This window comes from Coturnix japonica, chromosome 4, assembly GCF_001577835.2.
Source record: "Coturnix japonica isolate 7356 chromosome 4, Coturnix japonica 2.1, whole genome shotgun sequence".
Taxonomy (NCBI): domain Eukaryota; kingdom Metazoa; phylum Chordata; class Aves; order Galliformes; family Phasianidae; genus Coturnix; species Coturnix japonica.
In genome coordinates this window covers 16,300,655-16,367,994 of record NC_029519.1, presented here as the reverse complement: position 1 = coordinate 16,367,994, position 67,340 = coordinate 16,300,655, and the positions used below count along the sequence as shown (strand labels likewise).

The window sequence follows — 67,340 nt, the reverse complement described above, 5'->3', positions numbered from 1 at the left end:
AAGCTTGGTGAGATGTGGAACAACCTCAGCGATGGTGAAAAGCAGCCTTATAACAATAAGGCTGCTAAGCTGAAGGAGAAGTACGAGAAGGTAAGGCCGTTGGAACGCGTCTCTCCTTACGGGCTCCTTTGCTGGTGCCTCTGTGTGACAGACAGAGCTGAACAGTGGGGCTGTGCTGCCCACAGCTGTTGGCAGTTAGGCGTTCTCGTCGTGCTGCGGGGCCCAGCTCTCACTTTGGATGTAGCTCGGGTTCCAGTCGGGTAAAGGCAGGCAGGGATGAACGTCCCCAGGCAAAGCACACCTGTAGCTGCAGCGGAGAGTTTGCTGTGCTGTTAGGGGAGCTATGTCATGCTAGCAGGGAAGTGACAAGAGATTGGCTTCCCTCACCCTCAGATAATTAAGGATGAGCGTGGGGCTCAGGGTTGCCTGCCCACTGGGGCTGTGGCTGCAGGAAGACAGTCCCGTCCTCTAACCCGCACCGCTGTGTAAACGTTGGGTGTTTGGCACTTAGAGCAAATTAAGACGTCCCCTTGACTTTGCAGGATGTTGCAGACTACAAGTCTAAAGGAAAGTTTGATGGCGCAAAGGGAGCGGCAACCAAAGCTGCTCGGAAAAAGGTAGAGGAAGAAGACGAAGAGGAGGAGGAGGATGAAGAAGAGGAGGATGAAGATGATGATGACGAATAAAACTGTACTATACTTGTCTCCATGTGAATACCATAGAGTAGGGGAAACACCGTAAACGCGGCACCTCTCATTTGAGATGGCGCCTCTTGCCCTTATTAGGCTTAATTAAAAGAAAAAAAGAAATAATTTGGATTCCGATCGCGTTGTAGTTTCTAAAAGTGCTCTAGAAATTGTAACTGGTTTACATGAAGTGGCCATGGGTGTAATTAACACCCTGAAACTGTATCAAAGTTGTACATATTTCCAAACATTTTTAAAATGAAAAGGCCCTCTAGTGTTCTCCTAACTCTGTGCACTTTGCTGTTGGTGTAACAAAGCATTTAAAAATGTTTCAAGCATTTTTTTAATTTGTAAGGTGGTGTTACTATATGGTTATTGGCTAGAAAATCCTGGGTTATAAACTGTACATATCTATAGTTTGTAAAAACTAGACAGATTCTTGTGGTACATGCTTAGAGTTATGATGCCTTAGAGGAGCAGTGATTACTGGAGAGGCCGTACGTTCCCCGGGGTGCCATGGCCCGAAGCATGCACTGTGAGGGTAGATCTATTTACACTACAGTGGGCGTCCATTTAGCTTCAAGTTGTCTTTCTGTATATAGTGAAATAGCATTCTGCTGCCATTCTTAGTTGTGGAAGGGGGTTCAGCTGGCATGAGAAGTGTACGGATTTTTTTAGTTAAGTGCGGTAGTTTTTAAACTGAAACTGTAGACATCTCTTCATCGTCAAACTCAGTGAAGAGCCAGTGCAGCAAACTCAAGTTCAAAAACACTCTGTACTTAAAAATGAATTTGCAACGTTCTGGGTTTTTTTTTGTTTTTTTGGTTTTGTTTTTTTGGTTTTTTTTTTTTTTTTTGTATGTTTAGAATGCTGAAATGTTTTTGAAGCAAAATAAACAGTATTACATTTTTAAAACTGTTCTTGACGACACTCGGAATTTCTGGTTTTTAAAAAGGATCTTGAGAGGTTCATTTCGAAGTCTGTGGCATCCCTCAGGGCTGGTGACTTAGGAAACATTCTGACTCAAGGATTAACCATAAAAAGATAAATGGTGGCCAGCCAAAACTGGCTGAATTGAAAGAGAAAAGGCTGCTCCAGCTAATATGCAATGCTAACTGTTTATGGCTGAGTGGCATAAGATGCTATGCAAGTTTGAACTTTATTACTTGAACTTGGGAGCCTAAATGAACATTCATGACGTAATTGTTTGTTTGTGTGTGTATATAGCAGCATTCAAGAGATGCAGAGAAAGGTAGGTGGCTAGGAATGAGGCTGATACTATGGAATAAGTATAAAAGCATAGATTGGATTTTTTTTTTTTAATTATTTTTAATTTTTTTTTCCAGTTGTGTTGGGTAAATTTATAGCCCGAATGCATTGCTGTACATATTAAAATGTGCCTTTTTTGTCCTGTGTTAAACTGTTTCAGACTTGTGGTTTTTTCTAGCATCTTAACCCTCGGCAGGAGCGAGGCGCCTGGGCTGGCTGCTGCACTAGGAGTGTGCTGCAGGTGCTCCGCTCTGTGTCCTTCCCATTGACACCAGGTGACCGGGTGCTGCAGGGCAGGGGCATGGCACACCTCTTTCCCTCCGCATGCACTGACCGCAGCACAGTGCAGACCTGATCTTCCCAATTCCAGCGGGCTGTCCCCCTGCCTGGGATCGAGCTGCCGTGTGCTCAGTCCAGGTCTGGTGGCTCTGACCCTCTCCCTCATGTCCTGGCTGTGGCTTGCAGCCCGTCTGCTTGGCCAGGAGGAGGTGGGCATTCAGATGTGCTCACGGTGACACCGTCAGATGCGCGCTGCCGCATGCTGCCCGCTTGGCAGGAGAGGATAAGTGCTCTGTGGGTATATGGGTGCTGCCAGCTCTGAGCCCAACTGCAGATGCACAAGGGCCGGGCTTGCAGGCAGGAGGAGCAATGATGGTGAGGAGAAGCAGCTTCATCGCCTGACTGGGCGTGTGTCTGGCTTTCTGTGACCTCTCGATAACTGCGGTATTGTGGCAAAACACTGATCTAATGTTGAGATAGAGTAGGACCTGAGAGCAGAAACAAGTTAGAAACTTTTATGGAGTATAACCGCACGTGGTGATTTTATTTTTTTTTTTTCTCCTTTTTTATGGTTTAGTGTTGGTTGGATCTTGGAAATATTTCTGTAATTGCTTAATGATGGCAATTCTTAAATGTCTTTAATGAACTACAACAAAAGAAGTGTGAAATTGGCTCCCATTTTATGGGAAGTTGTGTTTTAAAAAGGCTGAATAAAACCGTGCCTGGAAAAGAAACAGGTACCCTTGTATCGCCTGCCTTTCCTGTGCCTCTTGTGTCACGAGGGAGAAGACGAGATGCCAGCACGTGGAAATGTGATGGGAAGTGGTGGAGCAGAAGAGAAAAGCGATGGCATCGTTTCAGGAGCTCTAATGCTGGTTCCTATTGTCTAGTTGGCAAAATCTCCCTTTAGCCACATATGGGAATTAGTGTAGATCGCTGCTGTGCAAATCGAGCTTGGCTTTGAATTAACTGCTAGTGAGCTGAGTCCCTATTGATAGTATTAGCAAATAAGAGCTGGAGCTGACACCTCTTTGTCTTTGTTATATTGGAAATCTATCAAGTTGCAGGGCTCGATGAAGGTCTTGTACTGTAGGCACTACCTGTTCCTGCCTGGCAAGTTCCTGAAATACGGCATGCCTGGGGGATGCTGGTCAATACAGTGCTAGCACAGGACCCTGAGGACTTGAATTTGGGTATTGCAGATGCAGTGCTGGTGCTTCTATCCTCTTGGTGCTCTGCCATTGATAAATACCACAGTGTGAATGTATATAAATAGTGTAGGGTTTTTTTCTCCCGCTCCACCATCGCTGATTTGTGTTCAGAGATGTTGTCATCTGAAGTATTGGGAACTGCTTAATTTCACACGGCTCGGTTTATTTGATAGAATGCTCTGACATGTTTGTGGTGTTCCAAACAGACGGTTCTGCTTTGGGCTGCTGTGCAGCTGAAACTCCTTGCTCAACTTTACGCCAAAGCTGTGCAGAGTAAATGCGTCTCTTATTAGCTTCACTCTGCGTAGAGAAGGATAACGATGAAATAGATCAAACCAATCTGGCTGGGGAAGGTGTAGCACGGACTGGGCTGTGCTGATGCAGGGTAGAGCCTGCCCCTTCCCTTGCTCAGCCCCACAGTGTGGCAGGGAGAGCTGGGGCTGTGAGGCGGTGCTCTCCTGCTGCTCTGTAGCCCATACAATTGTAAATCCGGTTGAAGTCTGGTAAATGTTTTGTGTGAACTGAATGCACACCCTGGGACTTGGGCGGGCTCTGAGGTGGAACTGCTTCAGCGCAGCCCCAACACAGGGGTTGGCCCCAGTTCTATGGGATTGCTTCCTGTTGCTTGTGTCGGTGCCCTAATGCATGTGTTTTGAAGCAGCCTGTTAGTTTTAGTTGTGGGCTCCCTGGTACAAAAAAAGACCGGGATCTCCTGTAAAGAGACCAGCAGAGGGCCACAAAGATGACACAGGGCCTGGAGCATCTCTCTCATGGGGGAAGGCTGAGTGACCTGGGTCTGTTCAGCCTTGAGAGAAAAGGACTCAGAGAGGGTCTGATCAGTGTCTATAAAAATCTAAGAGCGGGTGGCAAAGGGATGAGACCAGTCTTTTCTGAGTGGTGTGTGGTGACAGGACAAGTGGAAATGGCCACAAACTGAAGTATACAAAGTTCTGCATAAGAACTTCATGGTGAAGGTGATGGAGCACTGGAACAAGTTGCCCAGGGAGGCTGTGGAGTCTCCTTTGGAGATGTTCAAGACCGGCTTGGATGTCTCACTGAGGATCTGAGGCTCACGCTGCTCGTTGGCTGGGGGGTGGCGGTGGCACTTGTGCCACCAGTAGGATGTTGGTGGTGGGAGATGCAAGCAAGGAGTGGCCAAAGCACATTTGTCACCTTGCTTTTGAATGCATTCGGCAGGAGTCATCTCCCAAATAAGGACAAGAAGTTTCTGCTTATTTATTTACTTGCTCTGCAGTCTTTGCATTTTTCCCTTGTTCCTCGAGGAACATAAGCAGTGTTCTGTGTACATGTGGCATAGCAGCCCACAAACTCCCTTTGTGACTTCTTTCTTTCATGGAGGAGAAATGCATTCAGGAAAAGCAAGGCCATGACAATGAGAATCAAGCGTTTCTAAATATGGACATCCCTTTTTTGGACTTAAAAAGTCTTTTTTGTACCATGCATATTTCCCCTGTTAATCATTTCCTTTTGTTCCTCACAAACTTTGGTCCTCTGATGTTATGGAAGGAATTACAGCTGCTGTGTTTGTAAACTTTCCTTTACGTTGTTTTAGCTGCTTTGTATCTTCATGGATCTGCTGAGCTGTTTCTTTTGCTTTGTGAGCAGGAAGGCCGGCGCTCCGGTTACTCACCCTTTTTCTTTTTCCAGCAGTCATATTTGGCCTCAGCCCGTCTTGAAATATTGGGGATTTTACAGGCCAGTGATCTTCTCTTGGTCCCATTCACCGCTTTTGTGTTGGACTAATTGCCTTGATAAAGGCAGAGCTGAGGATGGTGAAGCGCTTCTCCTCCAAGGTGAAATGTGAGAGGGAAGGGGGAAATATTCAGATGTTCGTTAGCAGCTGGGTAAGCTGAATGCATCAGAAATCAGCCAGAGCTCAGACAAAGTAGGGGATTAGGAGTCTGGGGCGGGAGGGAGGCTGGACATCTGGAAGCCTGCTGTGCTGGGGGCGGCTCGGCTGGCCACTGGGCACAGCCATTGTCAGGGGCTGCTCCGAAACCAGTTACTTGTGCTATATGTAGAGCAACCCCTCCCTATCAGAGTCCCCTGCCTTTAATGAAAAAGCCATGACCACCTTCAAGCCATGAGCACCTTCAAGCCCAACTTCTGGTTCTGCCCAGGCCAGGGGAGTGGGGCATGTTGGAGGTTGTCTTTCTTTTATTTGGTGATGAAATGGGAATGAAAGGAAAAACGTTTTGAAAGCAAAATATTGGAAAAGGAATTAATGTGTTGTGAGCAGAAATAGCCAAAGAGTGGCTTGACTATTCTGTTTTTGTTTCGCTTGTTTGTTTACTTCTTTTTGTTGTTGTTTTTTCTTCCAAAAGCCATCTCTGTTCTTGCATCTCAGCGTGTGCTGCTTCTCTGTTCTTCTCCTTCACCTCCAGCACTTTGCTTTGCCCCTGCTTTCATCCTGCCTGCACTCTGTAGTGAGCCATGGTGCGTGCAGGTGTGAGAACGCAGCACCTTCACTTGGTACCTCGTTCTGCACTAGCTGCAGGGCACGGTGAAACACTGGGGCCACACAAAGAGCTGTGCTGGGGATGCTCTCGTGGCTGGGATGCTGCCTTCCCCTCGTCCCAGCCCTGAGGAGAGCCTAAAGCCTCCGTCAATAATAAGCTTATAAGGTAGTAAATCTCAGTAATGAGAAAAACAGAAGACGGCATCTGCTTAATATGACGGTGCTGTGTATGATCTGGTGAGCAGCCGCCGGAATCAGCCACCCCTCATTACAGGGGCTACAGCTGAAATGCTGCATTTCCTGGCAGGAGTGGCAGCTTTCACAGGGTGCTCCGTAGCAAATGGAGAAGATGGGGAAACGTGTTCTTCTCCATTGTATCTTCAGAGATGTTGGAATGAGACACTGGGGACAGCAGGCGTATGGGGAGGAGCGAGTCGCATGGGGCGGCATTCCTGTCCCACATCTGCTCTGCGGGGTCCCCCTGTGCCCAGGGCTGCTGGCAGCCCTTGGTTAAGTCAGGTCTGTGAAATGGAGAGAGGAGAGAAGAGTTGAGGGAAGGGATCTGCATGTAGTGTGTAATGCTTTTATGAATTGGGTCTTTAATAATTTACACTGCCAGTTTAATACTTTGAATACAAATTATCTCACCCATATGCTGTGCTGACAAACATAAAAATGGAGTAATCAAAGCTGTAATAGCACTACAGCAAAAAGACATAAAATGCCACTAGAAGGCTTAGGATAAATTATTGCATGCACACGCTGGCTCTATGGCTCCCTGGTGCCAATGGATGCGTTGCAATTTTTTCCTCAGACTTTGCATTCAGGCTGGAGGAGTGGTGCAGTACCAGGTGTGCCACGTGCAGTTCTGCGAGCTGGGCAGTGCTGAACAAAGAGGAGGAGAGGGAAAGGCTCAGAGCAATTTAAATTCTGCTCTGGCGTTCTATGGGCTGAGAATATAGTCCTGATATTTGTAAGGAGCCCCTTCCTCCTCCAGCAGGGTTATTTGCATGTATGATAAGCAGCAGTGTTGGCTTGCCATCTTCAGGCGACTGTCTTGAATTGCGCAGCATCCCGAGCAGCCCTGCACATCCTGGGCAGCCCAGGACCCGCTGCACCCGTGCCAGGTGCCTGGCCATGGCTCCTGGCTGCCTCCCATCTGGGGATGGGCTGTGTGTGCTGTGTCCCACTGGGTGCCCAGAGGGCTGGCTGCAGCCTGGCACCATGAGAGCTCGGGCAGTGGGCAGCATTGCGCTGGGGGAGCTGTGAGTTTTGTACTGTTTCACTCCTATCTTCACTCATGCCTCTAATGCTGAGCTCTGTGGGGCTGGAGGAGGGGAAAGAGGCCAGGCTGCCCCTGGGCTGAGGTTAGTGCTGACAGAGGGGCTCCTGGGTGCTACCAGCAGCTCCACACTATGGTTTCAACTGTGTAGCATCATTTTAGTGAGCATCTGCTGGCATGAGGACACAGATGTGTAGCAGGGTGAGCAGGAGTGCAGAGCATTGTGCTTATGGGGATGAGCTGTGTTTGTGGATGTCAGTAGATTGCGTGCTGTGGCTTGTGACAAAGGCTCTGCTCTTACATACCGGTCTGTTTCCTGGTGCCACATCACAGAGATGTCAATGTGCTGGCTAATCTTTTGTAGAAAGAGCCATTTAAGTCTTATATTTGCATACGCTGGATTTCTCAGCTATCAAGGTTACTCCATGCAGTAATCCATCCTGCGCTTCTAATGCGATCAGTGAGAAATGAAGCTTCTTCCCAAAGAAATCACCAGCGGCTGTGCTCTGGCAGTGCCACGGCCTTTCCTGCAGGCAGAAGAGCTGGATGGCTCATCCAGTACAGCCACAGGGCTGGGTTCCAGCCCCACATAGTGAGGGCTCATGAATGGGTGTATATTCACATCCCTAACATGGGTGCTGGCATGAGATGTGTAGGCCAGCTGTGCTGGCAGTGGGATGCAGGGCTGGGGGTACCCAGCTCTTCCCCTGGGGCTGTGTGGGCAGTGGGAGGTGCAGGTGTCATCCAGCTTCCTGGAAGAGCTCATCCCATCAACAGATCGTCTGGAGAACGTGGCCCTACCTGATCCTTCAGCTCTGCAAATAGAGCGGCTGGATCAGGACTGTGATGAGAAATATCACTATTCTCATCCACAGAGGAGTTTTCAGCATAAAAGCTTTGATATGACTCATAGAGCATAACATCTATTTCTGCACGCAAGGTAAATATTTCCCCCTCTGAATGTCAAAGCAGTGTAGTTTCATGTGACACCCTCCATTTGTTTAAGTCTGGGGATGACAGTAATGCATCTGTGTTCCCTAACTCTTACCCCCACTGCCACAAGGCTGGCCTCCCTCCCAGCGCTGACCTTCCACTGTCAGTGACTGCCCCATGTTTTCCTTTGCAGAGGAAGAAACACAAGGCACCTTGATGCAGCCCTGCTGGGGAAGGCAGGGAGGAGACGCATCATGTTTAACCCTGATAGATGATGATTTCACGCTGATCTGCTTGCTATGGCTGCAGGACCTGTTGCTGTGCCCTACACTGACTGCTGGTGGCCAGAGGTCCCCAGCAAGGAGCCCTGGAGCTTTGCTTTTTTACAGCTTAACAGAGTCCTGTCCACTTTTGCTATTCTGGAGGGGTGAGGAGGTTTGCTCTCTTAGGGGAGGCAGAACTAAGCACAGCCTAGTGATGCCCACAGTGTTGCCAGGGCTGCCAGCCAAGTCTCCCACCATAGCATGGGCTGAGCTCATAGTGCTGCAGCCTGGCTTGGCTGTACGTGTCGTCTCTTTTGCTGTCTGCATCATTTTCTTTTTTTTTTTTTTTGCTTCCCTTCTTTAAAGGACTCTGCATCTGAGGCTGCTGCACAGTGATGGCAGCGTTATTGTTTGCAGTGATTTCTATTTCCATAGCTCCAGAAGAGACCGGAGCCCTGCTGGGCTGAGTGCTGCACGCACCATGACAAAGAGACAGTCCCGATGCCAAACAACTTGCAGTATTCTCCTTAATGTAAGGAATGTGAAATTAAGATCGCTATAGCAACACCCTGCTCACACTGCATATATAGAAACGCCTTGTCAGTCTTTACATATATATATATATATATATATATATATATATATATATATATATATATACATATACACACACACAAATGTAAGACACATACAAACTCTAAATATCCCTGGCAATTTTCTCCTGCAGTGGAGGTGATGTCTGGGTTGCAGCCCTCTGCCCTGCTCCCTGTGAGCTGTGCCCTCACATGGGATCTGTATCCAGCCCAGGTGCCAGGCGCTGCCCCTCCATGCAGCGTGACATGGGGCAGTGCTGCACACCAGTTTTCTTTTGGCGTGCCAAACCTGTAAGGCTTTACAGACAGATTTGAAACTCCAAATTTGCTTCTTCCAGGCAGAGTTTCAGGGGTGTGGAGTGAACCTGAGACATGTAAGTTCCTCTCTTTTCTCCTCTTCCCCCTTTTTTCCCTTTTCTAAAGATGTGTTAAATGAAATTTCACACCTGTTATATGAAGCCTGGCTTGGGCTTCTGTGTGGCTGCATAAAGCTGGGGCTGGAGTGCCTGTGGCAGAGCAGAGCGACAGGAGGCAGACACTGGCAGCTCGGTCCCTGTAAAGCCACAGGAATTCAAGTATGACTTTCATCTTGCCATAAAGGTAAGTGCAGCTACTGATCAAGGTGAGCTTTTCCACCAAAGGAATCCCAAAGCAGGCAGCTGTCCCACGTGGGAGATGTGTGGGGTGCCCAGAAGGAGCAGGAGATGAGTCCCCAACAGAGTTGGGGCTGGGGGCTCCTCTGGATAAGGACTGGCTGTGGTGGGCAGGAGCACTGCTGGTGGGATTAATACTGACCTGCGGAGCCTGTGGAAATGCTGCTGGGCTCAGCGCAGAGCTGGTGTTGTGTGGGAGGTTTCCTAATGGAGCTTCCATGGGGAGGGCACTGGGAGCACAGGGGTCCAGGAGGTTACTGACCAAAACGTGGCCAGTGGAGAAATGGAAAAGGCGGTCGGCCATCTCTGTCTGTGCCAGCAGTCCCACAGGGCTCTGATAACGCACTCTTTTTCTCCTGACCTCTGCATTTCTATCAGCTGTTTTAGCAAGTCTGACACCAGGAATGCAATCAGGGCTCTGCACTCCTATTTATGCTTTCACCCAGCAATTTGCAGTGGGCTGTCGAGCACTCTGCTCGTAATTGACAGCAGAAAGCAATACACTTCATAAGAGGAAGTGTCTCCGTCAGTGGCTGGATCCGTGCAGGCTATTTCCCATAATGAGGATGAAGAAAAGAGGCCTTTGCAAGCAGCTGCAGGTAGCAGAGCCCCTTGCTGTGGGTGCAGTGGTGCCGCTTAGTGTGCAATTAAGAACCATGACAGCTTTGTACCAATGGAAGAGGAGGGAGGATGTTGACAGGAGTGATGGTACACCAGGCTGGGTAAGCAAGCACAGGTAGCTGGGCTGGCTCTGCTGTGTGGAGCTGGGGAGGGTGCTGGGGCTGCAAAAGAAATGCCTGCAGGTGAGGGGTACCCGGGATTTCCATGTCCTGTCTCCTTGTGGGCTGGTAACTGTCTCTTTTATTGGGGCTGAAGCACAACCAGGGTACAAGCTTAAGTCCCTGTTCTGAACACAGCTGGAGGAAAACCAGGTGAGACCTTGGTGTGTCCAACCTCCAGCTCCCTCTGAACAGGACAGGATACTGGGCTTAGGGCTAGAAGGAAGAACTGGCAGAACCAGGAGGGAGGAGGGGGGCTAATAGTCATGGGACAAGCAGGAGCCACCCCGCAGCATCCCTGTGGGCACCAGTGCTGGCACTGTGCAAGCAGTAGCATCCCTGCTTTCAAAAGGGACAGCAATGTGAGCGGTGGAAGGGAGCTGCCAGAAATCTCAATGGGAACAATATTGAGTGCTCTCTCTATTAAATTCTTTATTTTTAATATTTTCCTCTTTTTGCTCTGGAAGTCTCAGTTCCATGAGCAAGCCCTGTCTGCAGTCAGCCCCATGCAGCCACTAGACCAGGCACTACATTTGGGCTCACATGTGAGGAGGATGTTATCTTTGTGTATTTGACAAAAGTCAATGGTCTCTTTTACGCTGACAGAAATCAGTGTAGCAGTCAGCCCATCCCTGTACAGGGGAAAGAATCCTTCATTTATAAGCGATTCATTAAGTAGCATTAGAGCTGTCTCTGAAGACAAAATAATCTTTTTAAAGAGGACTCAAGGTACCGAGGAGGAAGATTAATGCCTCAGCTATCTTTCAATTATGCAAGCTTTCATTTGTTGCCATACACCTGGTTAACTCTTTCCGATCTGAACACAGTGGAGAAGGTAGGAGGGGAAGGCAGCGCTCCAGCCCTGTGTGCACCAGGTGTGTTCTGCTCCATCTTCCTCTGTGTATGTGTGTGTGTGCCATGTGTGCTTTGGGAATCACGGAGCTCTGGTTGCTGACCCTCATTTGGTCACCTTCTCCTGTGATCACACTTGCAGTTCTTGCACAATCAAACGAGCCTAACACTCTGAATATTTTTATTTCAGCATGATTTACATCAGAGGTTCTGACAAAGCATAATTAGGAAGGTCTTATTGATCCATCCACCTTCCTTTCTTTCCTTGCCACTGGTTCCTGGCACACCAGCTTTATCTTAATTGAAACTGTGAAGAGTCCATTTAGCAGGAAGGTGGGAGGAAACGGCCCGAGAGCGATCCATCTCAATTGCTCCGCCGATGAAAACAGTTGCTCACTCCATCTATCATAATTTCTTCTGAGTGTCATAGGGAGATGGGCTGTTCTAACTGTGCAGATGCGCCCAGCAGAGCTGCTCACCAGGGCTCTGTGCTGGAGAAATGACTGCTTGGTGAAGCCCTCAGTTTTGCACCGAAGAAAGTTACCAGGTAAAAAACATTTCTTACTTCATCATACTACTAAATATGTATGTATGTCCATATGTATTTATATATAACATAAGTGAGGCCAAAGACTTTGGGCATCTTCGATGCTTCCATGGTTGCTCTTGCCCAGGACATTGCCCAACAAGCAGCCCTGCTCTGCAGCTGTGGGGAGCAGTGGGTTTATGACACCCTGCATCAGGTCATTCAGCAACTGTGCTCATTGGCACCATAGGGCTGGACCCCATGGGGCACCCAGCTCTGCAGCCGCCTCGATGGGGGGCTGAAGCAGCATGAGCAGGTTTGATGCTGGCAGGAGATGGTCAGTCTGGTGTGGGTTTGCTGGGACTCTTGAAAGCCTCCCAGCTGGCAGAGAGGAGATGGCATCACACACATCTGCTGAAAGTGCAGCTTTGCCTTTGATTTCAGCCAGAATTCCTTAGGTTCAGCAGCCAGCAAACCTGAGCCACCTGCATTTCAGCCAAGGTCCTTGGAAATCACAGCCCACATCTGAAAACGTCTTAAAGTGGTGAAAACAGCACAGACCAGACCACTTGGAAGTCAAGAGCTGCTGAAAGGACGTGTGTGTGGGAGCTACGCCGAACTGCAGGTGAGTCCTGGGCATGGACGCAAAAGGCTGTGCAGAAAGAAAGATGTTCAGTATAGACTGAAAATATTTGCAAAATTGTGTGGCATTCTGCAAGTCCATGCAAGGGATGGGACAGGACGGGACAGGACAGGACAGGACAGGATAGGATAGGACAGGATAGGATAGGACAGGACAGGACAGGATAGGACAGGACAGGATAGGATAGGATAGGATAGGATAGGATAGGATAGGATAGGATAGGATAGGATAGGATAGGATAGGATAGGATAGGATAGGATNAGGATAGGATAGGATAGGATAGGATAGGATAGGATAGGATAGGATAGGATAGGATAGGATAGGATAGGATAGGATAGGATAGGATAGGATAGGACGGGCTAGAGAAGAATAGAATAGTTCGGGAAGAAGGAGCCTTTCATGTGTCCAATTGTCTTTCATTTGCTGCCACACACGTAGGTTAAGTCTTTCCGAGCTCACAAAGTCTCAGCACATCACTGAAGGTTTTATCCAAACGCCTCCTGCACACTGCCCCGTTCGGGCCAGCAGCCCCCTCCTTTGCAAGCCCGTCCGACGGCGCGGGGCAGCCGCGGCTCACCGCATCCCCACTAAAACCCGCCTTCTGGCTTTGCTTTCTAAACCGAGCGGAGAATGGATGCGGCCGTGGGACGCACACGTTCGCAGAGCGAACCCGACGGCGGAGCCTCGCTCTCCCATTCACGGCGGGACGGAGCGAAACCGAGTTTCCAACGCAGAGGGTGCGGGGGCCGCCCCGCAGGACACAGACCGCGGCCGGCGGAGCATCGAGCGGCGGTGCACGGTGCACCCCTCCGCTCCGGACCTCCGGGCGCATCCCACCGCCGCCGCGCGGTGTCGCCGTCGGACAGCGCTGCCGCCTGCCCCGGCCCCGCTCCGGCCCCCCCGCCCCGCCCCGGGCCGGGCAGCGGCACCGCCCGGGGGAGGGGGCGGCGGGAGCCCCCCGAGCCGCGGCGGGGAGGAGCGGGCGGCGGCGGCCGGGGCGGCCCCGGTAGGGCCGGGCGGAGCGCGCATGGAGCGGCCGGGGAGCAACGGGAGCTGCTCGGGATGCCGGCTGGAGGGGGGTCCGGCGGGGCGGGCGGCCAGCGGCTTGGCGGCGGTGCTGATCGTCACCATCGTAGTGGACGTGCTGGGCAACGCGCTGGTCATCATCTCGGTGCTGAGGAACAAGAAGCTCCGCAACGCCGGTGAGCGCGGGCGGGCGGGGGGCGGCGGGCGGAGCGGCACCGTGCCCGGGGCTCCGCCGCCCGGCAGGACGGGGTCCGGCCCCGCACGGCGGCGCTGCCCCTCTGGGCTCGGGGCGGTGCGGGACGGGCGCTGGGCAGTGGGGCTCCCGCCGCTCCCCGCCGGCCCCGAAGTGCCCCGGGCTGCTCGGACTCACTGTCTTTTTTTTGTGTTTTTTTTTCTTTTTTTGTCTTTTCTCCCCCTCCCAACGTCGCTTTTTTTTTTTTTTTTTTTCTTTTTTTCTTTTCCTTTTTGTTCTCCAACTTCTTCGAAGTTTTGTCTCCCAGAGACAGCCGCAAATAAAGGAGCCCGTCCTCCGGTCGCGATCCAGGTAAAGCCCTCATCGGTTTCAAGAAGAGAGCCGGGTAGGAGCAGGGGAAGCAGGCGGAGGTAGCGGGACCTCTCAGGTCCAAGTGGCAGCAGAGAAGAGCAGAGCTGCTTCTTCACGGTGCTCTGAGAGTCTGCTTTGAGGCTTTGTGCGTTGGTTCGTGTAATGAGTTAATCTAGGAAAGTGATAGCGGTGGTGATGGGTTTTGAGGGTGTCCTCCTTTTTGCCTTCGAAGTTGTGTTGTGTGAGGATATCAGTACATAAATGGCTCCGAGGGGAGCCGCACACAGGCTGCACGGTGCTGCTGACCGGGTACTGCGGCATGCCTTGTGCTGAGGGTACACTGACTGCTTTTACAGCCAGAGGACATCGAGTGACCTTTACTTTTATGGCTTGTTAAATGGTTTGGATGAAACGTCTCCAGTATTTATAACAAGAGAAAGTTAAAAGCATTCTGGAGATGCTGATCTCTCTATCTTCTGTAGATGTGGAGTTACTCAATAGAGTTCTGTACAAGTAGGGGCTGTACCAGTAGCGGATGGGACAACAGCTGATGATTCCTGGTAGCACAGTGTGGCTGCTGGTTGGGGCAGGGTAAGGGGCAGGAGCTCTGCTGCTGAGTCTCTGTGTTTTCACAGGCATAAGGAAAGTGCCCCATGGTATCCACGGTACCTAAACACACATTACGTTTTCCATTGTCTTCAGCTTTGTTTCAAAACATGAGCAGTGTGAGCTTGTGGGAGGTGGGAAGGACAAACAGCCTCCAGACTGACGGTGGTTTGTTGTCAGCTTGAGAAGCGAGTGGATTGAGAGCTATTAGATGCTTTCATTGCCTTTCACTCTCTTCACCCCTTGAACTTCTGGCATCTCATTTCCCTGGAGTAACACCCAGACACTCATGTGTATGGAGCTGCTCATGTAGCCAGGGAGCTTCAAACAGGCTTTGGTGTGTGTTTAATGTGCAGGACACTGAGAAGGCTGAGGCGAAGGTTGTGCATGAGGCAGAGCTCTGCTCCGCTGGTGGGAGAGGTGTCCATGTGCCTTTATGGAGGCAAATGAGGAGGAGTGAACTTTTCTGGCAGCTGGAAGCCCTCACAGTCTGACCTCTAAAACTGGCCAGGAGAAACCTCTGTGCTCTGCTTTCCCTGTGGGAAGGAGGACGTGTCAGACGGGTGGTGATACTCCCTGTGTTGTTGCTAGATGGAGCTGAGCGTAACTTCAGACCCATGTGGGAAATAGCAAGTGCATTACATGGCGTGTGCAGATGCGCAGCCAACAGGGAGCTCCTGCATATCTGAGCGTGCAGGTTGTCATTTGTGAATCCTTCTAGCTTTACAAATGTGAAAACTGCACTAAGAAACAGTCAACGTTTTAAAAGGATGAGCCTGTTCTTTGGGCAGAGGCTGTGGATGTGCACTTCCGTAGCTCTTCTGAACTTTGTGCAAACAGAGGCACGCAGCCAAAGTGTGCATTCTTTGAAAGCCCAGTGCAGCCTGGAGCTTCCCTGCAGAAAGCTGCTCTGCTGCCTTGCGGCTCCTGTTCCTTGGTAGAGATGTCGTCTGTTCAGGGAGCTGAGTGTGGGTGTAACTCCCTCAAGCCCCCTGGGCTCTGACAGTGTTCCATCCCCTTACAATGCACACACCCAGCGCTTGTGTTGTGCTGGGGGTTTAGTGGGATGCTGTCATACCAGCCCAAGTCAAGTGCCACGCACAAGTCTGCACGCGTTATGTCAGCACAGTTACTTTTGTCAGCCAAATGTATGCTCTCAGAGAAGCCCTCAGATGGGTCTGACAGGCCCTCCTCCCTCAGAGCTGTGCTGACCAGCACTAATTGCGTTTCCATCTCCTGTGCTGCTTGCTCTGCCCTTTGCCTGACTCTGCGGGCCGCAGCCAGGGTTATCAGCCCGCGCTTCCTGGGTCAACCCTTTGCCGCCTGAGAATGTTGGCACGGCGCGAGCGTTTGTGTTTGAGTGGGCTTTTATTTATTGTTCCAGGACCTCCGGAACTTCTGCACTGCCCTGTGACGTGTTGCTCTGCTTTCTTTTACAAAGGTCCTTGTTAGCGATGTGGGGAGCTTCCGTGCACGGCCTCGCTCCTAGTTTTGCAGACCTGAAAGGTGTGCGGCAGGGTTGAATGTGGCGTTGCTCCTTTTGGATGGAGAAGGGCGGTGCTGAAATCTCTTTAAACATCTCCCAATGAATGCTGCCACATTTGGTTTTATTTAGGTGTATTTGTTCAGTTATTTTGGTGCCTGGTTGGTTGTGGTTTGGGGAAGTCGACCTTTTTGAGGCATCATGTTGGACCACGTTCTGTTTTCACATCTCATGCATATGGGAGCTGTGACTGGTTTCCTCCCAGCTCCTGCAGGATTTCCTTGTCCTAGAAAGCTGCTGACTCCATGTAGGTGGTTTGAGAGTACTTCTTTCTTTTTTTTTTTAGCACCACAAACCTTCCAGCATCTGCTGACATCATTTCTCTCTGTACATTGTGGATATCTACTTTAAGGAGCTGCTCATCTGTTCTGCCAGCTTGTGGTGCAGAATCCCACCGTGCGCGCTGATCTCTCCTGGCCCCTTTGGATGTGGGGCTCTGTCAGGGAGGTGATTGCAGCTCCCTGTTGGGCTCAGCCTGGGAGAGATGCTGCTGGTCAGCCCTTTTTCTTGCTTCAGTGTGGCTGTAGCAAACAGCAGGCTGTGGGGCAGTACAGTGTTCCCCAATTTGCTCCGTGGGCTCTGGGAGCTGGGGGTGTTGGCCAACAGCAAGGGGAACATGAGGAGGATGGGGAGAGGCCTCATGGCGACCCAGCTCCTCAAAGAGAGGCTCCAGGAGAGCCCTGCTGTGGCTCTCAGGACAGGCTCTGTTTGGAGCAGGACGTGCCCGCAGCACAGCATGCATGCCCCAGACAAGCTGTGCTACTTGGTGCTGCAGGTCTTCACACACTACGCTCGGATTAGTTAAAGTGAAGTTCCTCTCATTAGGAAATCTGCATTAGACTCATCTGCAACCCCTGGGGTCTCTGCTCACTGAGCTTTGCCTTCTAGGCTGGGATGCCATGAAGAAAGCTCATTTCCGTGTGGTGTCAGGAAGAGAGAAGGTGGGCACACACGCTCTGTTTACTCTTCTTTTTTTCTTTTTTTTTTTTCTTTTTTTTCATTTCCTTTCCATTTTGTTTGCTTTTCTTTCTCCTCTCCGGATGGGTAATGTTTAATCCCATCTATAGGCCATGGCAGAGCACAGCAGGAGGATGGGGCCATGCCCTGGGCAGGGGGTGAGGAGGGGAATGCTGTGCAGGGTCCTGCACGGTCCCACAATGGTGGCACTGCTTTGTACTTTCTGATGTTCAGCCGTCCTTGTTCCTGAACATTGGAAGTTTGGGTTTAACCAGCACATCGGTGTCTTCTGAGACCGTTCACTCAGTGTCTTCTGCAGAGGCCTCAGGTCTGGGTGTGTTAAATGACCTTAGCACTGTGTTTGGGCTCAGTTCCCTAGTTGCTCCTGCTTGAGGGTGACCGGACACCCTGGAGCTCACTGATGGGTGCTGGGCAGCCAGCCCTAATCACCCATGGCTCAGCAGAGCTGTCAGCATGCTGTGCTTACAAGTCTGGGTGAGCACCAAAAGGCCAAGCAATGCTATCTGCTGCAGCCTGCCCGGTCCTCCTGCAGGACGATCAGATGGGAGCCGGGCACCAGCCTGCATGAGTGTCAGGTGAGTGGTTTCTGTGCAAGGAAACCAGGGAGTCAAACTGTCTTGCCCTGCCTAATTGGGACAATTAGCTAAATAGATAATGAGAGGAGCTTTCCTGGTGTGGCTTTACTCTTGGAAACTGTTAATTAAAATCTTAGTAAATCCCAGCCTAGACAAAGCCTCTGTGATTAGTGTGGGAGCAAGAAGTAACTGGTGGGTGAACACCAGCATTGTGTCCTTCAGCACAGGCACTGCCTTCTCCGCCTTCTCTGTGGAGTCTTTAAAATAATAGATTTGCTTTGGAATAAATTATACAGAAATGGAAGTGGAGCAGCGGGCAAGCAACAAGTAGGTCTTACAAGGAGCGAGACTATTTCTGCCTTCTCACGGTGGCATCTGTCCTTCCTTATTTACATTTGGACTGCAGTTCTCTCCTATCCGCTTCCTTTTTTGAGACATTTCTTTTCCCCGGAGCAGGCTGCAGATCTTCTGGTGGATTGTTAACCTTACAAAGCAGTTGGCAGCTGCTGGGGTGCTCACTTTGCATTGATGGGCCAGTCCATTTTCTTACCTTCTGAAGAGATGCTGGTGTCCATTTGCTCTGAGTGTTGAAAGGTGCCCACTTTTCCTTGCACATGGGCTGAAATCAAACAAGCAGGCTCTGACACTTCTTTTAGGTTAAATATGTGTCATTTCTTGTCAGCAGTGTATCTGGGAAACTTATAAAGTCTTTTTCTCTTCATCCGTGGTTAATTTTGCTTAGGACCTGCTTTGATATGAAGTCAGTGGAGCCAGGCTTTTTTTACTTTAGAAAGTGGAGGAAATACTGCAGATTAATAGGAGATGTTTTATTAACGTCACCATGGGGGAAGCCTGATTCAAGATTTTATCAGTAGAAATTTCAGGCTGCCTGGCAGACTTCCTCCATATGTGAGTGAGTCTGAGTGGAAAGCTTTGCTTGAATACGGCCTTGAACTTGAGATTGCCTGTAAGCTTTATTGAGATATGAGTGTGCGCATATAGATGCTTAGAGTTTAGAAGGAACCACTAGTAAGATATCACCATAGTTGGTGTTTCAATCTGTATATCTGTTCTGAATAACTTTGCTTCAAAAGCTTCTCTTTACGTTTCAACTGCTTGTTTATGGCAACCAGCCTGTAAGGCAAAGCACTGAGCAAAAAGTGCCGAGGGTACCAAACACATGGGATTATTGAGACATGGGTAAATCAGTGCTTCACATCAGCTTGTGCTAACGATTGTGCCCATTTAAAGAAAATGGACCTTGTAATTCAAAGTGTTTCAGAACTAATAGTAATAATTACATTCTTAATCACCAGGAGGCAATGTTTTGTTCCCTTGATGCTGAGGGAACCTTAGTGATGCAGGTTTTACACTTCCCTAAGGTGTAAGCCTCTCATTTCTCCAAAGCAATCATGTTGGATATGTGCTGTTGTGTGGGATTATTCCCCTCTACTGAATGGGGAAAATAAAAGGTCGCAAATTTGGCCCTGTGAGTTGTTTTGGGAAGAGTGTGGTTTGACTTCTTTCTGCAGCAGGGTTTTCTGTGCTTCCTGTAGAGCTCTTTGGCAGCAAGCATGGAGCTGATGCTTGCTCTCCCGTCTTGTATAATGGATGCACTTGGGCCGTTCTGTATACGATGGGGGCTTTACTGTAGGCAAGACATGCACCTGACCTGGTTAACCAGGGCATCTGCATGGACCGCCAGGCTTCTCCCACTGGTTTGTCTCTGGTGGAGCCTCAAGCTTCAGTCAGCTGTTACCCAGGCAGCGTGGCTATGGCTTTGTTGGAGATCCCTGGACTAACAGCAAGTTAGGCTTATGTGATGCAGGCTTCTCTTGGAAGAGACTCAAGATTAGTCTGTTTTGTAAGGGTGTGCTTTTGTTGAATCAGTTGGGTTTTCTGGCCACTGTTTGTGCCTGTGCTCTGGCAGCATCGTCTCATGTAGGTGCAGTACCTTCCCTCCCTTCCCAGCCTCAGCTACTGCTTCCTCGCCTTATCTCTTCCTCCAGTTACCTTCATTAACTTGTTAAATGAAAGCTTTATGCGTCAACCACTCTGTAAAATTTTCTTGCGTATTTATCTTTTAAAAATGAGTGCTCTCGTTAGAAAAGCGAGCGCGTTGTATTAATATTACATGTGAGTGTGGAGTGCTTGGCTGCATGTCAGGAGGAGCGCTCCCCAGGGCACGCTGGCTCATCGCAGCCCAGTGTGTGTTCTGTGGGAGGCAGCTGCTGCTGCTGGCAGTGGGACAGGGGATGGATGACCCCCTAGCTCTGCTCCTGCTCTTCTGAGGGTGCACGTGAGCCCTATCGTCTCCACAGAGTAATCCAACATGGTAAGTGGCTTTCTGAACACTTCTCCATTCTGGTGGTACTCATTGTCCAAGGCACAGTTTATATACAGAGGTGAAACTGCAGGATGCTTAAGCAAAAGGAGAACAATGACAATACAGAAGATTTCTACAGCTTATCCAAGACGCCGTGTATTGCAGCCCTTTGCCTCGGGGCTCTGTGTCATTTCTGGGACGGGCCGTGATTTATTCCTTTCAGAATACTGTGCATATTCATCCCAAATTAGAGAGCAAATTTAAAATGGAGGAGAATGTCATGCTACCTTATGATCAAGCATTTTATGGAGTTGTGATTTTGTGTGGTGCTTCATGCTCTTTCTCCTCCTAAAACCTGAAAATTGGATGGTTCATGCGCTGGATGTGATGAGGGGTTGGAAGAACAGAAAAGGCCCAGAAAAAAGAGCTTAACTTGTGATGCTGCCTGCACACTGTTGTTAAATAGCCGTCTTTTAAGGCTGTGCTCCTGATGTTGCTGCTGCAGAAGCAGTGAGATTGGCTGTGCTCCCTCTGGGAATTGCCCGGCTGGGAAAGTCCCTGTGAGAGGGGGGAATTGCCTGGGGACCTCCTGTGCTGAGGGGGGAAGCAATGCAATTGGCATAGCTGCAGCGGTGTCTGGCTGTTCCCTGTCCTTTGGAATATAGAAGGGTCGAGGAAGAAATGAGAGGAGAGGAACAGTAAGAACTGCGGGATGTGGATTTATGACTCTCATAATAGGACTTGTGTTTGCAAATGTTTTTCTGCTTTTCCCAGTAAGGTGCAGCAGCCCAGTTCTATTCTCCCTGAGAGCAAGATCATTTATGCTCTCAGCATGGATGTTATTTCCAATTTTCCACATCCTTTCAGTGTCTTAACAGTCTCTTGTGAGGATAAAGTGTGTTTGTTTTGTTTTCCTGATGAAGTTGTGTGGTGTCCTCCCATTAAGGCCTCTGTGATCATGTATCTCTGGGAAATGAGTGCAGATAGGTCATCATTTGTGTGGTATCGTGTGCCTGAGTCTGAGCCTGTGCAATTACCTAAAGATTGAATACCCCGTGAGCTATAGAACCGCAAAAGTTTGTGACTTCTCATCTGGCCTTTATCCAATATCTAGTTTTGTCTTGGATGTGATGTGGGTAATGAAATATATTTTGCATTATGTCATTCTAGTTTCCAAAATATATCTCCGGAGCATTGGTAAACTCTGAATTCTGTTATCCTGGATAGAAAGATTTCTTGGATGCTTCCATAATGACTATTAATGATAATTATAAGCATATCATTCTTAGGCTCTTGAATTTGTATCTGCTGGATGTTTATGTGACTGTTGCAATAGCCACAAGTGTTGATGTAAACAAAAGACCACATCCATGGAAAACAATCTGTGAATAGGCAGGAGACAGCTGTGCTCTCTGGAGCAGGGCTTTGCTCCCCTGCTTTTACATAGTATCACCAGAGCTGTTAGCTTCCCAACACATTCTCGCTTTCACAACATGGGCAGAGTATGCTTTGCCTTCCTTCACAACAGAACCCCCAGTGTGGATAGCAATCCCAATATCACTTCTTTATTCATCATGCACTTTTGCTGGAGGTCATGCCAAGGAGGAGGTAATGGCAGGAGGTGGAGGCATGTCTGCGATGTGGGAGGGTCCCACCGCCCTTGGGAAAGTTATGGGGTGGAGCAAAGGCCCTGTGAATGCTGGCTGCAGTGGTTCATGTGAAATGCTTCCTGCCCTTCGCAGTGTCCCCAGAGCCAGGGCTGAGCCCTCTGCTATTGAGGAGATGGGTGTTGCCTTGCACCTGGAAGGTGACAAAGGAGGGTATGATGACCTGCAGAGACCTCCTGCACAGCCTCAGCTACCTTCAGCTTCACCAAGGAATGAAAATGGTTTGGCATTGCAGCAGAATACTTTGCCCTGCAGTGCTCACTCAGAAGCAGCTGGCTGGTCGATGTGCTGGCACTGATGTTCCCTGCAGCTCCAATGTCCATACAGTGCTTCCAGAATGCAGGACAGGGTGTGCAGGCTTCACACTGGGGTGGCAGGCAGACAGAGCCTGCGTGGACTCTGCCAGCCCTCCCATTTTCATGTTTCTGAATTGTCAAGTTTCTCTTTTGTCTTGGGTGGAACAACACAGACCCAGCTCCAACAAGCAGTCCACCTTCAATGGCCTGATAAATTGTCCTTAATTTTTTGGAATAGGTTAATTTCATTTAGGTAAGGGGAGGCTAAAAGAACAGGCTTCTCAGGGCACTGCCAAATCAGAAGATTAAGTCAGCATCAGATCCATTAGCAAACCAATTTGTCTGTGCTGGCTAGCACTATTTCAGCCTCCTTGTCTTGCTTTTTCTTTCTCGAGTGGCAATTTAGGTAACCCTCAACCTTTCTGCTGTACTGTGGCATTACGCAGTGGTTGTTCCACTTAAATCTGGGTTTGCTGCCCTCCTAACATATGTATTTTTTACAGGTTTAGCTTATTTCTTTATACTATGGAAACCATTTCTTCTGCAAAGGGAGTTTTTCTCCAAGAACTCATGGGACTGAATTCCCACGCAGTTTTCTTCCTTTAGGCTGAAGGATTAAAGATGGGTCAGTTCAACCTGAAACTGGAAGCGATTTCTCACCAGCATTGTTATTACCTCTGATTTTTTCTGGTTTTGAGCATCATTCATACTATAGTTGAGCTAATCCCCGGGCTCCAAAATGAAGCCAGTTTTCCCACAGGCCAGTTCTACATTGTGTATGTATGAATTTGTTCCATGGTCCATAGCTTTGTGAAAGCTGAATGCCCTGCTTTCCTGGAAAACTTAGGTCACCCTATACCTTTTAGATGAGTGTGATCACAAACAATATCCCCGCTCTGCTGGAAACCATTGTTTCCATTGTGTGGAAGCCTGGGTTTTTGTTGGTTTTTTGTTTTAAATGAGTCATCCACCCTGCTATAAAATGGGAATGAAGCTGGCCTTCAGAAACAAAAATGACTGGGTAAAGTGGCTGTATTCAGTACATCCAGCTTAGAGCATGAATGGTTCCCAAGTGGGAGCAGCAGGTCAGCTCTGGGTACAGCAATCCAAGTTGGAGTTCATTAGGAGCTCCTCTGGTCTGCACGACTGCCATCATCATCCTCTGGTGCTGGCAGAGCAGAGAGCTGAAATGCCAAGCAGTGGTTTGCTCAAGACTGCGTGAAGAAGATTGATGCTCCAGACCCATCAGCATCCCTTTCTCCCAGTTGAATGCTCCCAGGTTTTTAAGTGATATTATAACACCAAGTGAATAATGGTGAAATTCATTCTGGCAAGATTTATGACTTTAATATTGGAGGGTTTCAGTTTAGTACCAGATGAATGTATTCCTAGGGTTTTAGCCACCGCCTGGGAGTTAACAGTTATCTTTCAATCTGAAATCTTTGCCAGGGTCTTGTGTCACATCTGCACTAATGACGCGTTTCTTTATAAAAGGTTGGATTTCTTCATGTGGTGTTTTGAAACTAAATATGAAAGGGGGAAGGTGGCCCTTAATTTTAATAAGTCCTCATTAGGTTTAGCAGCTGCTGTGAGCTCTGTCTCCCCTTTTCAGCTGCATTTGCCACTTTGACAGTGTGTTTCAGGCTGTCAGGGTCTTAAAGGGTTCTAATAAAGTGCGACACTTTTTTTTTCTGTTCCCCACAGCTGTTATTTGTCATTTGATATAAATCTGCCTTGTTACAGTTTCATTCCCGAACAAATGATAAAAGGACAGTATCAGAAGGCAGCGCTGGCATGAGAGCTCGCACTTTGTTCCTAAGGCAGAGGAAGCCATAGTTCTCCTTTTAAAGGCTTTGTTATGTAGCTGAATCTGGGAAAGACTCTGAACTGCTGGGGGAGACCAAAGAAGACTTCTTGCCCTGTTCTGCCCTTTGCTCCTGCCTCATCCCAATTAGCGACAGCGCTCCATGCCCTGCACTCTTGATGCTGAGACACTGGCTTCTGGTGCAGACTGTGTGTTTCGTGGTGTGCAGCTGATGTTCTCCCTGTGCTTATCTGCCTGGGCAGTGGCCGTGGTGGCCGGGGCATCCTGCCCTGTGCCTGGCTGCAACCTGCTGCCTGTGCTGAGGCTCTGTCCTTCTGTTACTGATGCTGCACACCCTGATACCTTTGAGCTCTGATGTTGTGCATCATCCTTGCATTCCTTAAAATGCACGCAGATGTTTGACTGAGCTATTTCAGGCTGTTGAGAGCTTCACATGGAGCGCAAGGACAGCCCTGCAGGACTGAAGATGACCTCCTGGCTCTCAGGTGTCAGTTGAGCTGCAGAGGTAAGGGCACAGCCGCTGTGGGTGCGTTCACATCCCCGCCAGGAACATGCACTCACATCAGCCATGCTGCCAGCTCTGCTCACAAAGCGCAGGGTGTTTGCTGGACTCTGCTCATTTTCTCATTAATGTGCAAAGCTCTCACACGTTTCCGGCAATGTGCCAAGCAAATTTTCTGGCAGAATTTCTGCAAAGCTCTCTGCAGCACGCGCTAAACTCGTCTTAGATCTGCCCGTACTGTCTGTGTTCCTAACAGCTTGATATGGGGGCTCCCTTTGGATAAGGAGGTGGACAACATGCTGTGAGTTTTTGTTCCCTGCCTTGGGGTTGTGTGTTACACTCCTGCTGGGGACTAGAAATTCCCAACCTTTCTAACCCTGTCCAAACAGCCCCCTCTCAGCAAGGTATTTTTAGTGATATGTGGTACTGCAAAAGCCCTCAACACTTCAAAATGAATGTATGAAACCTGTGTTTGTATTTGGGTACAAAGATCTCTCGTAGATACCTCTGTATTAAGTCCAGCTTTTGTTTCATACTGATGTAGTTCCTTAGATACTTCATCACATTGGAGCTTGTTGATAAAGATGCCTCACCGGGGACAGCTAACAACGTGGGATTTCAGCAATGAAAGGCAAAAATATCAGTGAATGCTGCTAAGCGGAGGAAATGGAGGGTTACAAATGATTCTGAAGAGACAGGGAGACAGGAATTTGTATTTTATGCTTGACAAATGACAGCACTTTAAAAATGCTGTTTTTAGACAAGGAAAGCTTAGCAGTAAGGAAGAGGGCTTTTCAGAGGTGGCTGAGTGAGTTTTTTCTTTCAAAAAAATGGGAATCTTGACCATTTTTGTTGCCCTTGGAGAGAATGGCAGATGAAAGAGTGTCCTCTAAAGCTGACAGGAGTTGCGGACTTAGATGGCAGAAGACAGTGTGAAATGCCAGTGCTCTTCTCTGCTTTATCCTGCCTGGGGGAATTGGCACACTGGCTAGCAGTGCTGCTGCATTCTTCCCTTGTTTCTAGGCTTGCTCAACTAGCTCACAATTAAAACCTCTATTTGCAGCATGTGGGATAGGAGGCTGCCTGGATTTGAGTGAGGGCAACGGCCTTCATCTTCAGTACTCCATCTTGTGGATAATCTTTAGGATGAGAAGCTGTGCCTGCAGGGATGATCAACTGACCTCTGGGGTGGCTTTCAGCTGTATTTCAGGTGGGTTTCTTGACCATACCCCAGCCCTGTGGGCACTGGAGGGGGAGGCAGTCTCCCCAGCATTCAGTGACTGGCTTAAATGTGGGGCAGGCATTTGAAGGGCTGCACATAGTCCTGTCTCTAAGCTTGTGATGGGAGTCATAAGGCGAAAGTTTCAGGGTACCACTTTGAAGTCTTCTGGTTGGGATGTTAAATAGTTTCAGAGAGAAGAAATCCCTGTGATTTATTTCTTGCTGAGAAAACTTCAATAGAGATAAAAAGAGAGAGGGCAGGAGAGTTTAAGGAGGCACTTAAAAGCCCCATGGCTTGATGGTGATTATGCAACTCTAAAGTAGGTCTGCCCCCATCATTACAGACAGGAAAGTAGGACTCAGGGTATTTCTTCATTAGGCAAACTCAGAGTTTCTCTAGTTCATACAAATGGCATTTTTTCCCCCCAGAATCTATTATTCTTTCTAGTGTTTGTTGGTTGGTTTTTGCCGAGGTCAAGATGTTGCTTGTGAAAGAGCAGAATCCAGCAGTGCTCTTGTGCTGGAAGCTGTTGGTAGCAGAGGTGTCTGCTCAGCTCCATTGGCTGTGCTCCATGAGTGCAAGATCTTCCATTTACCATGTGTATTTCTGCTGGCACATGTGCCTACTCATTGAAAGACGTTGTTCCAGTAATTTAAGTGTCATAGTCCCATAAAATCTTATCCTTATTTATCAAATTGAATATTAGCCACTGTTAGTCTTTCTATTGTGGTGGGTGTTGGAGCACATCCATTTAAGCCATGTCCACGTGTGCTTATGTTAGAACAGGTTTAGTGTGGACTGCCTTTCTCTTTTAGTAACTGAACGCACTGCACCTCAGAGATGACTAAATGTCATAAGGCATTGGGGAAAAAAAAAATAGAAGATGTCCTCTTGTAATTCACTGGGGACTCCCCATTCCCAGGAGTTTCTCACATCATCAGTAGCTCTTTGTTGCCCATCCTGGACCCAGACTCAACTCCAGACATAGTCCTGTAAGCCCTGTGGAATATCTAAAGCAAAGAATGCTGATGATCTGGGAAACATTGTTTTTGGACTTGTTTCTGGGAAAAGTAAAAAGGTTCTCTAGGGCTTGCTTTGGTTTTGTTGTTGTTTTTTTTAATTATTATTATTATTATTAATTTGATGTAATTTTTTCCAGTATCCTTATTATTATTAAATCATCTTGAATTGTTTGCAGTGGATTTTGGCCAGTGCAATTGTATCAGAGTCCCTAAAGTGTTCCCAGGTGGAAATAACTCTATTTGCAATGGGATTAGTAGCTAGTTGTGAATGAACAGAAGGTCTAGGAAAGATTTTCTTTCACTTCCTGGTCTCCTCCTTATGTGCACTGCTTCTCTAACAGTTCTCTAGCCGTGGCCAGGTCAGCAAATGATGGGTTTGTCTTTCTCCATCTGTGATGCAGGCAGTGTTACTCCTCTCAGCAGACTGTGAAGGATGGTTGAACAGTAATTGAGGTAGCACAGACTTTTTCTGTGCTGGGAAAGGGAACAGTTTTCTTTAGAATGACTGAGAATGAGATACGCACACAAGCTTTCTTCGGGCATTTAAGCCCATTTTGGCATCTCTGAGCTGAGGATGCTCAGAGCACAGATGCTCTGTTTTATCATATGTACACAGTGTAACTCTGTTCTGTTATCTCGAGGTTTTCATTATAATTCCTCTAATTATTGATCTAGACTTAGTCTTTTTATAAATTAATTTCCTTTTCTCTAGAAATGGCCTTGTTTTTTGTATGACCACTGACTTATTGTCAAGTCAGAGTCTCTGAAACAGTATTTGGGTGTATCTTGGAAAGGTCATCTGGATTTAGTACTACAGCATCTCCTGAAGGCTGAAAGTAACTGGCACCAGAGAGCTGACCCCTTTTTAAAATTCTAGAAGAGGAGGGAATTCAACTCATTTTATTCAGCTGAGACTCATCGTCTGCCTTTCATCTGCAACATACCAAGGGCAAATGCGCTGGTGTTTGCACCGCTTCCAGTGTAATGGTAAGCAGTGTAGGGAAAGATAGGAAATCCTGCAAGCAGGGCTGGTCTTCCATTTCCAGCCCATTTCCACAGACTAATGAGCTCAGATCTTGCTTTGAAGCTGTCTGGCCTTAGCCAAATGAAAGTTGTGAGTCTCTGGAGTGTAAACATTGCAAATGATTGCCCTTCACTGCACTCAATTAGAGCAGCTGAAGGCATGGCTCAGATATGTTTTTGACAGCAATACAGTTAAAGATCATGACCTAAAAGTGTCTAAAATCCAGTCCTCCGCCTAGCAGTGTAAGCAGTTCCTTTCTCTAGCTAGCAGACAAAATAATACATGGAGCAGAAAAAAATGAATGTGATGGAAGTGTGTGGGAGCTGGTCCTTTTTAGTTCTGTGATTACAGCGGAGTTTTCCCATCCTCCAGGAGCAAAGCTTCTGACCAAGCCCCGGGGCAAGGAGCTTCCTTGCATCCATAGCCATGTGCTGGCAAGGTGGGCTCTGAGGCTTCCAGTCATGGTGCTGAAGGGATGCTGGGCTGCCGTACCCTCTCTCCTCCAAGATATGGTCATGCTGCGAGACATGGCAACACTGAGTGCTCAAACCTTTCCTTCTGGGCATGGTAACAGCAAAACACGCGATGGTGAATGCAGAGCTCACTGCTGCTCTCTGATGTCAAAGTTGTGTGGAGAGAGCTCAAAGAACTTTTGCCAGGAAAAAGTTAAATTATCCTGCAGTGTTTTACCTTTGTCTAAGACCTTCACTGTGTCCTTACATAGGATATTTCCACAGTCTCTAACCTTACATCACAAGCATGCTGCATGCCCCTGGCTGTTCATTACCCTCAGTATCGCTTTATGCAGCACAGTCAGAATTTGAGAGTGGCTGGCAGCCCCACCGCCTTGTCTGCCTGGCTGCAGGAGACCAGGCTTTGTGCCCTCTTCTGGATCCCAGGGGAGCAGTGATGTGGGTAATTGATTAGATGCTTTTTTTTTTCTTTCACTTGTTTATTCTTGTCTTGGAACAGGCTTCCTAAGTACCCAAATGAAATTCTCAATTAGAATGTATGGATTAATGAATTAAGCAGCAAGGTTTTTTTCCTGTTGCCTGGACCTCAGGGAGGGTTTCTCAGATTTTCGCTTGGGCTCCCCTGTCAAATACTTTCCATGTCAAAATGTCAGTCTGGACTTTATTTGCCATTTTGTTGCTGTGTGTGTGATGCTCTCAGGGCAAGTTCCCCAAGCAGCCCAGAGCTTGTGTGGAGCAGCAGCACTGAGCACAGGCCCCGCAGGAAGCTGAGCTGATGCTCTCTGAGAGGGCACTCCGTGCCCTGCAGTCATCCTTCACAGCTCCTGATGCTGGAGATGCTCATCAGTGAGGGCTGAAGGTCCAGAAGCCACAATCATCACAGTATTATGATCAGAACGAAATCCAAAACAGTGATATGTGACATGACTGAGAACACTCGCTTCCATCTTCATGTTGCAGAAATAACCAAGTTGTTCTGGAAGGGGTTTCTGTGAACCGCTGCTTTGTGCAGAATCCAACCCCACTCCGTGTCTTCAGAGTGGAGGTCTGTGTAGTGCAAGCAAATGCACGGCAAGTGGCAGGTGAAAACAAACACAGAAAGGAGGCTGTCACAGCTAATAGTCTTATTGTGTGCTGAATAAAGCTTTTAAGACTTTATCTGTCTTGCTTGGGGCAAATGGTGCATTTTGCTTCTGTTTAGCAGTGAGGGTAAGCTTTCAAAGGTTAAATAGAGTAAGTGGTCATCAGAGGCTTGCTTTACAGTTCTAGCCCGCTAAAGTGTTTATGGAACCCTATTATATGTGTATATATATACCTCTGAAGATGATGTGAGTCTCAGTTCCACTTTATTTCCTTCTGGACATGAGTCATAGAATCCATTCACATTGGAAAAGCCCACTAAGATCAACCAGTCCAACCCCACCATGCACACTACCCGTGACCCTCAGTGCATGATTCATGAACCCCTCTGGTGCCTGTGTCTCCCTCACTTCCCTGGGTAGCCTGCTTGCTGTAAAAGCTGGGAAGAGAAGTATAAAGGTTTAGATGCTTCTTATTGCAAGCTGCAAATAGAGAAGTGTCGCCACAAACACACACACTGCTCGCCCTAGCAAACTTCTAACATTTTGTGTACCTTAGCACAGTTTCTCAACATATGCTCTTGCACCTGCTGCTCTCCTGCTGTCAGTCACTGCCTACAGCTGGGCAGAAGCATGGCACCTGCTCTGCCTGCTGGGCAGAGCCCTATGGCACCTGCGTGTGGCCTGCTCCTGGGTCATCTCCTCCCTACAGGGCTGTGACCCCTCTGTTTGCACAGCGATGCTCAGTTAATCTCTGTAGAAGAGTGATGTGTGTTTGTCTGGCAGTCAGGTGGTGGTTGGGCAGCCTGCCATAGGAAACCTTTCTTTGTGCTTGATTGGTCTGCACAACTTGTTGCAGGACTTCCGCGTGTATGAAAGCTAGTGCCAGGCCCTGACAGTAAGTCCTCAGATAACCCGCGTGGTCAGATAGCGTCCATAACAGCTGCACATTAGATGGCTTTGCATTCAGTGCTGAAGTTCACAATGTTTTTAAATAATGAGCAGCTAATTTCCACACGTTGAAGGGGGCCTGTTCTGCTTGGAGGCATGCAGTGTGCCCCCTCATTGGAGTACTCAGTCATTAACAATATATACTGGTTGCCAGGATTGGGAAAAATTTCCTGAGGGGAGGTTCTGGTGCTGAGGACACCCTTTGCCTTTTGCTGAGGAGATGTTAGTGACTGCAGGAATGTGAATTTTGCTGCAGAGTAGTGCTCCTTCTCTGGGTGCCTACGTGAGCTCTAAGCCCAATTACAAGCAGTTCTGAACTTGACATAAGCAGAACTAATTATGTGGGGATCAGGTTCAGTGATTGCATTTTAAAAAGCTCTAAGCGAGGCATGAAATCAGCAAAAAGCACAGTGCTCAGGCAGGGCAGCCCCACAAGTGGTGTGCTGTGTTAGGGCTGTGCATGTGAAATCTGTCCTGCTGAGATTTCAGCCTTTCACCTGACCTGTGCTAATATTTGCTTTAATGTGATGCTTCATGTCAGCTGCCTCAGCTCTGTGCCACTGTTGGGCTGTTCTCAAGTCTGGACTGTTTTCCAGCCGGTGTGAAGTGTGCTCTGCAGCCTGATGGGAGCTGTTGACTGGCACTGATGGTTTTTGTTTGGAACAAACATAGCAATGAGCCAACTGCATTGACAACGTGGCTGTGATTTCCAACAGCCCTTGGGTATGGTTTCCAAATACCAAAACCAGTGACCTAGCTGAACTGAGCTCTCAGAGAGTCTCTTCACATATACTATATGAAAAACAAAAAAACACTTTTTTTTTTATTCTTATATTTATTGGTTGAGATAATCTGGTAGAGAGCAGGCTATGAGGGTTTGAAGAGAGGGTGCTGGCATGATTGGTGGGCTGGGGTGTTGCTAGCAATATGTAGAGGCATAGGTGTTAGCACCTTATATGCGTTAAACGTACTCTCTACCCACACTCTAGTAATGTTTTTCTTCCTGCCACTGCAGACATACCCTGCAGGTAATGATGTTTGGAAAATGGCTTTCCCTAGTGTGCTGTCCTCTCAGCATCGTTGAGTTCCTCTGGAAATGGTGATTTGTCTAGTCATCAGAAAGCTGCACTTTGGCAGATAATCCCTTCCAGCATTACGGCTACTCCTGTCATTCTGCCAGTTCTCTAAAGACCTCACACTTCCTTTCTTAATGTGCTCCTCTGGTCTGACTGGCAAAATCAACAGAAAAGCTTTTTCCCTCCTAAAAATACACCAGATTCAGAAAACAAGCTGTACCTCTGCAGCCATGGGGCAAAACAGCTCTTGGCCGCTTCTGCATCTCCTTGGCTTCCTCATGCTGGCTTCTGCTCAGCAGTGCCTGGGCTTGGCAAGCTGCAGGGCCCTGTTGCAGAGGTGATGGTGTGACTTGCACAAGTGCCTTGGCATGGTCTCTGCTCTTGTTTGCATCTGCTCAGCATGGATCCACGGGAGCCTGGCTTCTGGTCCCTTCGGAAGGATTATTTAATTTAGTTTCAGGAACAGTTTCCAAAAGCAGAAGAGTGAATTCCAAACCTCTTGGTGGTGTTAAGGTGTACCTTACTTCTGCAGCCCTTCCCAGCCTTTGGAAGCCACTATGGGAAGTCACGTGTTGCACAGGCCGTTGGCTCTCCATGCAGTGCTGTTGGCAGATGTCTTCCTATGTGGCGTGTTAGTTTCAGTCCAGCAAGGGTTAAATTACTTAATGTCTGCACAGATTCTCTACTCTCCTGGTTTTAAAAGCCTAAGTGGGCAACCTGCAGCACATACACTGCAGAGGTAGCTGACAGCAGCTTATTAATCATATTCCCTGCATAGGCCCAGACTGTGCAGGAGTGATTGACCTTTCCTATTGCTCTGAACAACTTTAAATATTAAAGGAACGGGCAGAAGAACGAGATAAGATAGACACATAAAAGCCGACTGCACTGTCTCCTGGAACACATGCTTCTTAGTATGAGCACTGCGAAGTTGTGTTGAAAACTTAGCTTTTCATTTGCAAATGACCAGAAAAAAACTTTCCCGTGCTACTGCTGTCAGTATAATGAACAAACTGCTGAAAAGTTAACCTGCCTGCCCCAGTTCTTTAGCCCGTAATGAGCAGAGCTTCTGTGGATTTGGGGTTGGACCAGACGGTCTCTAGAGGTCCCTTCCAACCTAATTCATTCTGTGATTCTGTGAAGTGTCACTGTGTGATAATACATGAAGTGTCGCGTTCAATGTAGTATTTAAAGTAATGAAGCTCTCTGCAGGACAGTGCTTGTGTAGCTGTCTGGTGGCTGCTGCCGTGCTGGCCTATTAACAAGGAGAGCAAAGTCTTACGAAACTTAGAGGAACTTTTATATGGTTTCAGACTCCAAACGGTAGGTGGAGTGAAGGCTGCGAGCAGTGAGGCTGAAGAGGAGCTCTGAGCTGGAAGCTGACTGTCAGATCTGTGCTAACTTCTCATGGTCTCTTCTCCTTTTTCGTAGGCAACATCTTTGTCGTCAGCTTGTCTGTCGCAGACTTGGTAGTCGCGGTGTATCCGTATCCTCTAATCTTGAGTGCCATTTTCCATAATGGATGGACTATGGGAAACGTTCACTGCCAGATAAGTGGGTTCCTGATGGGATTAAGCGTCATTGGGTCGATTTTCAACATCACTGCAATTGCAATCAACCGCTACTGTTACATCTGCCACAGCCTTCGGTATGATAAGCTATTCAACCTGAAGAACACCTGCTGCTATATCTGTCTGACCTGGACGCTCACGGTGGTGGCCATTGTGCCAAACTTCTTTGTTGGCTCCTTGCAGTATGACCCCCGGATTTACTCTTGCACCTTTGCCCAGACGGTGAGTACATCGTACACTATCACAGTGGTGGTCGTCCACTTCATTGTCCCACTGTCCATCGTGACTTTTTGCTACCTTCGGATCTGGATTTTGGTGATTCAAGTCAAACACCGGGTGAGACAAGACTGCAAGCAGAAGATCAGAGCTGCTGACATCAGGAATTTCTTGACTATGTTCGTGGTTTTTGTCCTTTTTGCTGTGTGCTGGGGACCATTAAACTTTATCGGCCTTGCTGTTTCAATTAATCCTTCCAAAGTGCAGCCACACATTCCAGAGTGGCTTTTTGTCCTAAGCTATTTTATGGCCTATTTTAACAGCTGCCTCAATGCTGTGATCTATGGGCTGCTTAACCAGAATTTCCGAAAGGAGTACAAAAGGATATTGCTGATGCTTCGGACTCCCAGGCTGCTCTTCGTCGATGTGTCCAAGGGTGGGACAGAAGGGCTGAAAAGCAAGCCATCCCCAGCCGTAACAAACAACAACCAAGCTGAAATACACCTATGAGTCAGAAAAGCACTATTTATTCTGGGTTACACTTGTATATATAATATATAAGAGCCTTTCTGCCTGTGTATTTCACAGCTGATGTTGCTGGATCCCAAACAGCTACCCCTTCTCATGCAAGGAAGGAGCCTGCAACCTTTTGTGCCCAACTTATCACCGTGACAGCACGACTTTGAGTAACAGTTTCCAGAAGAGTAACAACTGACCTTTACCTTTTATTTTCCTATACCATCTTTCACTGTGTGCCTAATTAATTGCTTTGGTTGCTTTTGTCACAAGCATGCCAATACCCTTGAAAAGGGAAGCACTCAGAGAGCATGGAAAAATGCATTTGTATTTGAAATGCAACTTGCAAAATTGCCATATATTTTGAACCAGCATTTCCTTCCTCCCTCTGAATTCTGTTCTGTAGCTTAACATAACCCAGGCTACAGCAATCAAAGTGTAAACTGCATGACCTTCTCAGTTAGGTTAGTAACAGTATTCACCAGCCGGCAGACTTAGGAACACATTGACTTCCACTGTGTGTGCTCATTTTCCTTCTTCTTTTGTTTTACAATGTAGTAACTAGGCTGGGCTAGAGATGAGGCAAGCAGAAGCCAGACCTCCTGAGTGTCAGATGTGCTCATTTTAATTGAATCTCTGCAGATATTAAGTACCCTTGTACTCTCCTTCCAGGCCATGAATAAGAGTACAGCACATGACATAATCTAATTGCAGGAAGATACTTGGAGCTTGCTTCTAATTTGGGCAGTATCCTGTCATGGCCAGCATCCATTCCAAGTATCTCTCAGAAGTCCCTTCTGCATTAACATCATACAAATGATAAACACAGCAGAGTCCTATCCATTCAATGCACGTGCAGGCTTTTAATAGAAGAAGAAAATGAGGTTCCAGTAATATTTACACTTGCAGATAAAAGCAAGAGGGTAAGAAAGTGTTGGTTTCAGACTCTCCTTTTGCCCACCATATGGCATGAACTTGATGGGGAAAAAAGTGGGGTATTTTCTTCCATTTTATTCATGTACAAAGTAGTGATTAATACACAGGAGTTCAGAGGGGAAAACTTGTTAAGCGTGTTCATGCATCTGTTTTCAGTTAAAGCCTGAACTCTGTTGTCTTTGTTGCTTTAACGATGTTCTGAGTGCTAAGGCCAGCATCACATTAGCAAGAAGCACAGGGGCAGAGATAAGGCTGTTCCTTTAATGGAGTGTGTGTAGGGAGGCTGGTTGCTGTCTTTAAATACGACTTTGTTTTTCCTTAGCCTTACTGCATATTCATCTCCCTGTGGTTTTAAATGAGGGAATCCTGCTTTGAGACATTAAATCAATATAGAACTGCCCTGATGCAACTGTGTCCTCAGGATGGCAGACCTGTCCTGGTGCTGGTCTACTGTGGCACAGCAGGAGCTGTGCAGTGGGTCGGAGCAGGTCTGAACCCCATGTGTGCAGCAAGGAGAGGGAGAATCCCTGCTCTTCACCAAGGAGAGTCTTGTTAAGGCACTGACCGTAGACCAAAGCGGGACTGGTTCCCGGGGCTGAGCCTTGAAACACTGAAAGCCAGACTCTGTAGCAGCAGGCTGGTGCCTAGAAATGGAGGTAGGTAGGATTTACAGAAGACCCTGGGCAAACCAAGTGCCTAATCCTTATCAAAGTTAAGCCATTTGTGCATCACTTGCTGAAAGCGTCTTGTTGCTTGAACATCCCTACTGCTGAATTCTTTGAGGGAAGAAGAGTTTTAAGAAACTAAGCCTCTTTGTAGATCAGGCCAAGAAACACTGTAGAGTGCATTGCTTCAGTGAGGTCTGCTGCAGTGTGAGTGGGTGTCCACGATTTCATGGTGCCTTGGCACTTTGTGACATTTTCAGACTTGAACATCTTCACAGCTTCAGATAATTATTGTTTTAAAATGCACTGCAGCCAGCATCCCATAATAGGAATCAAGCTGAGTTCTGTTTTGGCCTCTTAATCTGCCTGTGCATGGCCAAATAAAGGTATATTGACCCTCAGAAATAATGCGGTCTGGTTGCTTTACAGCAAAGCCAGTCTGGATGAATTCACACCATTCTGTGCAAACAAAGTCGTTTCAAGTCAAACTTGGATAGGAAAAGCACCAAGGCGCCTGGAGCTGCAGGGAGTTTCTCCTGGCGCCCAGGGAGATGTTCGTGTGCCGTGACCAGTCCTCAGCCCAGCGTGCAATTGGCCAGCAGTGTTAGTCAGAATCACGTTATCAAGTTATCTAACCACTCAGTACCGACCCAAACCTAAGGCACTCCTTTAAGGCAGTCATTTGCTTTTACTTTACAGGTTTGCCAAATGTCTCATAGTCCCCCACAACTGGGGCTTCATATTGTGGTTCGTTGTCTTTGCAGCTGAATGTTCAATGCAGGCCACGTGATGTTTTTTCTTTAAGCTTGGATTTGCACTATTTCTTATTCAGGCTCCAAGGTAACAGCCAGCGAGCACTGAACCAAATAGAGTAAGCCAAAGAGCTCTCAGCAGGCAGGTGATGGATCCTCTGCTGGCTCCTCGTAGGATGAGGAGCACCATGGGCATCTTCTGGGGACTCACAGGGTCACTGCTGAAGTGAACTATGCAAAGCGATGGGGCCTCAGCTTCTCTCCTGCCGTAGGTCTGAGCCCTGTGCAGGGCTTGCAGGGACGGGCTGAGTGAGGTGGGTCCCTGCTGCCCCCAGCATGGGGATGGGTGCTGCAATGGGCTCCAGAGCTTTGACAGCACCAGGAGCTCACCCCAGCACAACCCAGTCAGGACACCAGGCTGTCCCAGCAGGAGGGTTCCACTGCCACAGATGGGTTCCTGAGCAAAGTCCTGCCAGAGGTGGTGGTCCTCACTGCCCAGCGGATAAAGCAGGGATTGTGGCTTCAAACAGAAAACACTGTGCCAGTTGCTAGCACTTTGATACAGAGACAGTACTTAGGATAGGATAGAGTAGATTTTTATACTGAGTTATTTTAAGACTGCCCAAGCAGCTCCTTATTTTCATGCTATAAAATGGTTAACAGGGTAGAGAGAGTTTATTTTGTTAACGTTTGTTTACAGAAAAACTGAAGTGTTTCTTATACTGGGAAGGAATCCTGAGCAGAGTCTGTTTCCTTCTAAGAATCTAGCTTGAATCCAATTTGAGCGTTCAAGGAGATCCCACATCTTAACCTGTGCTCTGCCAGTGTCACCTGTCGTATACCTGACCTTGAGTTTCAGAAATAAGGCTGACCTCTCCTAGGAAAAGGATTTACACCACTTGCTCTGGATCTGGCGTGGTGGTGTTGAGTAGAGCCTGGCCCCAGGTCCTGAAATTGTCACAGTGGGCATGAACTGCTGGAGAGACAGTATTGTTGTGAAGGAAGACGAATCTCCTGCTACAAAGAAATACTTCGGCATGTTGGTAACAGATGTTGTTTAATCTATTTAAGAGGAATATAACTGGTATATTTATATATGAATATATATTGCATATGCTGTTTCCACTTTATCATTTGATTAAGAAATTTTCAGTATACTTCCTACTGCAATTATTTGTTCATAAAGTAGATTTGTTCCCTTTACCTGTTAAAGCTGTAATAAATTTCCCACTGGACTGTTGTTTTTTTTTCCCCTTGGCAGTTATTTTTTAATAAATAATTGAAACAACACTTTGGGTTTTGTTGACTACCAGAAAGCAGATTGAGTTGACAAATATAATTGGTTCAAGTAGAGATTGAGTTCAGCCATATGTCATATCCAAGGGTTTTCTTCCACCCACCTCGAGCAGGCAACTCAGTGCACTGCGGTTGTCCTCATCAGAAGGAAACTCTTTGAATTTGTCCTTTAAGGCAAGGATTGGATTGGACTTACTGAAAAGGCTTACAGGTTAGTTCCTGGTGAAAGGAAGCATGTTTTGGCTGTGGGTTTTGCTGTACTCATACAGTTCTCCAGCTGCTACATCCCATCCACAGGTTGCAGCAGTGATATTTCCATTCTGTCTTGGCTGGAGGTGTTTTGTCAGAGGTCTCAGTGCCTCCCATAACAGGGGTGATGGGAATACAGTCACAGCTGCAGTTGGAGGTCTCTGATTTATTACACAGACAGTGCCTTGCTGCCGTTTCCTGACCAAACACTGTGTGTAATCACCCAGTGGATACTTATGGACAGTATTTACTTAGCTCCAAATGTCAGTGTGACCCCATGGGTATCAGTTACCACTGTTCAAATAGATACATAGGTGTATTTTTTACTTAATCTCCAAGTTTACATATTCAATGTGACTATGAGTGTATTTCAAAGCAGGCCAAACTTCTGATGAAAATAGGTTAGAGAGTTTAAATTCTGCTAATCCATATACTTGTACAGCTCCACTGAGAAGCAAATTTGATCGTGAAATGAGTCTACTGAGCTCCACGGAATAGCACTAAGGCTCTTCTCTGAAGTAAAACCATCTGCAGTTACATGGAGACTGAAGCTGGTGCTGTAGCTGCGATTTATGGGGCAATTGCCTGAACTGCCCACAAGCCACGGCGAAACAAGATCAGGTGCAGCTGCAGTGCAGGGGTAGGAAGGGCTGAGATTTTCCATTAAAACAAACCTGCTGAGCAACCATGAAACAGACTTGTTGAAAGAAGAAGTGCTGCTTGTTCCAAGACATCCCAGGGCAGTACTGCTGCTTCTTTCGCTGATCTTTTCCAAGAGACATGGCAGTTCATCTACTGCTTCCCCAGTAAAGCTTGCAACGCTTGGTGCAGCATGCTGGAAGCATTCTATATAAATTGCAGAACCCAAAATGTTTGTCCATGTAGTTACCCTAGAGCATCCTTGTACTGACTCCTGAACCTGCTGTTTCCACCATGAATGAATTAAACTGTCAGAAGTGAGGTGGTGTTATTCGTTTATGTACTTGCCACAAAGTATTAGTAGCTAGGAGATAAGATGCAGCTATAAAAGACAAGAGGTGCCATAACTCAACACCAGGATAAGATCTCATTCATGGTGACTGTTTAGAAGTCAATATTTGTCCTCATATATTTACTCCCAAGCTTATAATTTATAACATGAAGCCAGGCAATAAAGAGCTGCTGCATATGTATTTAGACTTTTATCAGCAAAATGCAAATTACTGGGCCTAATGCAATATTTCCTACCATAAAAGCCCTGAGATAAGAAAAGCAGAATGGGTTCTTGTAAGAACTGTGTGATGAGGTATGCAAATATTTTCCTTGGTGGTAAGAGCAATAAAATGTGTACCTCTCAAGAACTAAGTTTGTGAATGGAAGCTCTGCAATATTGTTAATGGAATTTTCATTTTGTGATGCTTGTTTATGATATCCATTATTCATAGGCTGTAAGTAATGCAGTGCACAGCAGAGATAGAATTTACAGTATGGGGTCAGGTTCCAAAGCAAAAAGGGTTGGTTTGAGTCATTAATTGAAGTATGTTTCTATGTGGTCTCCCAAGCACAGTCTCTAGATAAGGTTTTTAACTCACATAATAACTTCTAGGAAGCCAGGGAAACGTTAATGTCTTTGAAATTACAGGTAATGGATGCACAGCCACCGCTTTCTTAGACTGCCTCTTAAATAGACTGAGCCTTCAAACCGTATTATAAGTCTTTCCAGTTGAAACATCATTCATTCTGTATAGATAATATTTTATAGGCAACACATTTAATAAATTGTGGTTTATTGCAGTTGTAAATTTATTTATGACTTGTAATCGTACGATCTGTTGTAATTGTAAATATTGCCTGCATTGTGCTCTTCTGCTGTGAACAAAACTTCAACATTTCTCTAGAAGTAGGCTGCAAAATTGATCATTTCAACTGTAAGCAGATTCCTTTGCCTTGAGGTTGGGTTTCCACTGTTTTTAGCAAGTGTGCAGGATGGAGGTATTAACCTGGCATTAAAATACGACCGCCTCTTGGGTGAAAAGTGGCAGCTCTTTTCCTATTAATTAAAAAAACAAGCAAGCAAGCAACAAACAAACAAACAGACAAAAACCAGAGCAGTTTGCAGGAAAGAAAAGTGGTATCTCTGGTTGGAATGAGAGAGAAATGTGTGTGTGAAGGGACTATGCTTGCTCAGCCTGGGACCTGATCAAGATGGGGAAGCTAATGAGGATGCTAGAAGAAGAAATGATCCTGGGATTAACATGGCGTGGGGGCATGTAGCTGTCCTGGAGCCCACTTGGAGCATACCTGGCAGCAGGCTCCACTGCTCAGGAGGGCCCCGACAGCCATGGCTGGTTCGCCAGGGAGGCCTTGCCCAGGTTTGTCTTTATGAGGATGACTGTGGGCTGTGTCTGGCACTCTGCTTCTACTTCTCCACCTTCCAAGCAATGGCAAGGGCTCATCTGCAGGAGCCCTGGTCAGTGGGCCCCCACCAGCAAGCCAGTCCTGAAGCCCGTGGCATCCAGAAGAGAATCTACTTCTCATTGCATGGAAACATATATAGAGATATACACACCCCTTACATTTTCCAAAAGGAATCAATTTTAATCATAAGTTAGAAAGCATTGATTCTGATTTTTCTTTAGAGCAAATGGAAAATGCAACAGAGGCTGACAATGCTTTTCTGCCCTTGGGGAAACACATCACAGTCACTTGTGTATCTCATTTACTTTGACATTCTACTGTTTTAAAATGCTCTGACATAAAAGCACGTGCAGAGTGGTCAGAGGTGAGGTCTTACAGATTCCCTCATACTCCAACAACAGAAAAATCAGTGAGCTGTAAGTAACAGAAAAGTTCTTTTTGTGCATGGGGAGGAGAGTTGGCATTTTTATTTTTACTGATGAAACATTGGGTAGTGACACTGGGGAAAGCAGGGCTTTGCACTTCGTGTGATGGTGACTGGGGTACATAGAATGAACTTTCCTTAGCTGCAACACGGTTGTTATTCCTTTACTTATTTTATCATAGAATCATTAAGGTTGAAAGAGATGTCCAAGATCAACTAGTCCAACCACCCCACCCTCCCCTGGCCATATCCTCTGTTCATATCTCTCCCTCAGTGCCACATCTCCGTGTTTCTGGAGCACCTCCAGGTGACTCCATTGCCACCCTGCCAGCTTGTGCCAGTGTCTGACCGCTCTCTGAGAAGAAATTTTTCCTGATTGTTTGAAGAATTAGTTATGTGCTGGTGGCCTCTTTAAAGAGGCACTGAGCTGGGCTGGAATGACACAGCCAGTGGTATCAGCTGGGATGGTAATTGTATGATCTCTTTATCTTCACATCTCATAGGGTATGGTAATAGGCCTTTCAGTAAGGAATGAATGATACCTCTCTGAAACCCTGCTATAATCTGGGTCAGCAGCATACATTGCTGCAGCAGAAATGCTAAGTCATGGCTTAAACCAGTGATTGAGCACCTGGTGGGAAGGCAGGTCCAGCCCAGGGGAGCTCAGGTGCATGCAATGGAGCTGAGTGACCAGAAGGGGTGGATTCTGGGTCCACCCCTTCCCAGACATCATTTAAGGGTTTGCAGTAGAGCTTGAAAGTATTTTGCTGAGGTTCCTTGTATAGTTGAGGCCTTCTGAAGGTAAGCAGCTTATTTCCTTTATTTCTGTGTCCACAGCTCTTACATTTGAGTAAACTATCACTTGCTGTAGCTGAAGACCTTGCTGCTCTGCTGTTGTTGTGCTTTCTGTCGTGTTAAGTGGTCTAAAGCAGGCTGAGATGGATGACATGACCACCTTGTAACAATTTCTGTAGGTCACTCCAGCCTGAATGTGATTTGGTCATACTTCAGCTTCCTTATTACACAGCTGTATTGGAAATTCTGTTTGGTTTGAGTCTTTCCATTGAAATGAATACTACGCATAGAATCCTGAGTTCAGAGCTTTCATCTGGAAGAGATTTATTTCTGAGTTAAACAGAAATTAATATTAGCTGTTAAACATTTTGGCTGCTAATTAAATAGACTATTTGTTATACATAAATCATTCATGTTTTCACTTTGCAATCAGATGAAATTTCATTAGGACATTTAAGCAACAGTGAAGGGATAGCAGCAGCTAGTATTTTGGGGTATTTACGGGTTTGTGTATTGTGTTATATTATGTTGCTATCTTGTTCTGATTGCTAAATAGTTTAATGATGTGTCTGGTAGAATTTACTTTTGTTTTGGCAGGGACATTAGAATGATAAATAGCCCAGTGAAGAAAAGTAAATTACAGCTGAGCTCAGAGATGGGGTTTGGATATTTGAGCACATAGCTGCTGTAGTCATTACAGGGATATGTAGAAGAAACTAGGTAACCTTATATGCAAGTCCATTTGTCAAACTTATTGCATACCAAGCACACAGATATAAGTTGTGGTTCACTTATATGATCAGTGCTGCAAACCTCCCTTTTCCTGGCCTTTTTTCTTATCATTTTTTACTGGTGAGCGATGATGTCTTGTGTGTTTTTTTTTGTTGTTGTTGTTTGTTGGTTTTCTGTGTTTTGTATAAACTTGAAGAGAGGATGCTGCCTAGTAGGTGGGGCAGAGAGGGCACTTTGCTGCTTTCACATCTGTTTTGTGACCTTGAAATGAAGTGTGCAGTAGTTTTTTCCCTTTGGTACAGAGGTACAATTAATTACACTGCGAAGGACCAAGGATGAGACAACTAATGTTTCTCTGAGGGAATTGCATGTTGATTAAGCCTTCATTTGCTATATGATTTCTTTCTTTCTCATTAGCCCTGCTGAAGCAGGAACTTTGAAATGAAAATCAAATGTGAGCATCATTCCTGGAAACGCAGAGGGCTGAGTAAATCAGTTGAGACAAGGCTCTGCAGACACTGTCTATTAGTGGCATTGCCAAACCATAGGAGTAGGCATACAGCTTGCTGCACTGCCTGCTCCCCTGGCTTTTCTGCTGATATGCTTTGGGAAGGCGAGGTGCAGTGAAATAATGGGCTCAAAAAAAGAAATCTCATATAGACCACAAATAAACCCTAAATGCCATGCAGCAGAAAACACTGACATGAAATAAAGCCTGATAAAGTTTTGAGATCTAATCTGTCAGCTCATGATTTTCCCCTGAACGTGGCATATGGAAAGTGGAGGTATGTGTACTTGACTACTCTTTGCTACTGATGTTTTATGTTTAACTTGGTTGAAGGTTTGATGGAGAGGATAGTTTGTCAACAGCAGCTGTGATGATGAGGAAGTTAACCTAGCAGGATGCTTGGCTGGGGGTCAGCAGCCAGAAACATCCACGAGTACCCAGATGAGGTCTGTGATCTGCTTTGCCTTGAGAAGAGCAGGTTCCTTTCATTTCTGGCACTGCAAGGGCTGAGATCAACCAAAAGTGTGGGAAAGACAGACCAATCTGCATACTGTGCTTAATTTGATTAAATGTTAATTGTTGGTAATGCGTTTGATTTCAGCCAAGCCAATTTATGATTTTCCTTATGTTTTGTTGAGTTATTTTAATGCAGCCAGGACTAGATTTTATTCTGGTTTAAGTTGCATTCATACTAATATATACTGTTTACTTCTGGAAATGAGAAATGATTTAATGATGCCAGTAAGACTAGTTAAAAACAACTGATCTGAGATTGTTACAGGAATTGATTTGCAGGTAATATGAATAATAGCTATAATGTTTCCTGGGGAAAATGAGTTCAGCTGTCATGGGGCTGGAGCTGGCATTCATGAGCAGCAGCCCTTTTAAAGAAGCAATGCTGAGATGCAGTCTCAGACTCTGGAGGTTAGTCTGACAGTACCAATTCTTTCTGGTATTAAAAATTCATTTCTGTGCTTTACAACACTACATCATGTTTGAATTGGGTATCCTGAGATCTAATAGGTGATGCATTGTACCTGATGTTTGTGAGCAAACAGCTTGAGCAGCAGCTTCCCTTGCTCTTTGCTGTGTGTGTCTCTCTCCATTACCCTGTCACTGGGACACAGATTTGTACTCAGGTGTGGTCCTAGAACACTATTATCCTGAGAAATGTGAGCCTGAGCTGGGAAATGTCTCACCTCAGCACTGTGCTGATTATGGGAATCTTTGTTAGTGCTGATATGACCAACACTGGGCTACCTTTGGCTCTAGATGAGGTACTGCAATGTTACTGCTATGCAGGCAAAGAATAACGTGAAAATACTTATTTCTTTTAACAGTAAGTGTAATAATTTCTTCATTTAACTTATTTCTAATAATCAGCTGATTAATCTAGCTATTAAGCCAGGGGAAATAAAGGTGTTCTGTTTTACACTCTCTATTCTGTTAACCATGGAGGATATAAATTAAAAGGGAGAAGTTGCACCAACAAGTCTGTAAAGCTGCAGGTGAGCAGTGAGGTGTCTCTGGTCATGGGATCCCTGTGCTTGGTCAGTTTAGAGTTCTGCAGTCACTTGTGCCCACAGCACCATTGGGACTGATGGTCTGCTCTGTGAGGTGCACTTCTGCCACAAAGTCCTGTGCGGTTCGGAGCACTGCTTGGGAAAGTCTGCAGAAGATGCTGGTAGCCAGCCAAACCCAGGGCAGTGCTCATCTGATGTTTATTTTTAGGAGCAAAATATGCTTGAGAGCTGAGCCTAGTGATAGGAAATAGGGACTGAGGAGTCTGAAGGCAGGAATGAAGTGTGCTGGGATTCCTGTCCCAGTCTTCTCTTGTTTCCCCTTTTGCCTTGTTGACTGTATCTGGCCAGTTCTGGATTGAGAGGGCGTCTAGAGCCCCAGTGACTCAGTAGATTACTATTGTGGGAGCAGCGCTAAACAATGAGAAGTCCAGTTTCCACATGAAGATTTATTCACCCTAAAATGTAAAGGACAGCCAAAAAAACTCTTTTTATTACAACATTAAGACTTAGCGTGGGCAAACTGCCATAACAGCAATTACTGTACTTAAGGCTCTCTATTAGTGTCCTTAAGGCTCTCTGTTAGACAGAACAAAGGGGTAAAGCCATTTGTTATTTCCTCTACTATCCAAATAATATTGAATGTTACAGGACTTATAAATGGTAAGTCTAGATTCTTCAAAGAGATCAGAAAATCTCAATTATTCATGCTCTCTATTAACATTAATATCTCATGGTGAAAAAGAAACTTTTGTGAGCCTGAGATTTTTCTAAGCCTCCTTCATTTTGTCTCAGTGTAGGGAGAGGAGTTAACTCTGGAAACAGGTGTGTAGACTGATAGAGTGGACTTGCTTTATGTGAAGTTGTTCTGCACAGTTAGAGCTTTGAAAGAGATGATGGGGTGCCATAAACAAATGTAGATAAAGGGGAAAGTCTTTTCACTGAAGGCAGGATGAAATGTGTTAACTTCTACAGTGCAAGTCCATGTGGGTAGGCAAGAAGCTTTCACTGAAGGGATCATGTTCTTCTTGCCCCACAGTGTCACTGAGTATGGCCCTAACTGGGGTTTTGAACAGAGGGCTGGTGGGAAGAGAAACGTGCACCAAAACTCTGCCATCCACTGAAACACTGCAGCCTTGCTATAAGCTGAATACTTCTGTTTGTTAACTTCCTTGTTTGTGCTCTTCTCCATCTTGTAGTAAAGAGAAAAAAGAGATAGATACATTTTTGCTAATCCGATTCTAGTCAGGTCTTCAAAAACTGAAGCAAAAAAAAGTACCATTGATCCCCTGTCAGAAATTTCCCCCCTCATGCTCTGGTTCAACTTAGATTTTGATGAGTTATTAGAGCTGCAGTGCTCACTCTGCTGTAATCAAAGGCCAATTGCTACTTCCATTACAAACCTCAGTTCCTAAGAGTCTTTTAACTTGCTTGTAAAAACAAGTAGATAATTGTTGTCACACTGAACTGAGCAATGCATTAAAGAGAATTAGAACTTCTCAGTCTTTCTCTCTCTGCCTTCCCCTTACCCCAAGGTGGGGGAAGAAAGCACTCCAAAAACTGATGATATTTTGAGCAAGGAAGCTGCCGATGCTAGCAGGAAGAACATGTAAGGGACCACTCTGCTTGTGGAGAATCTTTGTTGTGTGTCTCCCGTAACTGCAGTCACTGAGGTCATGTGCTCTATCATGAGCAGAACAAACTGCATCTTAAAACAGACATGGTGGTGTTTCTTTTCCTACTCCTAGATGATTTTTAATGTCTTCGCTGGTTTCCAATCAAAATGGAAAGCTGCCTGTGTATGACGATATCTTTTATTGCAGTGTTAATCTTAAATAGCTTTTCCCTCTTTCCAATGTGTTTTTCCCACCATTTCAGTACAGCTGCTAAGAACTGAGGTTCTTTTCCAAGGGTTGGAGACATCGTGTGGAAAAACCTCAGTGTTTTATACGGTGACACTTTGAAATGTTGCTTCTCGGTGCTAGAGAAGACACTAAACAAATTAGTGTTTGCATGTAGGCTGCTGCACACTGTCTGATAGTCTATGTTAAACAGGTTAAATGAACTGATGTCAGTTTGCTTCAGCCAATTGAACTATCTAATATGTCTATAATTCTTTAAAAAGATGCTTGTATTTCCATTGATGTCCCTGGAGGTTTACCTGTTTGTAATACTGATTGACTGCAGCAGGAGATATAAACCAAATTTGCTCCAGAGAGTCTGTACTTGTGTTGGTTTTCCATTCATTATCTGCAGATGATAATGCTTCCTTTGCATTTTTATTTTGAGTTGCTACATTTCTTCTATTTGCAAGAGCACAGCAAGAATCAATCCTTCTTGCAAATACATTTAGTATTATTAGTCTTGAATTTAGCTGCAGGTCTTGGGCTCTCTTCCATTGCTAGTACTAATTGATGTCACTTTTCATTTATGAATCCCTTACAGTTTGGATGTGTTTGTATATATCCACTTGTACATAACGCCTGTCTAAAACATCATGTCACTGGTATCTGTGGGAAGCACTGTGATCTCCTGTGAAGCATCTTAATTAGTTTTGCCTTTCATGTTGACATCTTCAATTCTAGGCATGAGTTATTTACTAGACTTGCCTCCTTGTTTGTCAAAACAGAGCAGTTTCTTCAGAGCAGAACATAATGCAATTGCTAATTAAAGCTGACAAGTCAAATTGACACCCATTTCAATTACAGGAGAAAAAAAAAAAAATACTAAGAAGTCCATTTTCCTCTTACTGAAATTGACTGAAATTTGGTTATGGGAATCTGAGGAGGCAGACAGAAGACCCTGTTTTGCTATTTCCAGAGGCATGTTTCCATGGGGCAAGGGCAGCAATCTCGCTACCACAGCCTGACTTCAAAGCTGCTGTGATGCACCTGGCAAGAGATGCCTTGGAGGTGGTGCTGGCTTGGCTGGATGGAATCCCATGAACTGACCTGTCCAGATGTTGGGCAAGTGTTGAGAATGGTAATCATCAGTGCTCACTCCAAAGTGCTCTGTAGGAGCTCCTTGGTTTAAGCCATGTAGTTCTTAATCTGCATGAGCCTTGCCCATGCTGATACAGGCAGGCTGGTAATGCAGCCTCTTTCACTGCCTGTTTAGCAGGGGAATAAAACAGGCACTGCCCACAGAATACTGGCTGCTGTCATAGCTGACAGGAGTGTGGGAGCCCTCTTTGTGTAGCAAGGAGTTTGGCTGGTTGATAATTACTACCTTCCCTCCCTTTCTGAGAGGCAGGAGGTGGTGCAGGCACCTAATTATCATATAAACTTAAGGATTTTTACAGTTTTCATCAAGGCTCTGCATCCTTTGCAGTTCATTCTGGTGTTGTGCTGATGGTGTTAATAGGTCAGTAAATACTTAGCATATATTTGGTGGGGTGTATGTGGGTCTGTTGAACTGGGCATATTTATTTGGTGGTAAGACATGTAGATCTTAAAACGTGATGTGGATTGACATCTTATGTTGTGTAATTCTAATGTGTCTGCCCTTATAAATATGAGGCTATGTTAGACTTTAATCATGTCTTAAAAAAAAAGGATTTGTGTCTGGTTATTAGTATCCTGCAACCTTTTTCAGTCTGTATCCACTACTGATGATAGCTTTTAATCTATTTTTTATCATTTCTTGGGAAGACTCCCGCTTCCCTTCAAAAGCCCGGTTCTTTCTCATGGCCCATCACTCTTTAAGCCACCTCTGGGACCCATTGCTGTGTCAGCTTCAGTGCCAGCGAGATGCTGGGTGCCAGGGCAGTTCCCTAGTGAACACTCTTCTTGCTCTCCTTCCCATCCTTTTTGCCTGGTGAGTGAAGGCAGCTAGGAGAGAAAGCCATTGCCTCCTGCTTCCTGCAGATCCAACTCTGTCTTACTGGCACGACAGAATATTCCTTGGGAAATACTCATTGCTGTTCTTTAACTACTCGCTCTTGTTATGGCTCAGCTGCCTAAGCTACCTAATGGGATGTATTCAGCAACGTGTTTGAAAGAGGTAGGGTCTGACTGCTCTAAGCTTAGGGGAGCTTCTCAAATGTCTGTCCTATGGAGTTAGAGAGATGAGAAGGCAGGTTTCAGTTGGGATTAATCTAAATGCTGCTGGCTTGGATGAAGTAGATCATGTCCATGGCATCCTCAGCCTGTAGGACTGTGTCAAAGACTCGCAGCTTTCAGTGAACTGTCATTTTTAACTCTATCATAACTAAAAGCCCTGGACCAGTCCTCCTCTCTGAAAGGATGGGGTCAGGGATGTTATCAAGTCAGGATCAGGGCTCATCTTTAGACATCAAATTTGGATGTTAAGCACTTAACACATATCTCTTCAGGTAGTGATACAGATCTTGGGCCAGGAAAAAGCAGGACTGAAGAAGGTCTTCCTCTCTAAGTGAGGTATGTGAAGCTAGTCAGCAGAATCCACACCTTCCCTTTACAACAGTAACATTCAGAAAGAGATGGCTGGGTGCTTAGCAATGTACCTCAGAGCACAACTGCAGTCCTACATCTGAGCCTCATTGAATAAGGTAAAATAACTTGGTTAGAGGCACTGGAGTGCAGAAGAAGAGCAAATGACTCTGAGCTCCAGAGTGTGTATTGATAGCTCTGTAAGGACCTTCCCCATGGCCTACATTCTTACCAAACTGCTGCTGCAGCAGATGGAGATCAGACTAGTGAACAGAGAGCTAAGGAGAAGCAGTCAGCAAGTCGTGTTGAAAAAGTAGCCTTTTTCAACCCTTTGGGAGATAACTCAGCCCTAAGGAACATCATGAGCGACTTGGACCTGTTTACAGAGGAGTGCAATAGTATCACAAGTGTACTGAGAACACTGGAGGGAAGCACATCTTGGCTGATTCTGTGTCCATCCCTGCAGGATCTTTCTGGCCTCCAACCCAGAGGTTGGAGGGCTGGGAGATGGGTATACGCAGAGACAACCAGTCTCCGCATGGATCTAAAATGCAGGCAAAACTCGAGAGACTTGCAAAAGAGGCAAAAAGATATGGCATTAAAAGGTTTGATCCTCTGAGGGAAACTGCTACACAGTTGTGAATTATGGTTCATGTAGGGAAAAGTAGATTTAATTGGGAAACAGGAACTGAAATCTTATCTCTGTCCTTCCAGATATATCATAGTCTAACACCAATCCTTGATTCACTTATAGCCTGGCTGGGACAACTGCTGTTACTGCATAGTGGCATATGGCGCAATAGTTCGAATCCCCCCTGTGGCGCAAGTGGTAGAAGTGCTGCTCTGCTACACAGGGGACTCGAATCCTGGGGGTTGAACTCGATGATCTCTAAGGTCCCTTCCAACCCACACAAGACTGTGATACTGTGTGATAGTTCATGCGAGGAGCGCCAGCTACCAAGTGCCTACAGTGTCTATCACTTTATGTATTCCTGTGATAACCAGAGGTTGTCTAAACTCTTCTGTCCTTCAGGTTTTGCTGCTCATATTTTAACTTCTTTCACTTGAAGTAACTTTGCTACAAAACAGGTATTTGAATGCTGAAATTAAACATCTTGTGGTTCAGCAGTATATGATGCCTGTGGCTAGTGGGGAAGCTGCTTTATTTATGCTACTGCAGAGCTGGCCTTTAAGAAATGTCTAGAAAGGCTAAATCCAGCAGAGAAAGCAGTAGAAGATGGATTTTCTTTAGCAGTCTCCTGCCTGACTAATGCAGTCTTCCAGCACAACAGAGTACAGGTGGTAACATGGCTAATGTCTTGCATACAGCTCCCGTGAGCATTAATGAAATAGACATACAGAAAAAGCCTCTGGAGACTCAGTAAATATATACCGACAGGCAGGGATATCTGTCTGTAATCGCAGGTAAAGGCCTAATCCTCACTTGATGGAAGGCCTTCATTCTAGAAGGGTGTGCTGCCAGGGGCCTTAGTGACCCACTGCCCCTGGAATGGCTGGGTTTGCTGGGTATATTGCTTTGTTCTAAGGCAAAGCCATTCTCTTTTCCTAGTCTCTTACCTTACCGTGGTACTGCAATTCAGTTGAAAAGATGAGCTAAGATGCAGGCAGACATGCCTGAAGCTGCGTTTGCTGACTGTTTTATTCTGAATGAAAGCTGGCAAGCATCCCATGGGCTCTAACATGAACGGCTTGTGGCATGCCTGATATGCATCTTGACTTGTTAGCTTAAACAGCCTCAGTAAAGTAACTGAACAGTGCTTCTCAGGGGGAGCTATCTTTTTCCCTCGGGCTTTTAGATGAGAGCATTGTTTCTTAGGGCCCAATTTCCCAATCTGAAATTCTGAATTATTGTCATCTGTGAAAACAATCTACAATCGGCGAAGCTCCCCTTTCTGCTGAGAGGAGCTTAGCCCTTCTTTTGGCTAGAGAGGTGCTAGTTCCCTGGGTAGGGTCTTGGTTCACATCTGGGTGAAGTCAGGAATCTGCCTACCAGATGCAGGAAAGGTCTGTTCTGACATCTGGCCAGCACTACCTGTCAGTAAGACCAAGCAGATGGAAATCACAGAGCTTATTTTGCAAATGCATGGAGTAAAACGGTGATAATAACAGACACTAAGGTTATGGTCACTGATGTCATTTTAAGGTGTGGAGGTATTGTTGTGGGGAGGCATAGGCTCAAGGCAGATGCTGGAAGACACAAGTAGAGACCAGCAGAACTTGAACCTGAAGCCTGGTAGCAGCTTAATTTACAGCCCTGGTGACAGTAATTTGTCCTGTTCAATGAACATAGTTTTTCTTTCTCTTTAGAAGTGACAGAATTATCTGCAAATATAGAGCTTAAACCTTCAAGGCTGGCTCAAATGTAAGTTTTTTTGAGGTGGAATTTATTTAAGATTTTGGTTTTATTTACTGACTACACAAGTGAATCATACAGTGCTGTATTTGATTGCTCCAGCAGCTCTTGCAGTGTGTGCTGGGGCTCTCTGGCACACAAGCAGAGCCAGCTGTGGGGTGAAGAGCTGTGTTTCTCTTTTGAGCTGCTCAGCATCCAGGCACTCCTTCCATTGCCCCTCCAGCTAGTTCAGCATCCTCTTGGCTTGGCATCAGCTGGATTTTAAAGGTTTCTGGACTGAGATCAAGGGTAGGCTTTGTTTTGCCCTCTGAATGCCTGAATTACGTCAGTGGCTTGGATTCAGCTGAAAATTTAGGAAAGAAATAGGGCAGTGGCAAGGGGGAAGGCAGCTGAAAAATAGATATGACTATGGCTCAGTGGGAAGTAGAAATAGACAACACAATATTTTTTTAGCGATGTTATTATTACTGGAAAGCAGTGTCGAAGTTGAGGCCACTTTGACCTCTTGTACTTAACCCTGAATCAGTCAGTGAAGTAGGACGATGCACCATCACTTGTGCTGCAAGAATTATTCAGAGATGCTTGATGTAGAAGTGGTGGTTCAAAGGCTGTTGTGGGCTACTACTGGGATCAGCAGGGCTCTACTATAGCAAGAGCAAGTTGGTGTAAGTCAGAATTGACATATTTGTTTCCACTAGTTTCTTCTTCAAAGAGTGTAAATATTAAGGAGTAGGTTGTAGTGGGTTTTGTTTGTTTTTTCTTAAGGAAACTTTCAGCAGGTGTTCCTATTTCAGAGGAAGGGAGAAGATGGAGTGAATCATAGAGTCATAAGGTTGGGAAGGACCTACAAGATCATCTAGTCCAACTGCCCTCCGTTTACCACACCTACTGAAAACCACTAAGAGTGATATTTCAGGCAACCCTGCATTGGAATGTCACAAATGTGATACCTTCCTCTGGTGCCTGGCATTTTGCAGGGTCTCTTAAAGAGTATGCTGAGGGCTGCAGAGTGCCAGCAGGAGGACACCCACCCACTGAGCTTGTCCAAAACAAACTCACTTTTCAAAGATGAACATCAGTGGTTACAAATGGAGCTGTCACAGCTTTCAGAAGGAAGTTCCTGCGATTCCTGGTTGCATTTCACTGCATAGAGGTCCCCTCCTCAGCAGGTGCTGTCTGGGTTGTCTGTGTTCCTTGCTGCTGCTCACAGCTCCTGAGCACTGCTTGCTGCCAGTCCCAGTGCACCTTGCAGCAGGGGCTTGGCCTTGCTCATCATGGTGCTCACTGCAGGGCCACAGCAGCACATCCCTATGTGATGCCATGGGCTTGTCATGAGGTCAGGCTCTTGCAAGGACCACATCCAGGACGTCAAAGAGCAGGGGTTGACAGCACAGGTAACTTGCTTTGGGCATGTCTCTTTAGGAAGAAATGACTGCCCAAAACCCCAGGATAAAATGTATGGGAACTATATGTGCAGAGGGTATCCCTCAAGTTGTTCTCTTGTGCTTGATCCCACATATAATTAAGTCTATCAGTAGATTGTATTGTAGTGCTAGCAGGTGGATTTTTTCAGCACCTATATCCTCAGACAGAAACCCTGGGTTTGTGACAGTCAGGAATGTAGCTCTCTGCCATGCTGATCATGCAACTAACTGTGCAGAGCTAATTAAAATGCAAATAGCAGTGCAAACTATAAAGGTGTAAGGAGATGCTGTTGTGTTCCACGAGAGGAAGTGGACATATGGTAATTTCCTTGCTTTTCTTTCCTCTTTACTTTCTGTGTTTCCAATAGCAATCAACCATAAATAAAGTATTCAAAAGGCATTATTTATTTCTTTTGCAGCCTTTTCTGTGTCAGTTCCCAGCATTAACTCTCCAGGATATATATAAACTTTTAAGAAGAAAAAAGTAATTTACTCTCTGAGGAATGGAGACTAATTCAGATTCCTAGTTTTAAGAGTCAACTGAATGCACAAACCCAGGTGTATTTGTTACTGCTGAGAAAACTCTTGATCTTCAGAAGGCAGCATGTTCAGTAATTGCTGCTTGATGCAAAAGTACTCCCCCTTCTCCTTCATTAGAGCTCACCTTTCCCATTTGCAGAAGCCTGCAGCTGTAAGCCCACCTCTCATTTGCCCTTGTTATTTGGAGACTAAATCTGATGATGCAGGGGAGGGGATGGCCTGGTGCTGCCACTCACCTGGGTGGGCACATGGGTGAGAGGAGTGCAGTGTATGCAGTGTGTGGGAGCAGGTGGGCATGGGGCACAACACAAAATTAAGAAAAACAGCAAAATGATTGTAGAAAGTTGCAGTCAAACAAAGCATCAGGACATATCTGGTAGCTGGGGCTGCAAATCCTTCCCCCTTGTATGCACAGAGAGGCTTGGTGGGAGAGTTAGCATGGGGGATGGGGGGAGCTGGTAGCTCTGCACTAAGACCTATAGGATGAGGGTTTCCCTGTAATGCTGGAAATGGAACTTTGCTGGAATAGACAGTTGTGGCATGCAAATTAGATTCTCACTCCCTTCTCTACTCTGCAGATGAAGCAATGATTCATGGAAGCCTCTATTGTAGCTGAGGTGAGAGCTTATGTGATTACATCAGATGTTTCTTAACATACTTCTCCTGCTGGTTTTCTGCAGTCATGATAAAGGGTTTGTTTTGATGAGGGATCTTGTTTGCCCTCTAACACTTCTCACTGTGTAGCAAATGCCATCTTTTCCTGGGAGAGGAATCCTGCCATCAGGTTTTTGTGTGAATCGCTGGAGCTTTGTAGAAGGAGAATTGCTTTGAGAGCCTCCCATTTGGAAGGCAGCTTGATCAGGGCAGAGCAGTGTGAGTTTCTTAACTTCTTTGGATTTTGCCCGTTTGGAGTTTTAGAGTGGCTGGCTGTAATTTGCAGCAGACCTGATGTGAAAGCAGCATAAAGCGGGCCTGGTGTGCTTTAGTTCAGACTGTTGCAATAAGCTACTTCTCCAGCCTGATCTCTCAGAGCAGTGCACTTAGAATCACAGGGTTGGAGAGGACCTACAATATCATCTAGTCCAACCATCTTCCCCTTACCATACCTACAGAAAACCACTTCCAGCAAGTGGATGGAAGCTCTGTTTGGGAAGCAGCACTGTTTGAGTTTCCTCAAGCCCTCTTTGATGACAAAATGCCCTAAAGTGTTTAGTGTGTACCAGTTTGTCACTGCAGGTAATCTATGAGATATGAAGAAATGCATACTACAGCAATTATTCTGCCATTAAGGTGATCAGAGCAAAGTAATGAAAAAGCTGACAATTGCACAACCATAAATTCACTTAATCCATAGTCAATATTTTAAATATTTAGAAGTGCAAAATTTCTCATGATACTCATATTAACAGTATCCTAAATGTCATGGCTTTGTGGTCCTCTATCTCCCATCTCAGCAGCAAGTCATTATGTTTTATTATTTAGGATAGAAGGGACTAATAAAGTAAAACATTCTCTTTCATAAGTAGCTGGGTTGAATCATAATGCAATCAGCAGGGACTGACTTTATGGCTAACCTTACAGAAAGTTGCTGTTTCAAATGATGGCATGAATGATAAGAAGCGCCAGAACAAAGTGTGCTGAGGATGGAAAAATATCGTAGCACAAAACGCTTCTTGGAATTAATTTATTGACATTGTCTTCTCTCGGTGAAATAAAAATTAGATGTCTAAATCAAAACTAATTAAGCAAGGCATGCAGGTGATCATGAAATCTTAATCTTGTGTTGTGATGCTCGTTTGTTATACAGCTTAATGGGTCTGGGGAGTTTAAATAGGGCAGTTTATGGTGATGAACTTTATGGAAGTACCAGCCTTTGCTGCTCTAATGCTGAGGTTTCCCCCATGAGTAGTAGCTGAATTTACCACCTCAGATTAGCTTTCCACCTGAATCATCATTTGCAGATAACATTTAGAATCTTCCGTGTGCTGGGAAGGCTTTTTTTCACACCTATGTTTTGCACGTAAACTTATTAAATAGGTGATACATGGAAATTATTCCAGTGACTTCAACCTTTCCTCTGTGAATCTCTTCTCTCACACAGGATCGGTGCTCAGGGCAGGGTGGGCCTCCCTGGCTGGGCCATGTGCTTTCTGGGCTTTTCCATGCTGACAATCAGACTCAGGGATCTGAGCACAAGCCTGATTTTTGTCCCTGTGACTTCACACCTCTCATCTTTGACTCAGAACTGACCACTCTGGGAGGTGTTTCTCTATGCGATAGCATTGCACATGCTGTCACCTCCTCACCCTGGTGTCTCTCACTGCCTGAGCACATGTACAGAAGAGCAGCCAGTCTCCTTGCTGCACACAGCCTCCATGTCCGCACAGCCTTCTGCTCTCTGTTCCCAAGGGATGTGCTGTAGAGAGTGAATCTGTAAGGTGTGGAGCCTCCTGCACCACCTGGCACTGCACTGAATGGCATGCGCTCAGCCCTGAGCTGTGGGATCTCCTCTAATTGGTGTGCACACACCCCAGGCTTAATGGAAGTGTTTTACATGAACTGCGCTGGTTTTGGTGCGGGCATCTCCTCAGGGTTTGCAAATTACCTTTCTCCAATGGATTCCAACATGTTGTACCACATCCAGACTGACATTTTGATTATGTATTATTCACTTTGTTGAAGGAATTAACATTTGAAGCAGTCGAAGCTTTTGAGGATATTTTTTCCCCAAATAACAATTTTGTCTTTTGAGCGCCAGCCAGATTCTCCATATGGCTAAAATGTACTAGAACAGAAACACAATTAGCATGGCTTAATAAACTTCATGCATGGTTTGCTATTGCAGTATCAGAAAGAAAACAAATATAGCCGGTAGTTCTCCTTGGAATTACTCTGTTAAAATTACTGTTGTTTGAAATGAGCTTTTTTTGATAGCTTACAGCTGATGTAATTTGCATTGTTATAGGTAAAGCGCCCTTCTGTATGCTTAATGCCTCTGGATTTGACACAGGCCTGATTGGGTCTTGCATAAATCTTCTCTCCCACTGAGAGGAGAAAGGCAATACGTTGATTTTTAGTGTGGAACAATAAGCAGAGGCTCTCAAGGTTGCTAGGGCTCTAAGGTTGCAGTATGAAGCACAAGGTTTCTTTGAGGCTTCTTTGCCTGCTTTGTCTGTTTATTTCAGTCTAGCTGAGTTAAATTGGTTTTGTGTATCAGTGTATGACAGTTCAAAATGAAAACTTGTTTAATCTTTAGCCATATGTGATTTATACAGGCGTGTTGGTGTGCACGTGGCTTGCAGCACGCAGTCTGCCATGCTGCCTGAATGCCTTTGCATGGGCTTTTTCCCAGCTGTCAGCCTCAGCCCAGTTTGGTTTTTGTTGCATTTCTGTCTGTCCAAAGCAGTAACAGATCCATTGGTTCCTGAACTGCTGTGCTGAGACTGGCCAAAATCTAGAGTGGGAAATATCCAGAAACTCTCATTTCAATCTCTTGTTCCAGGTCAAACATTGCCTTGTTTAACATATTTATTGCCTTGTTACGGATGCTGTCTGTTTTGCAAGTTTTTGTGAATGAGTGCCTACAGAAACTATGCTTTTACAGGGCACTGATTTGGAAGCAGGTGATGTTTTAATTAACTTCTAGAGGCTCTGGTCTGAGCTGTTTGCACAGCTATTCAACCTTGCTCTGGTTCTGTGGTTTCAGAGCACATCCATCCTAATGCCTTCAAAGTGTATGAGTGAATTTAGATATTACAGATGGTCCCAGGATGAATGTCTGTTTCCCCCATCATCATTATCACCATTTTATTCCTCGCTAGTGGAGCGACAGGGTGGATATAATCAGTATTGATTGTGCACAACCGGAGGCATAGCAGAGTAGATGTTATGCAGGGTCAGGCTGCAAGTCCCTGTCCACATCCCTTCCATGACTACTGCTGGCAGTCTGTGGGTGCAGTGTTCTCTATTAGTTCCTTGGATTGTTTAGCAACAAAATGCTGCTGAAAATCAGCCTGCCCTGGGAATGTTTGTTGCCAGCCTTCTGAGTTAGGTTCTAGGGCTGAGTCCTAGAAGGATGTGGGTCCCTGTGCTTCCCTCTGCATCAGAGCATGTGGCACTGCTGCAGGCAGCAGATGGTTTGCATACTTAGAAGGAGCATCTCTGTGCTGATCTGTTCTATCAAGAAAAATACCGTAGGTAGAATGAAGCTCAGCAACACTACAGATAAGCCTATGGGGTTTCTTACATCACTCTGATGGATCCCTCCCTCAGGCTGATTTCCATGGGTAGCTCCACGTCTTGCCAGTGCTATCCATGTTCCTTACCCTTGGGAAGGCTGGTCTGTGTTCTCTGCAGTATTTGTATTCTACTGTTTTCCTCTTGATTTTGTTGATTCATCACCTCTGCTGGAGTCGATAAAATTGACAGTAGTGAAGAATTTTCTTGTGGCTTTCAGACATAGGGCTTGCTCCCAGTACTGTCAGTATCTGCTTTTCCTTGCTACCTTCTTGCAGCTGGCCCAGCTCTCTTGAAAATGCTGCTTTGGCACCCAAAGCAAGTCTGTTCAGAGCATGTCTGTGCCACACAGACAATCCTGCAGGGTTCTGAGCTCTGTCTCCTGGTCCTTGTTCTTGAAGAGTCTCTTAGGGATGTCAGGGAAAGGTCCAACTTGATGCAAAGGTGGTGGGGAAGTGGAGCTGTAGGTATGAGATGCCTGGCCTGCAAAGCTTGTGGTGCAGGCAGTTTGCTGCTATGGTCTTTGTGATAATACTGGGCTGAAATCTGCTTTGTCATGCTTCAGCAGAGCCATTGCATCAGCACTGGTGCAGAACTGAGAGCAAAGCATGGTTGTGTTTGTTGACTGTCTCTATAAGCCACAAAGCTGCCTGGTTTGAAGCATCTGAGATGAATGATGTGCCTAAACACACAGCAGAAATAATTAAATGGGAAGCACGGTGGTCCCATGCCGGTGTGTATAAATATTCATGTTATTCCATGGTTCTGTCATTATATACAAGTGTTTCATCTTTCCGGACTTGGCTTCTGCCAAAAGGTTTCACTCATGGAAGTGTTCAGTGAAGGCAATCAGATGATCAACAAGACCAAAGGGGGGCTGCAGGAGTTCTTGTAACAGCCAGACTTACAGTGGTAGTTTATTCGTCACTGCTGCACACAAGGGGGAAAAAAAAAAGGAAAAAAAAAAAAAACCAAATTGCCTCAGCTGCTTTGGAGACACTTTCCTGCTGTATGTTTCCTCCTTCCTGATGGCTGAATGAAACCACAGAGCTTTCCCCAGCTGCTAATCGTTTTATTTCCCTATTTAGCTATGTTTTGTTTTACTTAACAAAAAATAGTCTTACTGAAGCCTTAACAATGATGCCTACAGTTTCTGCTCAGCTAAGAGCTGCAGTGAAATAGCTGCATATTGTAGTGAAAAGGGTCTTCTTGATGTGGCTGATGGGCCCAGAGGCTATGGTCATTCTGTCATTCCCCCCTAAGCCTAGTGAAGGGAAAAGGACCAGATATTTTGGTCTCCTGCAAAGGACTGCCATTTCTTGCTGGCATCAGTGCTTCAGTAGACATCTACCTGTGACCCTGGATGTGGTGCTTTGAGGAGGACCTCATGTAGCCATACTCCAAGTGGCAGCTTTGGTGTAAGTGGATGCTGCTGCCCATTGCTGAGATGTAGCCGCTGACCATCTGGGTGCGCCTAGTAGGCTGCACCCTGAGTTTGCATAAACGAGTTGTGAACAGACACTGCAATAAATACAGGCTGATACTAGAGAGAAGGAACCGGCGCTTTCCCATATGGCTTTCACAGTCGTGTAGCTCATCTGTGCTGTTTCTACGCCTTCTCACACTTAAATACCAGTGTTGAGTGTAAAAGAGTGTAGATCAATATGAACAGAAAAGATGGTGCCACTCTCTCCCATTGGAGAGAGTGTTGGCAATTTTCCTGTAAGTATCTTTCCCTCCATTTCTGTGTTTGTGTGGGGTTGCTAATTTCCCCATGATGAGTCACTGAAAGAAGTCACAGAGGTAAGACAGGAGTTTCATGCCCTAAATATATCCCCACATCAGCCCACACAGCCCAGACGTGGGAGCTAGTGCTGAGCTAGTGAATACAGCTCAGAGTTGGTCAGATCCTACTGGCTGGGTGTTTGAGAGGGAAACACAGAGCTACATAGGAGGAAAAAGCTGGCATGTGTGTCCCAGGGCCACGAGGCCTGGGGTTGCACACAGAATGATGCATCACAAGTGCCAATGGATGCAGGCTGAAGAAGAGCACGGTGATGATGGGGCAGAGAAGGGCAGACTTCCCTCCACTTTATGTGAGGCACCATGGGCAGGGCTGGGTAGGATGGCTGTTCGACAATGCTGACCCATTGAGGGGTTCCAAGTGGTTCTTTCCTTGGTGGGTATCCAGTTGAATCATTACTTAAAGGTAGAAATAGATGTGGAGAGGCTTTAACTGAAACAAACAAACAGAAACAACAAATATTAACCAAAACAACAAAACCAGCAAGCAAAATCAACCTACGAACGTGGAATGTGAAGCTGATGCTGCTCATACAGCAGCTGAACAAGAGACACTTTCTCCTCGATTGATATGCAGATGTAGCTTGGTTAATTGGCTTTCTCAGCTGCCTGCAAAGAGTCCATGTATAATTTATAAAGGATGGGATAGTCTGCCCTGAGAACATAATAGCTATTAACTTTGAATATTCATGAATTCCACCAACTAATAGGGAGGCAAACCCATAAGTAGTTTTGACACATTGGAGTGAACCACCACAATCTGTTTTTGTTTGACTAAAATATTCTACAGCCCTTTGGGTCTTCAGAAAACGTTCAGTTCTCTTCTAATCTGGAATGCTTAAAGACTTTGTAGATACAAGCTTGAAGTGGCCTGTAGTGATTGAATGGCATACTGTGGGTGTGCAGTGGGTGCCCTAGACACAGATAGATCTTGCCAAGGCATAAAACATTACAGATTTTCCTGGCAGAGCTGGGTAATGTCTTTATAATCCCCCATCAGGTTTGCAGCTCTGTTTTATTGAAGCATAGTAGAAAATAGATGTCTGGGGAGAAACAAACAAACTGGGTTACTGAAATGGTTTCAATTATAGAGAATAACATTTACTTAAAGTGGAAATCTTAAGTTCTAGTATACAAGAAGTATAATAGACACTGCAAAGATAAAGGATATAGGAAAGTGAGGCAGTTAGAAAGAAATGGGCTCAGTGTTTTTAGGCTATGGATCTGGAAAACATGGATGTTTAAATATATGTGATTCGTTATACTTGTATTTAAAGCTACAACCCAGAAGCTGGAGGGAATGATGTAACCTGCTCTGTAACTACACCGAGGGCTGTAACACTGATCAGACTTTGATGTTTCAGAGCGTCTGCAGTCTCAGGAGCATCACAGGCTGCTACGTAACTCAGAGATGAGGTTTTTGACCAGCAGCTCTTTCTACTGAAGTCAATAGGAGGGCATTCAGTGCACTCCATAAGATACATCCAATGAAGCCCATCAGTGGAGTGGACAGTAAGGAAGGGAAAGATTTGAGAATGCCATCAAGACTGTTTTTATGACCAGAAAATAAGCAATATTTCAGAGGGTGCTATCTGATGCGACTGATACTTAGGTGAATTCTGTAGATCAAAATAGCCTCAGCCATCTTTACCTCCACTTTCTTTGGCTTTCATTTTAATTCTGCTCAAAGTAGACTTTTACCAGCTGAGATGAAGCAAGGTTCAAGGTTATGGGCATGGAATTTCTGCTGGGGATCTCATCTTCATCTGACAGCTTTCTTATCTTTCTGCAGTAAAATAATGAGCATAGTATAACCCAGGTGCTGTCCATTCAGTTTCTCAGGGGACAATGAATATGACAAGGGATGTTGGTTGTTTTTCTGTGTGTTTTTGCCTTGTGACCAGTGTCTCTGGATGATGTGATGATTTAATGCAGGTGGCTGCATGAGCTGGCTGTGGAACAGGAGGTTGAAGCTGTCCTGGTTCCACGTGAGGAGTCTTTAAGCACTGCAGAAATCTGACCTGTGCCTGACACATGCCCAGATTTCAAATCAAGGACATCAGAACCAATGCCAGGCCCTCAGCAACAGGGGCATGAAGTCTCCTGGGATTTAATATGCAGTGTGTACTTTGCTTGATGTGATCAGATGGCAAAGAGCAGGCTAGTGTGAAATAGGAACTGGATCTGATATCAGTATCACTAGCTGTCCAATTTTCTTTAAAGGGGAGAAAAATGCTCCATATGTGTAGAACACAAGCCAGTCGCAGCCTTTTCTTTGCTCTTTAATGTAAAATTGCTTGTTTTCACTTACAGGCTTATGATATAGCAATAAATCCCAGAAGAAGGAACAAAATGGAAGAAATTCAGGGAGGAAAAAGATATTTGTGGAGTTGAATCAGTCAGTGTCATCAACTACAAGGAATAGAGAGATAGAGTGATAGAGAGAACTGCTCCACAACTTGGTTAGATGTAAAAAGTCTGAGGACTGGTTTCTTCTACAGGGGCTGGCAAACAGAAGTGATAATGTGCTGTATCTGAGCATCTATTCCCTGCCTCTCCATGCTAACAGCAATAGGAATCTTTGTCACTGCCTGGTCACTTAGTTATTGCCTTCAGAGTGTTGATTTCATGATCATACTAGCTGTTTGGATGCCAAGCATCCACCTGCCTGTTTTCTACCAGTGCCCACAACGTGTGCAAGGGGTGGTGGTGTCTTTGGGCAGAGCTCTGATGCCCCTGGTGTAGTCTGGTATTTATCTGTTATCTGACTTAACCATCTCCCTGGGGAGCCAATTCCAGTGCTTAACAACCCTTCATTGTATGTCCCAGCATGCTATAACACTGCATATCTGGTGGGATTGCCAGAGAATTTGAAGGCATGGTCAGTTCACAAACAGTATTTGGTACCTATAAACAGGCTGCTGTGCTGCAGGGCAGGAGGCACTTGGGTAAGCCTGGATGGGATCAAAGGAGCTGGATTCAGGCCTGGTGCAAAGCCTGGCTCATGCACTGACTGCACTGTGCTCTGTAACTACTACATGGCTCCTGTCTCTTCTGGTTGCTGGAGACATTACTCTAAATCTGGTGGAGCCATTATTCAGTAACAGATATAATTTTATTTTTGTTTTGTTTTGGGGGGGTGGGCTGTGAAACCTTTTTATTGTGTGGATTTGAGTCCTGAAGATGAATGTGGCTGCAGATTCTCTGGTGTCTAACAGGATTTATGTAGCGCAGAGATTACAAACAGGCTGATCCGTACAGTTCAGAAGATGACATTTATTTTAAGTTCACTTTTTGTGTCTTTGCTTTCCAGTAGATTAATGTTTTTGTTTTGAACAATAGCGAGTCAGGGCCGTGCCAGAAATATCTTCAGTGAGAAATGGCCGGAGGGCATTAGAGCATTAGGGTGAGCTGTATCTCTGATAAGATCACTGAAATGCTCCTTTAGGTTTAGTGGAGTTACAGTGAAGTGCAGGAATGAAGCAGGGGATATCAGCCAAGCCTGTGTAATAGTTTTGGTTGTGACTTGGACTGGCCTGTTAAACTCTAGAGCTGTCTGGTAGATCTCTTAGATCTCCGTCTTGCACCAGGTAGCTGCTATGTGCCTGAGAAGCATGAGCACAAGGCACAGACAGCCCAGCACCTGGAGAATCTTCCTGACTTCCTTACGTTTCCATTTTGCAGAGCTTGACCTGTCAGTCCTTGCTTGCAGGTAGCCCTAATGCACCTGGATATCCGTTAATCACAGAGCGGAGGCAGCATCTTGTTTGTATGGGGAATACAGATCTGTATTTGTGTAGCACCCAGGACTTGTGTTCTAACGGGGGTGCTGTAGGCTGCAACCAGACCTGATGTCTCAGAACGTGGCTGGCACAACTTGGAGTTAGTGAAACAGCCCTGTTGTGTATCCATTAAAGCTTCCTAGAGCTGGTGGCATTTGTCATGAGCAGTGCTGTAGTTACGACCTGTTTTGTGGGTGATTTAAAAACTAGGAAATAATGACCTCTTCATCTGACTTCCCAGTTTTCAGTACTTCTGTGCACTGAGTTTTCTGTGATCTTTCTCAGTGACTTCTGTCTGTCTCAAAGTTAATGTAAAAGGTTGTTTGTTGATTTTTCCCTGAAATGATGAAGGATTATTATGAGAGACTTTCGGAACCATCAAGGAAACTTTCCCTCATTAGTTACTGACAGGCTATCACTTACCTTGTTTGTTTCTATGACTTCTACATCCATTTAGGCAAAAGAAAAACAAATACAACCGCTGTCCTGACTTTGTGAACCAGGACTGAGCTTTGGAACTGCAAAAACAATGTGGCCTCTGGGAAAGCGCAGAATGTGTAAAAATAACAACCATTTAAGTTCAGCCAAAAAGAAAGTAATTATTAATTTGATATTGTTTGTTGGTAGAGGACTTGTGCCTCCTTCTTTTTCACACTTAAATAAACTGGCAAAGGCCAGGGAATTTGGATTCAGGAAAGACAAACTCTCTGAGATGGGGGATCAGTCAGGTCTGTGTGGAACCAGGTCAGTCTAAGCGTCCTCATGATTGGGAATTTGGGGTAGAAATACATAAGGTTGTGTGGAATAAGAAATTGTCTGTGGGACTGGAAAGACAGGCAAATGGTTCAACTTGTTTTTTGGACAGTGGCAATACACTGATGTGGGCAAATTCCCTCCATCACTGGCAGACCTTCACCATCCAGAGGCCATAGGTGTGTGCTCACTTAAAGGGTGGATGGTTTGTACAGCTCTTAATTTGACCAAGGCTGGTTTACCAAAGAGATTACCTTTCTTTGCTAAGCTGTTCTCAGTTCCTCCTTCAAACACCTGTCAGTTTCCACAAGTCCCCATCTTTTTTGTCACTAGCTGTTACCTATGGTTTACTTCAGTGCAAGGAGCAAGGGGGTCCCTCACCAGTTAATACAGTGCCTGCTTGAATATCACTTTTAGCAATGTAAAGCTTATGCTGGGTGTTTGTATTTGCAGTGTCTTGTACAGCTTTGAATAGGCAGCATGTAGACAGGATTTCTTCTTTAAATGAAAATCAAAGAAACTACCATGAAACTGGAGCTGTACCCAGCTTGCTCCATGTGAAGTGTCTTAACTGAACCAGCTGAAGCCATGTGCATCTCCAATACCACTGTGTTGTGTGTATCATTGGTGGCCCTCTGTTCATCAGCCAAGCAATATTGGTGACCATATCTTTATTACTGGATTTGGCTGAAATATTGCTTCTTTATTTGAAATTTGCTATCAAAACAAATTACAAAAGAAGAACCTAATTCCACCAGTTTTAGGTTCTTAATGTCTTTTAAAGCTTTATGATAGTCACACCTTGTTTCTCTGATGTAAGTTGGAGGGCATGTGAGGTCCTGATGGGATAGGAGTGCTGGAACTGGAATGCTGGAACTGCTCTGGGTGTGTGAAGCACTCGGTACTGCCACAATGCTTCCTACAAAGTAGGTAATGAGTAAAACATACAGCCAGCCTAGAACCGGAGTTGAATTAGTAGGGGCTGATTCACCTGGCATGGCTAAGGCAAAGCTGAGGTTATGTCTGGAAAATGAAGTAGTATTTCAAGTCTGTAGAATGAAGGTGTGCGGCCTGCATAGGGAGATTCTCCTGGGCTTAAAGATCAACTTGCTTCAAGCTCAGCTGGGTGAAGTATTCACTCAGGTCCAGTGAGAACAGGAGAACACTGAATGTGAAATACCCTGTTTGAAGCTATGGAGATAAAATTTGGGTAGTCATGGATCCACATTAATTTGGACTTTCAGTTTTAAACAATCGCCAATATTTGATATTCTTGCTCTTAAAATAAATAAATAAAATATCACAGGATGACAAAATGCATAACTTATACTCCATGGGCTACCAGTCATTTGGAAGTGAGATGTCAGTGCTATGATGGCTGTCTTCCAGTGGTGAGAATTACCTGAGACTTAGAGTAGTTACTGCTGTAGCTGTTAGATTTTGAGCAAATAACCCGAAATTGGAAGCAGCTTATGTTCATTTCTTGCTTTGCATTTTGCAAATGTTATGCAAGTGGGTTTGTGGGTAGAACACGAAAGGAAATCCCGTGCTAGCTCTTGCTGCTCACGCAGTAATGGTGTAAGCAAATGCATGTGGCTGTGTGTTGGAGCTGCTGGAGCTGCCCTACTGGCTGCCAGCACACAACACAGACAGAGCACATCCACGAGGAACATCATCTCTGAGAGGATTAAAGAGGTCTGTGATGGATTTGCTGTGCACTTTGAGTCCTCCAGTGTGTCAGGGCTGCACATGCAACCTTTGGTCCAGTGCTAATACATTTGCTTGCTACTCAGGAAACCTCACAGAGCCCCACTTGTTCTCAACAAGCTGACATCAGCATGCGTGTGTAGGAGCAAACACTGACCTCTGCCCGGAGCTATGGGGAGAACCACTGGAGAACTGCAGAACAGTCTGCAGGAAGCGCCAAATTTACAACAAAATGAATATCTCTGTCCTTTTGTCTAACAAATGAGTACAGATTTGAATGATGCTCTTGCATGTGGTTGTTTTTATTTTAAGGGTGACTTAGAGAAAGACCAAGTTAAATTCTCTGAACTCAAGGAAGCTGCCGGGTTATCTTGTTTTTTTCTTAACACGTTCTGATTTCTGCTTAGGTTTTCCAAGTGTCATTTGGGCTGTACGATTAAGAAACAAGTGATGAATGCACAGGTCATGGGGTTATCATCCTTCCACAAGAGGACTCTTCACACCAGTGCGCTTTGCTCTGTTGCATGCAACCATGCCAGGCACCGTCTTGCTCTTAGCACGCAATAGTTGTACCTTCCAGGAAATGAGTTTCTCTGCTGTCATAAAGCTCGTGACCCAGCTGTGCAGGGGCAGGGATTGTGCTCTGCTTCTCGGTGGGGCTGGGAGAGCTGCAGCATCCCTTCAGCCCACTGCACCCAGCCCCTGGCATGGCTCTGCCTGGTGCCAACCCATCATCTGGGGGTGGCTGTGAAAGGGGGGTACTGCAAGAAAATGATTTCACAGCCTGTGAGTCAATACCAATTCTTGACTTCAAATTTTCCACTTTGAGTTCTGAGTGAAATCTGCGTGTCTGGGATGTGTACAAATAGTGTTATGGTGTTACTACTTTTCTTTTTAAGTTAAACTGCTTAAAGGTGGTGACCTACTGCCTCAGCCCACGTCCTTTGAAGTTACTTGAAGAATTTTTTGGCAGCAGCACTTCCTATAGATAATATTTCTTTTCCTCCAAGTATTCTGCTTTAATTGCACTCACAAAGTGTCTGTAGCAAGACAAAACAAACACTGTCTGCAATCCCAGGCCTAATTAGCCCAAATTAATCAAGTGGATGGTTGGGATGTTTTTGTGCTGATTTCTGCAATAGTTTTAGAGGTACAGCATGGATTGGGCAGCAGGAAAACTGCTGGTGCTCCCCGCTCAGCCAGTGGGTGCCCGCTTTGCTGCTGGGTGCCAGGCTGGTCCCTGAAGGACCCCAGGACTGGGAAACATACTTTCATCAGAAAGGGAAGCAAAGACTCTGCTTTCCCAACACTGGAATATATTTAGGAACAGATCATTTCAATTATTTTTGCCCTCTAGTTCCTTGGTAAATATATCATTGTGTTTATTATTGGATTTATGCTCTGCTCTGTGAGGGAGACAGAGTATTTAGCAGCAGATCTCAATTTTAATGCAGGAGAGTCAATTCAGCTTAAAAGAATTTCCCTCTGCCAAATGAGACTGATGTTGGCTGTCTCCTGAGGAATTTGCTCAAGTAATTTCATTAGTAAAAGATTTCAGGGATAGCTAAGCTCAGAAAAATTATTTAAGAAAAAAAAGGGGGGGAGTAATTTGCTGCTGCCTCAGCTTAGCACAGTTTTTGTTTATTTTCTTAGTTGCAGTTTCATTTCTGAGGCCAATTTTTAAAGACGAGGACTGAGTTTCTGGGAGATGTTAAGCTGATGTGCCTGCTTGACAAAAGGTGCTAGCATTGCCCAGGCCCAGCACCCCATAATGGGACAGGGCTTCTTCAGACATTGCTTGGTGCTTTGGAGCATCATCACAATACCCCTCTAACCACGTGGGTCTTGATATGGAGCTGGCTGAGCAGCAGGTGCTCAGCTCCTGGCAGTGGTGTAAAGGAGAATCTGCAGGCTCTGGGTTGTCTCCTTTCTGGGTCTCTGGGAGCAGTGATGTGGGGTTGGGGTAACAGCAGCATCCTGAGGCTCGGTGCGGTGAGGGATTCGGTAGGAGCACCCCAGCACAGGGTGTTGAAATCTCTGTTATCGGTACTCAATGCTTAGCTGATTAAAAACATGAAGGAGCTGTTTCTTCATCAACCCTGCAACCAGAAAGGTTTTGCAGCCTCTCTTTAATTCTCCATATTTGGTGGTGAATTAAAAATGGAAATGGAAAGAATTTGATTTGCCAGGGTTGTCTCAAGAAGATAGATGATAGCTTGATGTGGTACATCTCCTCTCGCAGTCATGCTCTTCTCATCATTGTTCTGTGGTGCTGGAGCTCAGTGGGGGGAATCCTCTGCCAGAGGGGAGTCCATTGGCTGCAGGGTCAGCCTGGTGCTGGGGATGAGGACAAATAAATGGGGGCTTCTGCATGTGCATCTCTGCAACTTGCTGTTGCCTTTACAGTAGGTGATTTTCATGGCTTTCTGTTTTCCCTATGCAAAGATATTTTGGGAATAAAGGTCATGAAATGTTCTTTTTTTCCTTGTTAATTGATAGATAAATATCTCAGGCATCTTAGCAAATAACTTCTCCCCTCCTGCTTCCCCTGT

At 45.8% G+C, this 67,340-nt stretch overlaps 2 protein-coding genes and 1 long non-coding RNA gene across 4 annotated transcripts in view; all 3 read left to right on the top strand.

The window, feature by feature from the left end:
* HMGB3 (high mobility group box 3) overlaps positions 1–2,959 on the top strand; it is a 6,699-nt gene extending 3,740 nt beyond the window's left edge. The window contains exons 4-5 of the mRNA XM_015860808.2: positions 1–90; positions 543–2,959. The exon at positions 1–90 is cut by the window's left edge and continues 85 nt beyond it. Of these exons, the coding sequence (XP_015716294.1) occupies positions 1–90; positions 543–686 (234 nt within the window). The 3' untranslated portion in view covers positions 687–2,959. The remainder of the gene's footprint in view (positions 91–542) is intronic.
* Positions 2,960–6,834: 3,875 nt separating this feature from the next.
* Positions 6,835–13,275, top strand: LOC107312950. Its single transcript, XR_001554702.2, has 3 exons — positions 6,835–11,826; positions 12,250–12,430; positions 12,887–13,275. It is a non-coding gene; the product is annotated as an uncharacterized LOC107312950 (long non-coding RNA).
* A 161-nt stretch (positions 13,276–13,436) lies between these two features.
* Positions 13,437–37,129, top strand: GPR50 (G protein-coupled receptor 50). 2 transcript variants are annotated; one of them, XM_015860809.2, is made up of 2 exons: positions 13,437–13,650; positions 32,615–37,129. In XM_015860809.2, the coding sequence occupies exons 1-2, from the start codon at positions 13,476–13,478 to the stop codon at positions 33,478–33,480; spliced, it is 1,041 nt and encodes a 346-aa protein (XP_015716295.1). In that variant the 5' UTR covers positions 13,437–13,475; the 3' UTR covers positions 33,481–37,129. The 2 variants fall into 2 exon arrangements, with proteins under 2 accessions (XP_015716295.1, XP_032300313.1); XM_032444422.1 differs by lacking the exon at positions 13,437–13,650 and adding an exon at positions 25,275–25,546.
* Positions 37,130–67,340: the final 30,211 nt, after the last annotated feature.

Excerpts from the sequence above, each read along its gene's own strand:
- GPR50 (XM_015860809.2), top strand. The coding sequence starts at position 13,476 with ATGGAGCGGCCGGGGAGCAACGGGAGCTGCTCGGGATGCCGGCTGGAG. Across the intron at positions 13,651-32,614 it reads CAAGAAGCTCCGCAACGCCG|GCAACATCTTTGTCGTCAGC; the intron begins GTGAGCGCGGGC and ends CCTTTTTCGTAG.